This window comes from Cololabis saira, chromosome 21 (assembly GCF_033807715.1).
Source record: "Cololabis saira isolate AMF1-May2022 chromosome 21, fColSai1.1, whole genome shotgun sequence".
NCBI lineage: Eukaryota > Metazoa > Chordata > Actinopteri > Beloniformes > Belonidae > Cololabis > Cololabis saira.
The window spans coordinates 35251944-35324032 of record NC_084607.1 but is presented as its reverse complement, the minus strand read 5'-3'; the positions used below and the strand labels follow the sequence as shown (position 1 = coordinate 35324032).

At 41.1% G+C, this 72089-nt stretch overlaps 2 protein-coding genes across 4 annotated transcripts; one reads left to right on the top strand and one right to left on the bottom strand.

The window, feature by feature from the left end:
* The first annotated feature begins 14203 nt into the window (after window positions 1-14203).
* On the top strand, window positions 14204-39680 carry rcn3 (reticulocalbin 3, EF-hand calcium binding domain). 2 transcript variants are annotated; one of them, XM_061712900.1, is made up of 8 exons: window positions 14204-14255; window positions 17648-17873; window positions 20641-20834; window positions 22176-22348; window positions 25530-25590; window positions 26493-26584; window positions 27628-27735; window positions 39525-39680. In XM_061712900.1, the coding sequence occupies exons 2-8, from the start codon at window positions 17656-17658 to the stop codon at window positions 39630-39632; spliced, it is 954 nt and encodes a 317-aa protein (XP_061568884.1). In that variant the 5' UTR covers window positions 14204-14255; window positions 17648-17655; the 3' UTR covers window positions 39633-39680. The 2 variants fall into 2 exon arrangements, with proteins under 2 accessions (XP_061568884.1, XP_061568883.1); XM_061712899.1 differs by lacking the exon at window positions 39525-39680 and adding an exon at window positions 29409-31419.
* A 10298-nt stretch (window positions 39681-49978) lies between these two features.
* Window positions 49979-57666, bottom strand: nosip (nitric oxide synthase interacting protein). Of its 2 annotated transcripts, none has more exons than XM_061712903.1 (10): window positions 57473-57666; window positions 57294-57383; window positions 55699-55804; window positions 55518-55599; window positions 54598-54733; window positions 54339-54490; window positions 52267-52383; window positions 51412-51482; window positions 51212-51320; window positions 49979-50347 (listed from the first exon to the last, which is right to left on the bottom strand). In XM_061712903.1, exons 2-10 carry the CDS (start codon window positions 57361-57363, stop codon window positions 50276-50278), a joined length of 915 nt encoding a protein of 304 aa, XP_061568887.1. In that variant the 5' UTR covers window positions 57364-57383; window positions 57473-57666; the 3' UTR covers window positions 49979-50275. The 2 variants fall into 2 exon arrangements, with proteins under 2 accessions (XP_061568887.1, XP_061568886.1); XM_061712902.1 differs by having other exon boundaries at window positions 57515-57666.
* Between the last annotated feature and the right edge of the window lie 14423 nt (window positions 57667-72089).

Below are 72089 nucleotides of genomic sequence, written 5' to 3'. Positions count from 1 at the left end.
CGGTGGGACTCCTGACGCAGTAGATAGGTACCGGCAGGCCAAGCGAGCCGCGGCTCGGGCGGTCCTGGAGGCAAAAACCCGGGTCTGGGAGGAGTTCGGGGAGGCCATGGGGGAAGACTTTCGGTCGGCCTCGAAGAAATTCTGGAGGACCGTTCGGCGCCTCAGAAGGGGGAAGCAGTACTCTGCCGGCACCATTTACGGTGTGGGTGGGGAGCTGTTGACCTCGACTGGGGACATCGTCGGACGGTGGAAGGAATACTTCGAGGATCTCCTCAACCCGACTGACATGCCTTCCACTGAGGAAGCAGAGAGTGGGGACTCGGAGACGTGCTCATCCATCACCCAAGCCGAGGTCACTGAGGTGGTTCGTAAGCTCCTCAGTGGCACCGGGGGTGGATGAGATTCGCCCTGAGTACCTCAAGTCTCTGGATGTCGTAGGGCTGTCTTGGTTGACACGCCTCTGCGACATCGCATGGAGGAAGGGGACAGTACCGCTGGAGTGGCAAACCGGGGTGGTTGTCCCTCTGTTTAAAAAGGGGGGCCGGAGAGTGTGTTCCAACTACAGGGGGATCACACTTCTCAGCCTCCCCGGGAAAGTCTACGCCAAGGTACTGGAGAGGAGAATACGGCCGATAGTTGAAGCTCGGATTCAGGAGGAACAATGCGGTTTTCGTCCCGGTCGTGGAACACTGGACCAGCTCTACACCCTCCGCAGGGTGCTCGTGGGTTCATGGGAATTTGCCCAACCAGTCTACATGTGCTTTGTGGATCTAGAGAAGGCATTTGACCGTGTCCCTCGTGCCATTCTGTGGGGGGTCAGTGAGTATGGAGTCCGGGGCCCTCTACTAAGGGCTGTCCGGTCTCTGTATGATCGGAGCAGGAGTCTGGTTGGCATTGCCGGCAGTAAGTCAGACTTGTTCCCGGTGCATGTTGGACTCCGGCAGGGCTGCCCTTTGTCACCGGTCCTGTTCATAATTTTTATGGACAGGATTTCTAGGCGCAGCCAGGGGCCGGAGGGGATCCGGTTTGGGAACCTCAGGATTTCGTCTCTGCTTTTCGCAGATGATGTTGTCCTGTTGGCTTCCTCGGACCGGGACCTTCAGCATGTGCTGGGGCGGTTTGCGGCCGAGTGCGACGCGGCAGGGATGAGAATCAGCACCTCCAAATCCGAAGCCATGGTTCTCCACTGGGAAAGGGTGGCATGCCTTCTCCGGGTGGGTGGAGAAGTCCTGCCTCTGGTGGAGGAGTTCAAGTATCTCGGGATCTTGTTTACGAGTGAGGGAACGATGGAGCGTGAGATTGACAGACGGATCGGTGCAGCATCCGCAGTTATGCGGTCGATGTACCGGACCGTCGTGGTGAAGAGGGAGCTGAGTCGAAAGGTGAAGCTCTCGATTTACCGGTCAATCTACACCCCTACCCTCACCTATAGTCATGAACTTTGGGTAGTGACTGAAAGGACGAGATCGCGGATACAAGCGGCCGAGATGAGTTTCCTCCGCAGGGTGGCTGGACGCTCCCTTAGAGATAGGGTGAGGAGTTCGGTCACCCGGGAGGAGCTCGGAGTCGAGCCGCTGCTCCTTCACATTGAGAGGAGTCAGCTGAGGTGGCTTGGACATCTGTATCGGATGCCTCCCTGGGGAGGTGTTCCAGGCATGTCCCACTGGGAGGAGACCCCGGGGAAGACCCAGGACACGCTGGAGAGACTATGTCTCTCGGCTGGCCTGGGAACGCCTCGGACTCCCCTCGGAGGAGCTGGAGGAAGTGTCTGGGGTGAAGGAAGTCTGGGCATCTTTGCTGAGGCTGCTGCCCCCGCTACCCGGGAACGGATAAGCGGCGGACGATGGATGGATGGATGGAACACATGCATGCTCCACAAAATGAGGTGTAAAAAAGTCAGGGCAGCACATTGGTGCGGTGGTCTCTCCGTGTCTGCTTGGGTTCTCTCCGGGTGCTCCGGCTTCCTCCCAACCTCCAAAACATTGATTGATCATTCTAAACTGTCTTTATGAGTGAGCATTCGTGGTTTCTTTTTCCCTGTGATGGATTAGATACCTGTTCAAGTACCCTGATGGGGAATTTTAAAGTATAACTTTCAATACATGTAATAGCTTTTAAACAAGAATAAACTGGCCTTCTGTTTATGATTAATTGTGCTTTTACTAATGGTTTTATACTTTGCTGTCTAGTTGATTTTATTCCTATATATTTGTGTTTTATGTACTTTGATGTTTTTGTTTGTGCTCTAATCTATTGTTCATTATTTACTATACTGAATGAGTGTGAATCAGTAAATGTCAATTATTTCAAATGTTAAGATCATCCACATTTGAAAAACGTGTTTATGGTCTGAGAAAAAAGTTTTTACAAAAACACTGAACTGCAACAACTATGGGTGCCAAAACAAAGGAAATATATGGAACATTAGAGGAACACGATAAGTAAATACATATAAAACTCAGTATTTGTGCTTCATGCCATATTAGGGTGAGAGTTGTAAAGTCCACAAATAGGTAAACATAAGTCTAAAACATAACTTCTATTATATCACCACCTAGTGGTCCGTTAAGGTAACTACAATCGTCAGAGCGCGTTTGAGAAGTCCAAATCTATATATGTGTGGTATAAAATGTACTCTTTGTATAGGATTGCACTGAAAGAAATACAAATTGCAGCACCTGTTATTTCACAAGGACTTTAAATGAGATATATTCTATTCTTTGAAAAATGAAAAAAAAACTTTCACAATGTTCTGGTTTTAATAAAATGACTGCCGTGAGATGTTTCCATTACAATACCACATTGGTAAAGTACTACAGCTTCATATTTAACAGCTCTATCCATTTTTAAACCCTTGTCCAAGCAGCTGGTTTGCCATTTCATTGACGACAGCATCCTGCTAATCTGTGGAGTGTGCATGTTTTAAAATGGCAGTTTTGTGCAACCCACTTCCATCACACTATATAAAACATAATGTGAAATTAGGTGGAGAAAAAGGTGGGAAAGCTGAATAATTCTACTCAAAAATGAGATTAGTATTATGTACATATTACAGATGAAGATACAGATATCTTTGAAATCAGTTTTGAAACAAAAGAGGGCAGTGTTGATCAGATATAAACCACAAATCATGAACCATAACCAGGGCTGCATATAGTGGGTGCTCGGGGGCCAGTTTCCTGCAGGTTTGACATGTTTCCCTGCTTCAATACACCCTGATAGATATGGCTGTGTCATTAACGGACTATTCCAGACCTTGATGAGATGCTGATTATAAACCTTAATTAGAATCTGGTGCACCCCGACTATAACTGATCAGCTGTTTTATCTGTTTGTACAAGAACATCTGGTCTTTATGACCTCCTACCCTCAGTTGCACACTTAGGGTTTTTACAACTGGCAAATCGTATCAATCTATAATGTCAATTTTCTTCTAAACTATGGAGACAGTTATATGCGCAGGCTTGTAACTTGAAACACCTGTAAAAAAAAAAAAGAAACAAGTACTGTAAAGAGCTGTGAGACAAGCTTGAGCACAATAAATGACTGACTGAGAATTCTTGTATTTTTATTTTGCCTTTATTTAACCAGGTTGGTCCCGTTGAGACACAATGACCTCTTTTTCAAGGGAAGCCTGGCCAAGACAGCAGCATAAAAGAAATTACAATTGCAGACACAAGTCACACAACAAAAACAACAATTACAAGGCATAGAAATCACAACACACAGATAAAATACATTTCAAGGAGGAAGCAACAGGGCTAAGGCTCTGGATTCACATTAAAAACAGAAACTAGTACGATATGAAGCTGCTCCAATTTCTCTCACACAAGTTTTCAGAGCTCCAACATTGATGAGCTCCTTTAGCTTTAGAGTTTTTTGCAGTGCATTCCAGGCAACAGGTGCAGCGTACTTAAAGCAGTGCTTACCAAGTTCTGAGTTAACTTTAGGCACATTTAGTAAATAAAACTCGTTGGAACGTAGGTGGTAGTTGCTCTGGAATTTGATTTAAGAATCAAATTAGATGGCAAAGTAACAGAGGACGCTAATGAAGTCGTACATTGATAATGTCTGCTCAAGAGTCCTGATCAAAGCTGAAAATTGAGAGTGAATAATAGAAATATAACGTAAGTTACGGATGTAACTATGGTTCTGTGAATTCCTGGATGACTGCCAGTGGCAGTAAACAGAGTGGATATGTCTCCTCGCGCTCCGCGCAGGTCGAGATTTACAGTAATAACATTTGAATTTAACATTGTTGACATTACAGTGCAAGATAGGATGTATTATTTTAGCAGTTGTTTGTTTGATGAAGCTATTGCTAAATTTAAGGAGGCCATTGCTCATCTTACAACAGTGGAAAATAGTGAAGCAGTAGAGGCCAGTGACCTGGGTTCTACCTCTGCAGATGTTGATTTCCTTGCTAGTAACACTGCTGATTTGTTGCACTCAGCTTTAGATGAAGTTGCTCCTTTGAAAAGGAGGGTTTCTAGCCACAGGAGCTTAACTCCCTGGTATAATTCAGATATCTGCATGTTGAAACAAAATGTGCGTAAAATGGAAAGGAAGTGGTACTCTTGTAGGTCTGTAGACTCCTATTGTGAATATAAAGATAATCTATTAGCAAATAAAAAAGCCATTTGCAAAGCCAGAACAGCTTATTATTTATCGTTGATAGAGGATAACAAAAGTAACCCACGTTTTCTGTTCAGCACTGTAGCCAGGCTGACAAAGAGTCACAACTCTGTTGGGCTGTACATTCCTAAAACTCTCAGTTGTGAAGACTTTATGAGCTTCTTTAACAGTAAAATCATCAGGATTAGATAATAAATCAACCAGGACCACCCGGTATCGGTTTTAGTGCCTGAAATGTCCCTGCCAGTCTCACTCATGTATCAGTCTCTTCTCATCACCACGCTGACTGCAGCTCAACATCTCCCCCTAGAGCCACTAATCAGTAACTACAACAACAATGAAGTGGTATCGGTGCGTGGTATCGGATAATTTTTGCGAGTACGAGTATATGAAAGCAGTATCGGCCCGGTATCAGGGCATCCCTATTGATACATTTAGGATTAACTGGATCAAGGCTTGTCTGTCTCAGCCTGACTATATTGTTTCATATCCCCAGATCCTTGTTTAGTAAAATAGGTGGCTTAGAGTTTATCTTAAAATGTGATTTTGAAGTGGGCAAAATTTCTGTTAAATCGTCAAATTTCCACAAGCAGATTCTCAATTTCTGGAAGATGCTGTTCAAACATCATTTTTCACCCCATAGATCAACTCTATGGAACAATAGAGTAATATTATCTAATAGAAGATCTTTGTTTAAACAACGATGGTTTGAGAAAGGGATAGTTTTGGTCACTGATCTGCTAGATGATACTGGGAATGTAAGTGATTTTGCATCCTTTTTCAACAAATATGGTTTAAATTGTCATGCAGAATTTATGAAGGTTTGTAAAGCCGTTCCCCTGCCACTTATTCACTTGATTAAAAGTGCTCTAATGTATGGAGATATTGAGACAGCACTTCCTGTGTTAGTTATTGAGGATTATGGGTTATTGGATAAGAAATGTAATAACAAGTTTATAAGTGCTGTCTTTAAATCGAGATCATTTAACGACTATCACAGAGCGTTATATTCTGACACTTCAGTCTTTAAGTTTGTCTACACTAGAAAAAGCCACTCAAATTATATCAAATGGCCCATTCCCTCCAAAGTCAATAAAATGTATCCAACCGCTGAATTTTTGAAACAAAGAGTTAAATTTGAAGTTGACCCCTGTGCTTTTTGAAATGAATCTGAAGAATCACTTGATCACATGTTTCTATTGTGTCCTGTCTCACAAACGTTTTGGCGTGAAATTAGAAATTGTCTATCTTTAAAAATGAATGACATTCCAAAATTAGAAATCTCAAATATTATTTTTTACATAGATACAATTGATAAATCAGTGTCTCTCTTGGTTAATGTCCTTCTTTTATTGGCTAAATATCATATACACTGTGAAGCCTTTTTTTGTCTTTATAAAAAAATTAAGTCAAATAATATCTTTTATTTTAATCTCTTTCTGAAATGTCGATGCTATTTGCCTTAAAATGCCTTATTGTTTTTGTTATTAATTTTATTAATGATTACCTTATTGTTTGTGTGTATGTCTCTTGTTCTTGATACCTCCCAGAATATTAGATTAGATTCAACTTTATTGTCATTGCACATGTCAAAAGTACAGGGCAACGAAATGCAGTTAGCATCTAACCAGATATGCAGTGAAATAAACACAATGTACAGTATATACACATACACACACACACACACACACACACACATATATTGTTTCATAGTGTATTATTATATTAATTTATGAAATCTCATGGGATGTTAAACTATAGTTTTATTATATTGTTATATATTATAGTATGGTGATACCATTTTGTTATATGTTATAATATTTTATAAAAAATATGTTATATTAGGATATTACTATATTATTATGCTATATTTATGATATCGTGCTACACCACTCTATATGATAATTATTTATTTGTTTACTCTTGAACTAATATTCTCAATTTATGTATCTACTTTCATCATCTTATTTACACACACACACACACACACACACACACACACTGATGTCGTCTTTTGTCGTTGTTTGCACTGTATGTTAATAAAAAAAATATATATATAAAAAATATATATATATATATATATATATATATATATATATATATATATATATATATATATATATATATATATATATATATGTATATATATATAGTGTTATGATTGATTATATAAAGAATAGTTTAAAATCAAACTGAATATGTAAACTGCATGTGCTGATTAACTAAATGTTTCTGTATGTGAAACTAAGGTGCATCTCTGACTTTCACTGAGAGTACCATGCTGTAACAGGCACGAGATAAGAGAGGCCCCCAGCAATAAACTAAGGGGGGCCCCAAGCCACCCCCTTTCTCAAGTGTAATAAAACTTTCTCAAGAGAGAGACCGGCAGATCTGGCGGGACGATTGACCAAGCAGGCTGCAGGGGCCTGCTCTGCCGATCTCACTCATGAGGCCTACTTTAATTCTATCCCAGTCTTGTGTCTTTTTATTTACCTTTTCCAGCTCAATTAAAGAACCCGGGGTGATTGAATTCGATCACAACAATTTGGGGGCGTCGTCCGGGATTGAGATCAGGAAAGAGGTAATTATGAAAAAAAAAAAAAACAGCTGGTTGCGGAAAAAGGCGAGGACACGGCCGCGCGCAAATTCAGGGTAAGCAGACCGTTTATCTGCATTGGATATACTCAAATCAAGACCGTGTCCAAAGTCTTAAGTAAACACCCAGCTGCTGAATTTAAGAACTGTTAAATTTAAGGAATGATAACGGCTGAATTTAATAACTGCTAAATTTAAGGAATGATAACTGCTGAATTATAAGAATTGCTAAATTTAAGGAATGACAACTGCTAAATTTAATGAAGAAAGGACAAAGCTGGAATAGAAAATAAAGAGGAAATATATATAAGTTAAGAGGAATATTTGTTAAGGGTTTAAGTCCCAGGATGTTATTAGAAAGGGTTTATTAACGGTTAGAGTCCGAGGATGTCGGGGTTTGAGGCCCTTCTGAGGGACAGGGTTATTGGAGAATCCTGTTACCGTAGACATTCTGAAGTCTCGAGTGTAGCGACTCCACCGTGACACTGACGAGTGCACGGATTTTGCTGGGTTGGAATCCCGGGATTGAGGCCACCCGAATTCTAAGTGCTGCCAAAGAAACTTACAGTAAAAAGTTGATGGTATGCAATTGAGGATGGAATAGGATTTTGGAAACTGTACAGAGGTTTTAAAATGCCCGAGAAACTTTAAATGTTGAGGGAATTTGGCTTCGTGAAGATATTGTAACATCTATGTTGACATGGGCTTGAAAAACAGAAATAGATGAGATTGTGAAGTATGTAAAAATTCAGCAGTAACTGCTGGCCTTGCTATGTGAGAAAGGAGGGGCTGCGCTTGTGTGTAAAGCGCCTGCTGTGTGTGTGTGTGTGTGTGTGTGAGACAGAGACTGCGTGTGTATGTATGTGTGTGTGTGTGTGTGTGTATGTGAGAGACAGAGACTCCTGGGATGTGTGTGTGTGTGTGTGAGAGAGAGGGAGAGATGTGAGAGATAATGTGTGTGTGTGCCTTTGTGTATTGTAGCCTATGTTATGTTCATGGAATTTTGTAGATATATTCTGTCATTTAAAGAGAAAGAAAAGTATGATTTAATTGACTTTGTAATTGGTTAAAGACAGAAAAGGTAAAAGAGAGATTCGTGGAAGTTGCAGGTTCAAATGCCATGGTCGTAAAAGTCCTCTGTCAGATCATGACCTGCTTTGATCTTTAGCAGATTTTATGGTGCTTGGAGATGCAGAGAAGCAGAGATGCAGACTGTTGCTCCGATGGAAGGAGGAGGGGCTGTTTGGGTCTTTCGGCAGCACAGATAACCAAGTAATGCTTTAAAAAAGCTAGAGATTATGCTGATAATAATCTTATTTAGGGGTTGAATAGGTGACAAATTTTAGAATATATTTGGATATTATAAGATAATATGTTAAGAAGTAAAGGTTTAAATTCATATGAGCCTCTCTCTGTTGACTTGGTTAAAATAATATGAACAATGAGCTTCTTTAAATGATACATTCTGTGTCTATAAAGGAGACTTTTTATCTGTTAAAAATACATGAGCTTCAGCTTCTCTGTTGACATTTTTTAAGATAACATTAACAATGAGCTTCTTTAAATGATGCATTCTGTGTCTAATAAAGAAGACTTTTTTATTTGATAAAGCATATATGAACTTCGAGAGAGGACTTTTTGGGAGTTTGTTTGTTTAGGTTAAGAATGTTTGTCTGTGTACTGGAGCGCCCCCCCCGTCTTAGTTGATATAAAGTGTTGATGAATACAGATTTTAGAATCTGTGATAGTAGGGACATTGTAATTTCTGTCTGTAATTTGTATAGTTGAGGTTACTGTCATTTTTGGGAAGTAGAAGTGCTTTTGCAATTTTTATTTTATTTAGGAAAAGGACCAGATTGAAATGATAAATTACAGATATGCGTTAGAGGTTTTACAATGTTATTTAGGACTTTTCTATGGTTATTAATATTAGGACAGTCAGTGGATAATTTACTTTTACATTTTTTGAACAGGGTTTGTCACTTTCTGTTTACTGTAACTGTTGCTGAGAGAGGAAAAATATATAAAGATTATTTTCTTTTTACAAACATTGGTTAGTTCTCCATTAGCGAACCAAGGATTTTTTAAATAAATTCGGATTAATTTGAACAAGAAAAGAGGAGATTGGGAATTTAGAAGGAGTGAAAACTGAAACGCCACCTGGAACACAGGGAGGGGGTCGGAAAGATAACGAAGGAATGTAGGGGTACGGACAGACCAGACCATGTCGTAAACATGTTGGGTGAAACAGAAACAGAAAAAAAAAAAAAAAAAAGAGGGGAAACTTTCAGCGCCAGGCGCGGGGTCAGTGGGCTGGGGTCAGCCCAAGAGATACTGTTAGTAAATCAGCATTAAACACACACAAATTTTATGAACCACCTTGAGCACCCAACCCCCACATTACCAATACGCACACATAAGGATGGGTGGACTAAAGGGGAGGGGCCCGGGGATTTGGCGAGGGGGTTGCCATAGAGACCCAGGAGAGACACGCCCCACAAAGAGACACCAAGGGACTGGCTGCTTTGGAGAAAAAACAGACTTTACCATTTACATGCCCCCTCAGGATGAGGGTGGGGCGCAAACCCTGAGACATTTTTTCCTCATGTCACACAAGCTCCCTGTGATCTGATGGGGACAGACCAACTGATCACTTGGGGGTGATGATTCAGTGTGGTCCCGATGGTTTGACGCTGACCTTTCTGGACGGGGGACACGGAGTCAATCAACCATCTGAGTGGACATTGCATGTTATCTCCTCAGCCAGGTCTGGCTGCAGCAATACAGTATGTTGGACTTTGTTTGAACCACAAACATCGGTTACTCCTGGCCCGATATACGGTCTATCAACAGTGGCGCCCCTGAGTCGACACCTGGTGTCCTTACGCTTGTTCCCCCAATCCTTTACATATCACATTATTTTACGATACACCTAATGGTAACATGATGCCTTGCACTCACATTATGACACGACTAAGGTGGTATGAAATTATTAAAAGGCTTGCCCTCATGTATCATTGGTTTTGCGTCTAGGCCATCAGGCTAGGATTTAATGCCTCCAAAGCAAAATTATAATCACCACCCAATAGTTGTACGACATGGTGAAACAACTGGGCGTTACGATTTAGAGTTTTTTCTGTAACAGGATCATCAACAAGTGATCCTGTTTCAAAAGGGGGAGTAAGGTTGGTAATTATGTGACGTGTAAACATGACCCTACATGTATACAGCATGTAGCAGTTAAAAGAAATTAATCAAAAAGAAATTAAGAAAATGAAGCATCAAATATTTCGTACACACACGACGGATATCATAGGGGGAAAACCACACAAGTGCATGCAAAGAATCGTTCGTGACGATAAAGTCAGGGAAGACTTAGTGAAAACACCATTCGACAAAGCGATTAATTTGTTTGTAGACGGATACTGTTTTAGATACTGGAACGAAGGGTTACAATTAGCATATGCGATAGTAAACGAGGAAGACGAAACATGGGTAACAGTAGATGCTAGAAGGATTGAAGGAATTAGAATCTGAATCAGAATCAGATTTATTAGTCAAGTTTGAATATTGCCCAAGGAATTTGACTCCGGTTATTTCGCTTTCCACTCGGATTTGAAAGTAGGAACAGTAAATAACAAATGTACGGTAGATAAAAGTGTGGCATGTATTAAAATATATACGATTAAAAAAGTGAAAGGTGTAACAGTATAGAGGTAGACATGGTAAAGACAGCTCTTAATAAGAAATATAAATAGTAAGTGGCCTTGAGATGGGAAACGGAGATTGGATTGAGTAGAGTTAAACCTGAGACCACCTGATATATTGTACAAGCATTATGGGAGTAGTTATATTCTTTAAGGTAAAGAATACCAGAATGGGCAAACAGATGGCGATTAGGTGAATTAAATTCAGTCCAGGAATGGCACGAGTAATTTTTCTTTTCTTTTTTGTAAAAGGTCAAATTTTTTAGATAGCTGGGATAAGTATTACAGTAAATAATAGTACAGGAATTTAGATGGTGTCCAAACAAAGGTTTATAAAGAATAAGAAGAGCAGAGCGTGGAAGCAGGTGTCTCGCTTTGAAAAGCAGACTGACATTTTTTTGATTCTTAGATATTTAGTTTTGCAAAAACGATCTATATGACGATTAGAGTTTAGACAGTCATCAATGAGGACTCCAAGGAACTTTGTAGAGTTTACTTTCTTGATTTCTTTATCTTTTATTTTGATCTGAAAGGCCAGATTTTCCATATTCTTTTGTTCTTTATTGAAACTGAATGATATATAATTTGTTTTCTTAATATTAATAGAGGTTTTGTTCATTTTTGATCCAAATATCCACCTTAGAAAGCACATTGTCAAGGAGATTTTGAATCACATGGATGTTGTTATGTGATACGAGAAAGGTTGTTTCATTGAGCATTCCAGGAAAACATGTCAGTGTTTAGCCCCTGAGGCAGATCATTTTCAACTTTATTCTGTACGAAGATATGTCTTTATGTAACATTCAATAGTGAACTACGGAGGAGTTTAACAAGAAGGAATATGTTTTTCAGTTATTGTAATAATTCATTTGATCATCAACCAGTATTTTGGGGCAAATATGCCATAGTTTCATGTGAGTGAATGATTTTTACTTTTTGTTACGTAGAAATGTCACTTTTCTATAAAGGAAATGTTAATCGTGTGGACAATACTAAGTATCCCCTCAACGCGTAAAGGATTTAACAGAGTAATTTGCATGTCTGGATTGTTAAAGGGGGTGTACATACAGTGCCCAAAGGGAAAGAAATCAGTAATGTTCATAAATAAGCAATTATTGCTCCACACTATCTGTATGAAATTGTAGGATAATGTATTGAATCATCTGGAGTGGAGTATTGTGTAGTGGGTGACATCAGGAAGGCGTTTGGGAAACGCTGGATGGGACATGCGAATATGAAGACTAAATTGGCAAAAATCTGTGCACAGACCAAAATGACATGGGTGAACGCGGGCCTAGGACTGACCCGTACGAACTACAGACTGGACGACTTTTTCTAGGGATGCAGAATGCGCCCTACTTGAAGGAGACTGACGAATAACAATTTGGTCAGAAAGCTCACTTCTCCGAACTGCAAAGTTTGGTATCTGCTTACTCCAAACAGGTCGGAGACGGACGGACAGACACGGACCTCACAGACAGAATGGGTTCCCCTGTGAGTCATCAAGAGACAGTGGTCGGAGCCGAGGTGGACAGGACCCAGAACGGACCTCCCACGTCATCCGACTCCACAGGAAAAGTGACACGTGGTGTCAACGATCGCAGTGGGCAACACCGGACCCCCCCCCACGAAGATTAGGACCCCAGATCTGGCTGGATCTGGTGCAGGAGCGGACATAAAAAGACCTTAGCTCTCAAGAAAGGGGCAGAATAATCCCCTGAGCAGGGTCCACCGGGTGATCAGAATAGTCGACCTCTGACCCTGAAGAGGAACAATAAAGAAGAAAGAAGATACATAGGGTGATCTCTGATTAAAGATCAAAAGGGGGATTGTTATGATTGATTATATAAAGAATAGTTTAAAATCAAACTGAATATGTAAACTGCATGTGCTGATTAACTAAATGTTTCTGTATGTGAAACTAAGGTGCATCTCTGACTTTCACTGAGAGTACCATGCTGTAACAGGCACGAGATAAGAGAGGCCCCCAGCAATAAACTAAGGGGGGCCCCAAGCCACCCCCTTTCTCAAGTGTAATAAAACTTTCTCAAGAGAGAGACCGGCAGATCTGGCGGGACGATTGACCAAGCAGGCTGCAGGGGCCTGCTCTGCCGATCTCACTCATGAGGCCTACTTTAATTCTATCCCAGTCTTGTGTCTTTTTATTTACCTTTTCCAGCTCAATTAAAGAACCCGGGGTGATTGAATTCGATCACAACAATAGCAGGATCTTTCTGTGTGGAGTTTGCATGTTCTCCCCGTGCTTGCGTGGGTTTTCTCCGGGTACTCCGGTTTCCTCCCACAGTCCAAAAACATGCATATTAGGTTAATTGGTGATTCTAAATTGCCCGTAGGTGTGAGCGTGAGTGTGGTTGTGATCATGGTTTGTGTGTTTATATGTGGCCCTGTGATGGACTGGTGACCTGTCCAGGGTGTAACCCCTGCCTCTCACCTGAAATGAGCTGGGATAGACTCCAGCAGACCCCCGTGACCCCGCAAGGGATAAAGCGGGTATAGATAATGGATGGATGGATGGATATATATATATATACATATATATATATATATATATATATATATATATATATATATATATATATATATATATATATATATATATATATATATATATAAATATGTATGTACATAGTGCAGATTAATAAATATACTATTTTTATTAAGTGCAGGTCAGATATGAATGAATAATAATATATATTATGAACAGATGAGATGTGATTATATGATTTACACAGATTTGAATTACAGTATATGAGTGGGTGATTGCAGCATTCACAGTGTGGAAGTATTTACAGTAGTGCAAGGACTCGGAGGTAGTTGGTAAAAAGTCCAGTGCAATTATATTATGTACAGTTGTGCAGAATAGTGTTATTGGGAACTAGCCCCGTTCACTTCCTTCACATAATGTTCACTTTTCTTATATTGTATTGTATTTCCCTCCACAAGCAGTTTGTATAAATGTGTGTTTTTGTTTATAAATTGTGTTCAATAAAAAAAAAAGGGAGCCTGAGGGAGGAGACTGAGGATGTACAAATTTGGGGGAAAAAAATCCTAAAGAGGCTTGTCAGAATGTAAGAAGCGCTTGCGTGACAACGTGGCGGTTAACAGCCAATAAGAATAGGCCATGAAGTTCTTTAAAACTACCCGACACTTTCTATTGGCTGGCGTCTTCTCCCAGGCGCTGCTGATTGGCTCGCTGTCGGGTAAGTCCCGCCCCCTCGCCGCTGAGGTTTAAAGGCGCAGGCGCAGACTGCCAACGCGGACCGAGCTGGGCTTTCTGCAGGGAAAGAGCTGTCAAAGGTGAGGCATCTTTTATCTACACAAACTTCACCTCTAGGCACAACAACTTGCTGTAAATCTTTAAACCTTGTGTTTTTATTTGGTTGATAGTTTTCTCCCGGAAGTTAGTCTGAATTCGTGTTCAGTTAATGGAGGGTTTTCAAGAACATGTTAATGTAACTACTGAAACGGGCAATCATTTATGATATTTTACCAATCTGTATTTTGATAAAAGATCACTTTTAGCTCGCCTTTTAAGGTGTGTAAGCAGGTATTGCATGGTGGATGTTTTTTTTCTCTGTCCAGTATCACTTTAACGGGAATCTCTGACTTTATCAAATCAAATCAAACTTTATTTGTTAAGCGCTTTTTATACAAAATAAAAAATGCAACGCAAAGCGCTTATCAGCATCTAATTCATTTCTTGTGCATAAAAAAGTCACTATTAAATGACAAAGTTGTTTTTATTTTATTTATTTTTTTGGTTTAAGTATGCATATACATTGGTAAAGGAAAAAAAAAAGAGCTTTAAATCAGCTTGAGCATATTTATGTAGTTTTATTCTGGTTATTCTCTGTATGTGCTGCAGTTTGTTCCTGTTGGTTCCTCGGAGATAACATGAACCCCACATTCCTGCTGATGTGTGAATAAGTGTGTCTGTGATGGAGAACACTGTGTGAACGTGGCTTGTACCCAGTACTCGAGTTGTAAAAAAAAATCAGGGGGGTGGTGGATTTTATCATATGGGGACAGATAATTTGTGCTGATTACAAATAATATAATATATTACAAATAATAGCAGTGACCAAAACACCTGCAGAAATACTGCAGGAATGACATAGCAGCAGTTAAATGCAGCCTTCTGTAAGCTTTAAATATCCACTGGGCTTACATCAAATACATCAAAACACAACAATAAAAAACACTTTTCTGAAATTATCAATATGACTCTGTCCTTCACAGGATAAGTAAAATGGATCACTGCAAAAACTCTAAATCTTAACAAGAATATTTGTCTTATTTCTAGTTAAAATGTCTCATTTTAGTAAAAAAAAATCTCATTACACTTAAAACAAGACTCATCACTGGAAAAAAACAACAATTTTCACCTGTTTCAAGTAGATTTTCACTTGAAATAAGTAGAAAAATCTGCCAGTGGAAGATTTTTTTGCTTGTACGAGATTTATCTTCTTATCCATAAGAAGATAAATCTTGTTCCACTGGCAGATTTTCCTACTTATTTCAAGTGAAAATGTACTTGAAACAGGTGAAAATTGTCAAATAAGTTATTTTTCTGGTGTTATTTTTCTGGTGATGACTCTAAATGTTGAAATAGCGGTAAAACCACATTCATTGATGAAATGACATAAGGGATGGAAAGGAGGGATGGCAGTTTTACAGGGGGGATGATTTGGACCGTTTTTATTTCAGGGGGGGATGCCATCCCCCCTCATCCCCCTCAACTCCAGTACTGCTAGTACCTTAAAAGTGCCTCCAGCAGTCAACAAGACTTCAACCCCAACACCATACAATAGAGACAAATCAAATCAGATCCACAAACTAAGGATATGTGCTGTCTTTTTAAGCTTTCTTTCTTTCTTTTGAAAAAGAGAATAATTTTGAATTTGATATCACATTTCATAGAGCATGTCCTCTATCATCAGTCCATGATTTGAGGACACCATTTGTAGGAGAATATTGTGTCATTCTTGTCTGATACTGGAGCTGCTCAACAGTCCTGCCTTTTTTGTCCTCTACTCCCATCATGATGCACCGGATGTTTCCACTTGGGTAAAGTTCTGGACTGCAGGACGTTCTACTATGAAGCCATGCTGTTGTAATAGAGGGTTTGCATTGACGTCACTTCCCCCACTGGACCACGTCTAGTGGGAAACTAGTGGAGAAGACGGGATAACAGCCGATTATGGGCTTAAATTAGCGTCAGTTGGACTTGACCCGTACAGTTACCCCAAGAACCAGTGGTCCATGGACATTAATATTTGGTACAGTTACCCCAAGAACCAGTGATCCATGGACATTAATATTTGGTACAGTTACCCCAAGAACCAGTGATCCATGGACATTAATATTTAGCCACAAATCCAGTTTCCAGTTATGTACTTAATTTCTACGCCGGAGAAAATACACGAAGCAAAGCTTGAAGGCTTACAAAAGTCTTGAGGCTTGGTCCGACTTCAAGGCAGGATTTGTTGGTGAAATTAAAGTGATGAGGACACTGAACTTTATGATTTGACGGTTTAACGTTAGCTACCAAAAAATCCAACATTACCTGATACAAAATGGGAACCGCAAATCCACGTTTCGGTGCCTGGAATCCAGTTGTTTCTGAGAATTGCAGCGATCCATTTGTCTCTCTTAAGCTTATTTTTCTGCAGTCTGTAAAATGATAACTCTGATTTCTTGCTAAATCTATGAGTACAGTCGATCGCACAACAGCTCTTTCCAGTTTTAGATGTTTTCCAGTTGCTCAAACTGAAAGTTTACGCTGCCACTCAGTCTTTCTGACACTCAGTCTTTCTGACACTCAGTGTTTGTAACCCGCTGTGTAGTTGCATCTGTGACGTCATGTGCATTCCCTCTATAGCCGTGGTATGTTGTTTAGCTTTGTCTTGCTGTAAGATGCAAGACCTTCCCTGGTAAAAGAAGAAGGTGTTGCTCTAAAATCTGGATCAACCTTTCCAGATGTTCCAGCTGTCCCCTCCAGAAACATGTCTGCACCTCCAAACCATCAGAAAAGCAGGTGTTGAACTGAGCTGATAACAACTCTTTAGTCTGTAAGGTTAAAAGAGTTTCAGATCCAGATATATCTGGCCAAGCGTGATGGGCTCTAACCTGCCGTGTGGACGGAACAGCCAACGCTGTTTTCTGGAAGCGTTTCTGTGTTTATGCAAGATTTCATCAGTCAGGTCCGTGTTTATTACAGAGCTGCCTGTCTGGGTCGGTGTGCTGACCACAAATGGTTTGAAATCATGACTTTTATACAGTAAGTTCAAGGCAATAAAGGCAGGAATAAGCCAAAGGTGAGAGACAAAAAGCAATTTACAGTCAGATGTGATCTGTGGCCAAATGCCATTATCGGGGATTTGGCATGAATGTCACTGAGTTGTAATTTACCCCATAGGGTGTTCTCGTGATTCAAGTCTGTGGCCAAATGAGTTTATATCAACTAGTGAGGAACTTCGTCACATGGCATTCCCGTGGTTCAAGTCTGTGTTGAGGCCAGTTCAAAGGTGTGGGCCCTGCAGGGGGTAGGAAGCTGGCGTTTCACGTCAGCCACGGTGTCACAATGCCTCATCACACCGCACCAAAGCCTTCTTTTTTTAATTGGTGTATAAAAACCTTTATAACTGCAGTAGTCAGTTTAGCATCCTTACATGTAGTATGTTCCTCAGAATCCACCATGAAGCTGCTGAGTTCCCTGGCGTGCTTGTGCGTCCTGGCCGTCGTGGCCTTGGCCGTTCCCGCTCAGGAGAAGCGCATCCACCGGCAGGCGGACCTGAGCGACCACGCTCACGAAGACGCCCAAGGCTACCAGTACGACCACGAGGCCTTCCTGGGCAAGGAGGAGGCCAAGACCTTCGACCAGCTGACCGCCGAGGAGAGCAAGGACAGACTAGGGTGGGTTCTGCTGCGGTTAACGCTCCAATCACTCATGTTTGGCTCACTGGCCACGGTTACATGATGTTTTTTAATTCTGAATTAATTATTCAGAATTAAATCATTCGGTATTAAACTATTTTCCTTCGAGTTTACATGGAAATAGTAATTCCGAATTGAGGTTTACACGGAAAACACATTTGATCAGCTTTATCCAATTCCTCTACAGGTCTGGGGGTTGGGAAGGTTCTGATTGGATAGGGGGGGGACCGGAAGTTAAAATACCGGAAGAAAAACTAATTTAGCTGCTACAACTTTGAAAAACTCACAATTTTTATGTTTCCCTCCATCTGTTCTTTTAATGATTTCTATTTATTAAATAAATGTTCTCTGCTCTTGACCAGCGTTTACTGCTGCTGCATCTTGAAACTTTGTTAGGAAAACCAGCCCAGCGTGGAATATAAGCGTCATGGAGACAGACGGGCGAGGGAACGAGAAGAAAGAAAGACCGGAATTAATTTAAAGAGGAATGAGTGACTGCGTTTCCATGCATCAATAACCCTTTTTAAAACCCGAATATTAGCAATAACCCAAATTTGAACGGCCATGTAAACACCAGTAACCCCTTTGAATAACGCAAGACCACGCCACACTTTTGGAGTGAGGAGGAGACTAATCACTTCATAAATGTAATGAAGGATATGAACATTTCTGCATTTGTAGACGGTAGAAAGTACCGGGATAGCCAGATTTAAAAGAAGGTGAGAGAAAAGTTACGCGAAGCAGCATTTGTTTTGAATTTGGATACAGGAAGAAGAAGCAGAAATGACGGGAATTGCTTCATCACGTTCTCTGTGCGTCGCTGGTTTGATCCAGATATCCCAAATGATTAATTACCATGGAAACGGAATATTCTGAATGTTTCAGTAACCGGAATATTAGCAATAACCCAAATTTTGACTGCATGTAAACGTAGTCAATGTATACATGATCGTGGAATTATTCTATTCGGATTTAAAATCAGAATAAACCAGCCAGTTACTTCTGAATTAAGTTTAATTCGGAATGGCAAAAAATCGGTAATTTTTACTCATTTTAAATCGGATTTAATTTTAATTCTGAATTAAAGAGGAATTAAACTTCCCATGTAAACGTACTGAATGTTTCAAGATTCATTAAAAAGATGGAAAAGAAAAATATTGTCTGATGATGACAGTTGTTATGATTAAATTACAGTAATAATTTGTGTTGTTTGATCGTGTGTCTCAAAGTAGCTGCAGTTTTATAACTAACATCCATCAATATAATGTGTGTTGACGTGGCTAAACGTATCTGAGGTCATGTTGCCCCGACCATGACCCTCTCTCTCCAGATAAAATACAAACCGCTGTTACAACATGCCACAGTACAACGGTTTAAAATCTAAAATAAAGAAATACAGTTATAATAAGCTATCACTATCTCAGCTAAACATCTGTATTTGTAAACAAGTACATTTACTTTTGGGTATTTATAAAAAAAAGAAAAAAACTGAATTGAACTGGATAATAAAATGCCAACAGCCAGACCTTTGCATATTCCAAAACTGACTTTTTTTTTTTTCCTCGTAATAAGTTTTTCTTATAAGATTATTAATTTATTCTTGTAATTTTCCTTTTGGATATTTTTGCAGTGTTATTTTGTTGGTGTTAAAATTAAAACCTTTTCTCATAACCTTTGTCTTTTTTTTTCCCCCTTATGAGTTTTATTTTTAGAATTACTTTTAAACATAAAATGACAACTGATTATTTTATTTTTCTCCACGTAGGAATTTTGACATTTTCTTTGGCTGACCGGCTCCTTCTACAGGCGTGGAGGTCAAGGCACGTTAGAGTTTTACTGTCGTTTACACGCTTGTTTTTCTTTTCCATCATACTTTTGTTTTGCGTCTCTTCATCTTCTGATATTATTATCTTCTGTAGACGACACGGGGTCCAAAGTTCCTTGTGCTGCTTAATAATGGTATTAACCAGATTCTTGTATCTTTCTGAACATACACACACACACATCTATGTGTGTGTGTGTGTGTGTGTGTGTGTGTGTGTGTGTGTGTGTGTGTGTGTGTGTATTAGTGCTTTCAGGCGATTAAAAAAAAAATTGATCTAATTAATTACAGGATTTATAATTAATTAATCTAATTAACCACATTTTAATCCCATATCTGCTAAAAGTCCCCAAATGAAGAATTAGAATTCTAGGACATTGTAAAATTGCGTTGCATGACTAATCAATTGAATACACTAAGAAGAGAAGATTTGAAATCCACATTTTTATTGGTGAAGTGTTTCATAAATGAAATTCAAAAGAAAAAGCTCAAGCACATCAGCAAACCAATTAGGCCAGGTACATTATTCAAAAATGCAATACAAATACAGTTAAATTAATGAAATTCAGAAATAAAATACGTCTGAGTCTCAAATAGGCACTTAAGCAGACTCTCAATTCAATATTAAAACTAAAGCTGATTCAATACAGCGATTCAAGCACTAGTAGCTGTAACGTTTACAGTGGAATTTGTCCGGACATGTTTAGTGTTTAAATGATAATTCAGGCTGGAGCAGCTTTGGTTTTCCTGTAAAATTATGATTTTTTTTTTTTTTTTTTTTTTTTTTTTTTCTTCTCCAAATGCTACAGCTTCATTCAAGTGTTGCATATTTCAGCAAGACGATGCAGAGCTTCTGCACGGTTTAGCAGCCACGTCTTCATGCTGAGTTTTTGTTAACACCTCTGTGTCCTCCTCTCCTCACAGGAAGATCGTGGACCGCATCGACATCGACAAGGACGGCTACATCACCCACGAGGAGCTGCACTACTGGATCAAACACCGGCAGAGGAGGTACATCGAGGAGAACGTGAACAAACACTGGACGGAATATGACAAGAACAAAGATGGCAAGATCAGCTGGGAGGAGTATAAAAACACCACCTACGGCTACTACCTGGGTAAATGTGGGAAACATCCAGCTCTGTCCTCACCTGTCCAGCGCTTTTCTCTTTTCACCACATTTTTTTTCTTTGCTTTTTAAAAAGATTTGACTCTGGTGTCGCGTGACTAAAATACAGCTGACGTAAAATACAAGTCATCACAGGACCAATCTAACGTCTGCTCTTCTGCTTTCACCTTCAGCTCTGTCCATTACTAATCCATTTATACAATAATGCCGTTCTTAGAATCCATTATAGAGGGAATGCGCATGACGTCACAGATGCGACTTCACAGAGGGTTTCGCCCACTGAGTGTCAGAAAGACTGAGTGTCAGAAAGACTGAGTGTCAGAAAGACTGAGTGGCAGAAAGACTGAGTGTCAGCGTAAACTTTCAGTTTGAGCAACTGGAAAACATCTAAAATGGGAAAGAGCTGTTGTGCGATCGACTGTACTCATAGATTTAGCAAGAAATCAGAGTTATCGTTTCACAGACTGCCGAAAAATAAGCTGAAGAGAGACAAATGGATCGCTGCAATTTACAGAAACAACTGGATTCCAGGCACCGAAATGTGGATTTTTGGTTCCCATTTTGTATCAGGTAATGTTGGATTTTTGGGTAGCTAACGTTAAACGGTCAAATCATAAAGTTCGGTGTCCTCATCACTTTAATTTCTACAACAAATCCTGCCTTGAAGTCGGACCAAGCGTCAAGACTTTTGTATCTTCAAGCTTTGCTTCGTGTATTTCCCCGGTGTAGAAATTAAGTACATATAAATATCAGGAAACTGGATTGGTGGACAAATATTAATGTCCATGGACCACTGGTTCTTGGTAACTGTACCAAATATTAATGTCCATGGACCACTGGTTCTTGGTAACTGTACCAAATATTAATGTCCATGGACCACTGGTTCTTGGTAACTGTACCAAATATTAATGTCCATGGACCACTGGTTCTTGGTAACTGTACCAAATATTAATGTCCATGGACCACTGGTTCTTGGTAACTGTACCAAATATTAATGTCCATGGACCACTGGTTCTTGGTAACTGTACGGGTCACTGTCAAGTCCAACTGCCTTTTAATTTAAGCTGATAATCAGCTGTTATCCCGTCTTCTCCACTGTTTTTGCTGATGTTTTGCCGCTCAGTGCAAGTAAGGGGACTGGTCCAGTGGGAATGTGACTTTAATGCATACCTTCTATAGCTACTTCACAAAATAAGCACCGTTGAACTTTTATTCACTCCGTGTCCTAAATCTTTACAAATGATTAGTGACAAATGTGTGGACTGATCATCCTGTGTCCCTCTGAGACTCGGGATGCCAGGAGCTCTGAAAGGTCCGTCTCTATTTCCAGGGGAGGAGTTCGAGGACGTGGACGACAAGGCCGCCTACAAGTCCATGCTCAACCGGGATGACCGGCGCTTCAAGGCGGCCGACCGAGACGGGGACGGCATCGCCACGCGGGAGCAGTTCACCGCTTTCATGCACCCTGAGGAGTTTGACTACATGAAGGATGTGATAGTGCAGGTGAGGTCTGCTCTCTCATCACCAGGACCTGGTAATAACTAGTGATGCACCTAAATGAAAATTTGTGACAGAAACCGAAAATAATAATAAACACTTGGCCGATTTTTTCACCAATTTTTTTCACCATTTTGCCAATTCTTTCACCATTGCATAAACCAATTTTTTCACCATTGCATAAACCAATTTTTTCACCATTGCATAAATCAAATAAATTTGATTTAGGCATGCTTTTAAAAGAAAATAATCTTTTACAAAATTACAAGGTAGAAAATATTTATTGAACAAAAAAATGAAATTTTTTTTAATTTCCCAGCATTATGTTGTTTTGGTTCCACCTCCTGGTGAATGTTAGGTAAAATTCTTATGGGGTTAGTTTTTGGTTGGCCAACGATTTATGTAGTGCGCAACGTTACGGGACGGAGCGGCCAGTCTATTTCCTTATATTACAACGCCGTTATTAATTGTTCGTTTTTTTTCCCACTTATTCCACCGAACACCGAAAGTGTTTTTTTGCCATTTTCGGCCGAACAATTTCAGTTACCGAACAATCGGTGCATCACTAGTAATAACCCTGCCCATCAGGGCTGGGACCATACCGGTAACTCACCATTCAATACTGTGGCCATATCTGGCCCACGATAATGATAATGGCCGGGTTTCCCAGATCAGTTAAGTAGTTCTTAACAGCGAAAGACTTCTTTCAAACCTTCTTAAGGAGCCTGTGAAAGAAAATCGCGTTTCCCAGAGTTGCTCTTAGCTTAAGTATCTCTTTCATTAAGAAGGAAATGAAAGATGCTGCTGACCCAGTCTTTACAACCATCTTAGTGAACAAAGACTCACAGATCCAGCCGCGTCAGGCAAAACAATATTACACCAAGCAATGAGATATTAAAACAATGCACCCCGCACAAATTTTGATCTATTTTATACTTTAGATTTATATTGTTTAGCATTTATTGGTGACAGCAAAGGGGGAAAAAAAAGAAAAATAAGGAATAACAAGTGTGTTCCTGTATATGCTTTATGCATTACGCACAAATAAAACGATCATCATGAATATCATTTATTTGATAATTTGGCTGCTATACAGCATATTCTCTCTGCAAATCAACCGCATCGCCGTGCGCGAAGCAGAACTGTTTTTATGAACGCATTCATGCGTCAGCACTTCAGTCCCCTGGACGTGCTGTTGGACCGGGCTGTCCAGGCAGCCGGTACACCGATCCTCCTGCCCGAGCCCGAGCCTGAGCACCTACATGTGTGATGACAGGGAAGCAGCAGCTGATCGGGATCCTTTGATGAATCGTTCATTACAGTCTCAAATATAATCAATGGTGTCGGTTTATATTAAAGAATCTTTTTGCCCAGAAGAAAAAAGAGCGAAGACAACGACCCATAACTATTTTCTTCTCTTGAAAAAACCCACCTGCACCGCGGGGTTTAGGATAAAAAGACGCTGCAGAGTCGGGATGCAGCGTCTCAGAAGAGCAGTGGAATACGTGCGTGGCGGGGATGATCTCTGCAATCTGAAGCCCTCTATAATTGTAAAAAGAATTTCACTTATCACGGGTTCTTTTTGGAACATAACCCCTGCGAAAAACCAGGGATTGCTGTAATTCCACGTTGCGATTTGCGAAACTCGCCTTCTCTTGGCTCATGTTTTTGAACGCACACACACGCCCACCACGTTTCCTCCCGGTCTCTGCGTGTGGGGAAAAAAAGCCTCACTGTAGCCAGAAATAACGGAGTAACACACCGTTTGGATGAAAAAGGGTCATTGAATTATATTTATCATCTTAATTTTTTATTATAACGCACAGGCAGCAGGGAATTAGTGCGTTGGTAGCAGTGCTGCATGTGAAAATGCGCTGATAGTGATCGGTGATCGATTTGCCTGGCATCGATTGATTTGGTTTCAGAACCGGACAGCTGCTCCAAAGAGCTTCTGAAAGAGCGAAACTAAAGGACGGTGTTAAGAAGTCATCTGGGAAACACCCGTATCTTAGGGTTCTCTCTTAGTTCAAACCTTCTTTGAACCTCTCTTAAATCCTTAAGAGAGGTTGGATCTGGGAAACCCGGCCAATATCACCATACACGATATCTACCATATTCAATATATTGTAAGAAATTTCATCAACGATATATGTGACTGAAAAAGAAAAAATACCCATAAAAAGGAAAACGTCTGTAGTTATGCATTTATTCAATGCCAAAAACTTGCATTTGTATAGATCAGGGGTCTTCAACCCGCGGCTCTAGAGTCACACTCTTTAGAATCAGAATCAAAATCAGAAAAGCTTTATTGCCAGGTCAGACATATCAGACGAGAGAACTTGACTCCGGTTTACACCGATGGCACCATTAATACGGACGCCATTTAGCGCCGCCCTAGTGACTCCTGTAGCTTTTTCAAAAATGTTTGACCTTTTTTTTTTTTCCTTTTTTCTTTTTTTTTCTTCCTTTTTCCTTTTTTAATTTCGACATTTCGACTTTTTTCTCGACATTTCGACTTTTTTCTCGACGTTTTGACTTTTTTCTCGACTTTTTTCTTGAGATTGTACTTCAACATTAATCTCTATTGCAACATTTTTCTCGACATTTCGACTTTTTCGTAAGTGCATAATGAAAAGAAAATCTTCCCCCAGTTCTAACTAATATAGAAACATGCAGCATGTGTTGCCTTTATTCTAAGGCTTATACAAGACGTTTCATTTTTTGCGGTTCAGACATATTTGTTTTTTTGTGTTTTTGGTCCAATATGGCTCTAAAACATTTTTGGTTGCCGACCCCTGGTATATTTCCTCACTGCCTCCTAGGCTTGTAAATGTAAACACTGTACAGCTGGACAAATTAAAGTGCATGAACAATAATTACATGTTTTATAAAAAACCAGGACACTGCTTTGTTTCTAATACTGAAAAGTCATTAAGCAACTTAATTTTGCATCGTACCTCACTGCCTCCTAGTCTTGTAAATGTAAACTCTGAACAGCTGGACAAATTAAAGTGCATGAACAATAGTGCGGTGACAACCGCATAAATCCATTATGTGTTGTAATAAAATATTGACATTTGCCGTCAGTTTATCGATTATTTATTGCGACAGAGAGCGCAATTTTTATTTATTTTTTCCCCCACCACTACTGCCGATGTTCTCTGAAGGTTTGCATTTTCTCATCTAGGAAACGATAGATGACATTGACAAAGACGGCGATGGAAAGATCAACATCCATGAATACATTGGTAAGCTCATATTTTCAGAATGAAATAAGTCATCGTTCAGATTTACGATCACGTGATCCAATCAATCAAATGTTATTAGTATAGCGTCACAACACAAGTCGTCTCCAGGATGTTTCCAGAGACCAGAACATAAACCCCAGAGCAATTATTACATAAACAATGGCAGGTAAAAACTCCCCTTTAGGAGGGAAGAACCCTGGACCTGCTGAAGGCCGACCAACCAACCAATCAGGAAGCAGGAAGTTTCCTGTCTGACTTCATCAGTGACTACATTTACATGCAGTCAAAATTGGGGTTATTGCTAATATTCCGGTTACTGAAACATTCAGAATATTCCGTTTCCATGGTAATTAATCATTCAGGATATCTGGATCAAACCAGCGACGCACGGAGAACATCATGACACAATTCCCTTCATTTCCTCTTCTTCTTCCTGTATCCAAATTCAAAACAAATGCTGCTTCGCTCAACTTTTCTCTCACCTTCTTGTAAATCTTCTATCCCGGTACTTTCTACCGTCTACAAATGCAGAACTGTTCATACATTCATTACATTTATGAAGTGATTAGTCTCCTCCTGGTCTTGGTTTCTCCGTGTTTATAAGAACTTCCTGGATTCAAAAGACCAGGATTCCTTGTGAACAGAACATGAGCAGAAAACAGATTCCTGTTCCGTTTGATGGGGATATTCCGTTTGGGGTTTACATGACCCAATATTCGGGTTTTAAAAGGAGTAACCCAGGGGTCTTATTCAGGTTTTTAAAAAAGTGTTTTTTTGTGACACTTGCTTCTCTAGGCTCCTTGCTGATGTCTTCCCCTCTTGGCCTGTCACATTAGCTCATGTTTGTAGTTAATCTGAGGTTCAGGCTTGTTAAGGACCTGGTCATTGGGTTTTGATTACAGGGGACATGTTCACGCCGGAGGAGGGGGAGAGTGAGCCGGCGTGGGTCGCCACAGAGAAGAAACAGTTCACAGAAGTCAGGGACACCAACAAGGTACGGCCAGTACTGGAGTTGAGGGGGGATGAGGGGGGTGAGGGGGGATGGCATCCCCTCCTGAAATAAAAACGGTCCAAATCATCCCCCTGTAAAACTGCCATCCCTCCTTTCCATCCCTTAGGTCATTTCATCAATGAATGTGGTTTTACTGCTATTTTAACATTTAGAGTCATCACCAGAAAAACAACACCAGAAAAATAACTTATTTTTCCCAGTTTGCTGTCGTAGTGTCCTTGGGCAAGACACCTTACCCACCTTGCCCCGTGTGAATGTGTTTGAATGTGTATGAATGTTGGTGGTGGTCGGAGGGGCCGTTAGGCGTGATATGGCAGCCACGCTTCCATCAGTCTGCCCCAGGGCAGCTGTGGTTACAGATGTAGTTTACCACCACCGGTGAGAATGTGTATGAATGAATAATGATTTCTGTAAAGCGCTCTGGGTGCCTTGAAGGGCACTATATAAAATCCAAGTCATCATCATCATCATCATTATTTGACAATTTTCACCTGTTTCAAGTAAATTTTCACTTGAAATAAGTAGGAAAATCTGCCAGTGGAACAAGATTTATCTTCTTATTACAAGCAAAAAAAATCTTGTTCCACTGGCAGATTTTTCTACTTATTTTAAGTGAAAATCTACTTGAAACAGGTGAAAATTGTTGTTTTTTCCAGTGATGAGTCTTGTTTTAAGTGTAATGAGATTTCTTTTACTAAAATGAGACATTTTAACTAGAAATAAGACAAATATTCTTGTTACGATTTTGAGTTTTTGCATTGATCCATTTTACTTATCCTGTGAAGGACAGAGTCATATTGATAAGTTCAGAAAACTGTTTTTTATTGTTGTGTTTTGATGTATTTGATGTAAGCCCAGTGGATATTTAAAGCTTACAGAAGGCTGCATTTAACTGCTGCTATGTCATTCCTGCAGTATTTCTGCAGCTGTTTTGGTCAGTGCTATTATTTGTAATATATTATATTATTTGTAATCAGCACAAATGATCTGTCCCCATATGATCAAATCCACCATCTCCTGTGCAGGACGGCTACATGGACGACGGCGAGGTGGCCCACTGGATCCTGCCGGGGGAGGTGGACCACGCTGACAACGAGGCCAGACACTTGATCCACGAGACCGACACCAACAAGGTACGTGAGCGGAGCCGCGAACCGTCTCAGCTTCATTTAGATGCTAAATCTGTTCACGCGTCGGCACCGGGACGTGGGACACGTGCGTTTGATCCAGGTTGCTAGGGAACCACCATCAGAACAAGTCCGGATGCTTCGGAAAAGAAAGAAAACTCTTATGTTTGCTGACACTTTTCTCAGATATGTTATGTTTTCTGGTAAATATGCGTCCGTGTTTAGAGGGAATGTGCTTCGGGTCGGAAATAAAAGTAGATGTAGGTTAGTTTAAGTTTATTTTAGACGGGACAATGCATATTAATGAACACTACATTAAGCAGTGTAAATACACCAGGTTTTAGCAGAAATGCTATTTTCCACCCAAAGAAAAACGCAATTTTAACCAAAATAAAATCATATATCATATATATATATATATATATATATATATATATATATATATATATATATATATATATATATATATATATATATATATATATATAATTACAGGACTGTCTCAGAAATTAGAATTATTATTATTAGAATATTGTGACAAAGTCCTTTATTTTCTGTAATGCAATTTTAAAAAAAAAAACAAAAATGTCATACATTCTGGATTCATTACAAATCAACTGAAATATTGCAAGCCTTTTATTATTTTAATATTGCTGATTATGGTTTACAGTTTAAGATTAAGATTCCCAGAATATTCTAATTTTTTGAGATAGGATATTTGAGTTTTCTTAAGCTGTAAGCCATGATCAGCAATATTAAAATAATAAAAGGCTTGCAATATTTCAGTTGATTTGTAATGAATCCAGAATGACATTTTTGCATTACAGAAAATAAAGGACTTTATCACAATATTCTAATTTTCTGAGACAGTCCTGTGTGTGTGTGTGTGTGTGTGTGTATGTATGTATATATATATATATATATATATATATATATATATATATATATATATATATATGTGATTGAGAAAACTCCATTAACAGGTGACAACAATCTACTTTTGACAATAACTATTTAGTCTACAACTCTACATAAATGATTCCATGACGTGAGTCATGTGACTAATGTCAACTTTAGAGTGGAAAAATGAGCTAGCTAGCTGTTTAAGAAAAGAGAATTTGTTGTGAAATTGACTTGTCTATTTCATATTTAACGCTAGTTAGACCTGATGGATAAATTAGTGACAATAAGGAAGCCTAAAGCTGGAGATTGTAACGATCCAGCTCGGCCTAACGTTACTCCTTCCACGTCTGACGAGGACAAAGTTTCTTCAACCATAAACACATGTAGCTAATAACCCAGTCAGGAACTGGTTAATAAGGTGATAGAAGCAGAATAAAACACATTCAAAAGTTATTATAAGCCAGGCTTAAAACTTGACACATAAAAAAAAGGGAAAAAATAAGAATTCCAAGCGGGACCTGCTCTGTTTTTCTCTCCTCAAAGGCCCCTGGGCTTAAAAAGGTGGAAGACCCCTGATTTAGAGAATAAAATCAGTGTTTAATGAAACAGTTGGGTTAATTGTGGTTTAATTAACCATCTCCTCTCTGTCTTCCTCTCTCTGGCTGTCTGTTTCCTCCCTTCCTCCCTTCCTTAATCCCTTCCTTGCTTCCTCTCTCTCTTCTTCTTCTCTCGATCAAAAACCAATGAACCAATGTTGGATCTGGCTCACCAAACAGGACGAGAAAATGACCAAGAAGGAGATTCTGGCCAACTGGAACATGTTTGTGGGCAGTCAGGCCACCAACTACGGGGAGGATTTAACAAAGAGGCACGACGAACTTTGACGAGCCGTGGCCTGCTGGGAGCAGCTTCTCTATGTCCACGTTTCACTCTGATGGAGAATTACGTTACAGGTGTTTCACCAGAACGCCATCACTTTTTAATTTTCTTTCTATTGTCTTTTTAATCCAGGTGACAAAAAAAAAGATGTTCATAATCTGACTGAAATTCATAAACCAGTCCAGTCGTCAGAGCCGATGAACGGTTTTCAGGTTGATCAGGTTGAACCAGTGAAGCAAACTCCTTAACATTTCTTAAAAGCTGGTCAGAGCCGCCGTCTCACAATCATTTAGTGGTTTTGGAAACATACACTGCAAAAAACTCAAAATCTTAACAAGAATATTTGTCTTATTTCTAGTTAAAATGTCTCATTTTTAGTCCAACAGATATCATTACACTTAAAACAAGTGTCATTACCAGAAAAATAACTTGTTATTTGACAATTTTCTCCTGCTTCAAGTAGATTTTCACTTAAAATAAGTAGAAAAATCTGCCAGTGGAAGAAGATTTTTTTGCTTGTAATAAGAAGATAAATCTTGTTCCACTGGCAGATTTTTTTTCTCCTTATTTCAAGTGAAAATTAAAATTTTAGGTGAAAATGGTCAAATAACAAGTTATTTTACTGGTAATGAGTCTTGTTTTAAATGTAATGAGATTTTTTTTTAAATAAAAATTGAGACATTTTAACTAGAAATAAGACAAATATTCCTGGTAAGATTTTGAGTTTTTGCAGTGTATACAGAAGTGATGGCACTCATTTCCCATCATGCTTTTGGTGGAATGACCAGTTCTCGCTTTATGTAGCAGTAGCACTTCCAAGCACACAGGGGCCAGTCTGGTACAGTTACCAAGAACCAGTGGTCCATGGACATTAATATTTGGTACAGTTACCAAAACCAGTGGTCCATGGACATTAATATTTGGTACAGTTACCAAGAACCAGTGGTCCATGGACATTAATATTTGGTACAGTTACCAAGAACCAGTGGTCCATGGACATTAATATTTGGCCACCAATCCAGTTTCCTGATATTTATATGGACTTAATTTCTACGCCGGGGAAATACACGAAGCAAAGCTTGAAGACTTACAAAAGTCTTCAAGGCAGGATTTGTTGTATAAATTAAAGTGATGAGGACACCGAACTTTATGATTTGACCGTTTAACGTTAGCTACCCAAAAATCTAACATTACCTGATACAAAATGGGAACCGCAAATCCACGTTTCGGTGTCTGGAATCCAGTTGTTTCTGAGAATTGCAGTGATCCATTTGTCTCTCTTAAGCTTATTTTTTGGCAGTCTGTAAAACGATAACTCAGATTTCTTGCTACATCCCCGCACGGTCCTGTCAGCGGCTCAGCCCCCGTGTGGTCACACTTGGTATTGCTACATAAAGTGACTTTGGGAAAGCTTATTAGTGCTTTTACATGTTTCTACACAATGATGTCATTGCTTCCTGGTTCTTTTGAAAAGAGAATCCCCACTCCCCTGGTTCTGGTTCTGGTTCTGGTTCTGGTTCTGGTTCTGAGCCGTGCTGCAGTCAGTCACTCCCTCCTGTCCACATGCACACACTCCTGAACGTTGTCACATACTGTGTATGCAAGTACAGGTCATAAAGCCTCCAGCGCTCTGTGAATTTTATGTTGTCATGTTTTTGATTCCCGTCATCGCACGCCGCTGTCGTCCAGTAAAGCTGTCAAACTCTGAAACATCCGTATCTGTCAACATGAGCATGCACTGACGGCAACCAAATTGGGAGGTTTATAACTTTTCTACATGTTTAATAAAACCATGAACATCTGCTGTCAAAAGTGCTCAAATGTTGAACTGGAGAAAGAAGCTGGAACTGGAGGAGCGTCGGTACCGACTTCGTCCGGTTTGAGTATTAAAGGCTTGTTTTTTCTACAGCTTTTACTTTTGTGTGGATTATTGTGGAAACTTTGGAGACATGTTCTTATTTCATGAATCTAAACGTGAGTGGAAGAGTTTTTTCTGCTCAGCAACTTAAGTCCTTTATTTTTAATGTTCTATTATGTCATCTTTCCAGTTTCAGATGCAAAAGAAGCAATCATTTCTTAAATAAAGAAAGCAGAAAATATATATTTACAAAAATTCAAATAAAACTAAGAATCAATAGATTATCTAAAGCAGCTCTCTGCATCTGGACAACTGAGTTTTCTGTTTGAAAAGGAGACACTGCAATTAGATCAGAAATGTGTTTCTGAAAAACCAAACTGAAAAAAAAGTTTTGTCACATATTATCACATATCAACCAATCAGAAGAAGGGGCGGGGTTAATTTGCACCAATTAAGGTGAAGGAGTCAAAACCGAGTTCGATGACACCACCCACGAGTCTTTATATCACACCATTCAAAAGTTATAGCAGAAAATAGGGACAACCAATCAGAAGAAGGGGCGGGGCTAATTCAGGCCAATGAAGGTCAAGGACTCAATACCGAGTCCGATGACACCACCCACGAGTCTATAGCTGTGTCCCAATTCAGGTTCTGGTCCTTCTGAGGACGCGGTCTTCGTAGGCCACGCCTTCAAAGACCGTGAAGGCTGGACGGACGCTAGTGAAATGAGACGGTCTAGCTGTGGGGGATTTCCTGGTTGCGTCACCAGCTGTTCCCGCCCTTGTCCTACGTCACTAAACAAAGTAGAAAGAAAGAAAGATAGACAGAAAGAAAGAAAGAAAACACGATAGAAAAGAAAGAAAGAACCAAAAAAAAAGAAATGGAGCCAGAAGTTTTGTTTTTGTTTTTTTTGTTTTTCATTTTGTTGGAGGAGGAAGAGAGGCGTGTCCGCCGGCGCCGGCGCAAATAATATATTTTTCTGAAAAAATTTTAATCTGAAAATATTTTTCTGGAAATAAATATTTTTCTGACTGTGCGCAATGAATCTTGGGATATGGTGGGCCGCGGAGGATACAACGATGGATCCTTCAAACAGCGGGAAAAGAAGGCTGCATTTGAAGGAGCCTTCGAAATGGGACAGCCTTCGGCGCGCCGCTGTGACGTAATCGGCCTTCAAATCCAGCCCTCGAAGGACGCAGCCCCTGAATTGGGACACAGCTAGAATGTCAAACCATTCAAAAGTTATGGTAGAAAATGGGGACTATCAAATATGGACCAATCAGATGAAGGGGGGGGGGGGGCGCGCTTTTTGGCGTCTAGCGTCGCCACGGTAACGCTTTTGACTGAGAAAAGTAATGCACGTCGTCGCAGGATGGAGACGCACATTTTGATGTATAACACACCTGGGTGCACGTTACGGTTCTGGCGAAGAAACGGCCGAAGAAATGGCATAAATTGCAGCAAAATTACACGATTAATTCCAAATGGCCGACTTCCTGTTCGGTTTCGGCCATGGCGCCAAGAGACTTTTCTTTAAGTTGTGACATGATACAGGTGTGTAGCGATTTTCGTGCATGTACGTCAAACCGTATTGTGGGGCTTGAGGCACAAAGTTTTCTAGGGGGCGCTGTTGAGCCATTAGGCCACGCCCATTAATGCAAACCATGAAATATCAAATTTTTCACCAGGCCTGGCTTGTGTGCAAAATTTGGTGACTTTTGGTGCACGTTTAGAGGGGCAAAAAGGCCCAAAAGTTCGGAAAAAGAAAAAAGAAAAATTCCTACAGATACAATAGGGCCTTCGCACTAGTGCACTAGTCAGTGCTTGGGCCCTAATAAATAAATGTAAATAAGAAAACAAAAATATAAATAAAAACATGCATCCATCATAATTAACATGCTCGAAAAGGAGTAGGAGGAAGAAGTAAAAACGTATTAAATCCTACCCCTTAAACTCTTCATTATAATCAAAATCAATTAATTAAAATAAATTGATTCTATACAAAAAACAAAATATATCTATATATACATATATAAGACATACAAACACACACACATACACATACACATGCACTTTTTGGATATGACATATATACATATACATGGGCCTGATTTACTAAAGGTTTGCGTGCATAAAAACGTGTGCAAACTTGACATCACCCGCAAACCAATGTGCGAGCTGATCTACTAACAGCGTGCAAAGAGGACTGCGTCTCTCAAATGAGCAAAATAGCACACGCAATTCATTTAGTACTTTTGCCCTGATGGATAATCAATATGGGGCATACCCGCCAGAGAGCGCTAAATACTGGGAGGGGAAGATGCAAATTGGTCCATTTACCATCCGCAATGAAATTTACCAAGCCTGAAAGTAGTTGCGCGTATTGTGATTGCGTCTGTATTTAATACGTTCGAAAGGAAGGTGCTAATCTGCTGCTGCTGTTATTGTGGCAAGGAGGCGACATCCAAAATCAAAGAATACGCAGAGAGAGTCTTTATTCTGCTGCATGCTATTTTAGAAATGGTTGCAAGTTTTATTAAAGGCCACTTTTTCTTTAGTTCTTCGCCTTATATCTTGCACCTTCTTTTAATGTGCCCCCCTCCACTCGCCCACAAGCAGGCCAAGCCTTTGTGCCAAAACTTTGTATTTTATTGATTATTTATCTTATTGAACGTGAAATCATCCTTCGTAAATTACATTTAATTAAAACCTGTGCTTATTAATCACAAAACACAGGTTAAACATCATGACCAAATCCGCTCCGACTCGCTGTGTCAGGATCAGCGCAGAGACTGCAGCTTCGCCTGAATTATGGTTCTGCGTTAAATCGATGGCGTAGCCGACGGCGTAGCCGACGGCGTAGCCGACGGCGTAGGGTCGCGGTGCGGTGTGCGTCGCTGCGTACCCTACGCCGTCGGTTCTGCGTTGGTGTGACGCAGAACCATAAATCAGCCAATCAGGGAGCAAGGGGTTGGGGGAGTTGGGTTGATGTTGATCCGCGGACAAAACTTGTTAAGGAGCATCAAACTCACTCTTATCTATGCGGAAATAACGCTAAAATATAAAGAAGGCTTCCCAAAGTGTGATCTATGGTGAAATAGGAAAATTAAGATGTGCAACTCTTCTAAAGGTGAGACATGCATTTAATTGACTTCATGGCGCCAGCCTTGGCTTTATTATTACGCAAATGTGGAATGTTTGGGTCTGTCTAATTTCGTCAAATTAAATTTGGAGATTCACCGTTCACATTTTTATGTGTATGCGTATGGGCTCAAATTAATGCCATAAGTATTTTGTATCTGTAAATAAACTTTGTACTTGTAGAAATATTTTGTACGTGTGCAAAAAATATTTGTACTTGCAAAAAATATTTGTACTTGTAAAAATATTTTGTGCGTGTGAAAAAAATATTTGTACTTGTAGAAATATTTTGTGCGTGTGCAAAAAATATTTGTACTTGCAAAACATATTTGTACTTCTAGATACAAAGCTACAAACGTTTTACAAAGCTACAAACTTTTTTTACAAAGCTACAAACTTTTTTTACAAAAGCTACAAACTTTTTTTCACAAGCTACAAACTTTTTTTACAACTACGAGTTATGGCAGTGTTTTGACGTGCCAAAACTATAGCCAATCAGAGATCTTTGGTACGGGTTTCAAAGGGTTTCTGGAGAGCCAATCAGATCATTGCATCGCCTACTGACGTCGCCGCCATATTGGATGTGGCAAGACTGGGCTGCAAACTAATACAAGTAAATGGACTTATTTTCATAAAGCGCCTTTCTACAAAGAAATGTACGTTTTACGTCTCATTTATTCATTCACACACGCACTAATATACTTGGGAAACAGTTAGGCAACAAATATGATATATTTAATTTTCTCAGATGGCAAAAATAAGAACTTTATTGATCCCACATAGGAATAATTCATGTTATATCAGCTATAGAGAACAAGGTAGTGCCGAAAAACAATATATATCCCCCCTCACAAAAATAGAGACATATTTTTTTATCAACAAAACAAATTAAAAAAAATTCAAATAACAAAATAACATATTTGAACCATTTTTCAGACAATAAAATAACAATAACAATAAAATGTAATGTAATGTGTAAAGATGTAAAATATGCTTTGTTAATGAGAGAATATGTTTCTGTATTTGTCTTATTTTTGTGAGGGGGGATATATATTGTTTTTCGGCACTACCTTGTTCTCTATAGCTGATATAACATGAATTACTCCTATGTGGGATCAATGAAGTTCTTATTTTAACCGTCTGAGAAAATTAAATATATTATATTTGGTGCCTAACTGTTTCCCAAGTATATTAGTGCGTGTGTGAAGGAATAAATGAGATGTAAAACGTACATTTCTTTGTAGAAAGGTGCTTAATGAAAATAAGTCCATTTACTTGTATTAGTTTGCAGCCCAGTCTTGCCACATCCAATATGGCGGCGACGTCAGTAGGCGATGCAATGATCTGATTGGCTCTCCAGAAACCCTTTGAAACCCGTGCCAAAGATTGCTGATTGGCTATAGTTTTGGCACGTCAAAACACTGCCAAAACTCGTAGTTGTAAAAAAAGTTTGTATCTTGTGAAAAAAAGTTTGTAGCTTTTGTAAAAAAAGTTTGTAGCTTTGTAAAAAAAGTTTGTAGCTTTGTAAAATGTTTGTAGCTTTGTATCTAGAAGTACAAATATGTTTTGCAAGTACAAATATTTTTTGCACACGCACAAAATATTTCTACAAGTACAAATATTTTTTTCACACGCACAAAATATTTTTGCAAGTACAAATATTTTTTGCAAGTACAAATATTTTTTGCACACGTACAAAATATTTCTACAAGTACAAAGTTTATTTACAGATACAAAATACTTATGGCATTAATTTGAGCCCATATATGCGTTGTATGAGAGAGAGATGGAGAGGGCGAGGGAGGGAGGGAGAGACGTGGCCTGTACGTCGTTGTTTTTTGTTTTTTTGCAGTTTGGGTGCACAATACACTTGTGTGTGTGTGTGTATTAAAAAGAGATTTTGCAGTATGTTGTGTAATTGAAACTGGTTTGCTGTGATCGTTGATGCCAAACTCATATTAAGCATTTACATCGCTGGTTATTATGTGCCCCCCAATTAGATCTGTTCTGCCGCCGACTCTGTTTTAACCTGATCTGCCGTTCTTTTTGTTTTATAACTGCATTTATTCTATCGCAGATTTTGGCCCAATCTCAATACTCCCCCTACTTTTCTCCACTCGCACTTCTTTTCTTCCCTAACCCCTAAAAAAGAAGGGGGAGATTTTAGGGCACTTGAGATCTAGGCCCAGGTGCCTGTCCCATTCTCCTACTCCCCCTCGTTTTCATCCCTAACCTGATCAGGAAGCAGAGAGCCAAAAGCTGTTTTAATTTCAGCTGTAGTGCTGTTAATATGCCACTTTATTAAGTTTTAATATTTTTTCAGGCGTAAAAGTAACCTTTAAGATCCCCAACCTGGGCTCAGTTTATCCAAATAACGCCTGTTAAGAACTTTGACCCGATGTTTTCGGAGATGAGAAGAGCCGCTGCCCCCGGGGAGCAGCAGCAGCTCACAGCCCGAGAAGAGACGTGTCCGCCGGGTCAAGCTGCTCCGTCATCCTGGGAGAGAAACTCTCTCCCGGGACGCAGCTCTGTTGAGAATTACGCTGGCTGAAATAAATAATTTAGGAAGATGTTGGTTTAATAGATGAAATCTAACAGTTGTAGCTACGCCTGTTAAGAAATTTGCTCCGAAATTTAGAGATTTCTGTCTGCCGGCTCCGGAGTTTAGGTCCGCGTTAAATAGACGCAGCCTATTGCGTAGCTTACGTAACCTACGGCGTCGCTTACGTAGGTTACGTAACCATATTCCGGCGCGATCTTAGCGAACAACGGACAAAAAAGGGATTATGTACATTCACTGAGTGAATATTATGAAAGTAAAATATTGGTTTGCGCCGAGAAATGTAATCAAAATGCATTTTTATGCAGAAACTAACTGAAAATATTGATTTTATTCCCCAAAAAATAAGAAATGTCCGCCATGTTTTTTTTTTTTTATTCAGTCCGCAAATGACGACGAAAAGCATTCTGGGAAATTTTCATACCCCCTCGCTCGCCAAGTCAGCATCTGAAATCCCTCGATTTGAAGGGGCTATTCTCAGCCCCTAGCCCTCGTTATGCCCCCTCCCCCTAGGTGAAAAGAGGAATTGGGACACCACTACCTTCACGGGAACGCGCAAAAGTTAGGGTTAGTGAAGAAAACGAGGGCGAGGGGGAGTATTGGGACGCAGCCTTTTTCCCATATTGCGTTTCTTTTGGTAATGTTTAAATGTCTTTGCTGTAGTTCATGAATGTGTTTATTTGCCTCTTCCACTAATATCTCTAACTCCACCGCGTCAAATTTCATTTTGCGCTTGCGACTATATCCTGCTTTCCATCCACTCTCCATGGCGCAAAGTTTGCGCCGCAAACCGTAAGACGCAACACCTCATTTAAATACTGCAGTTTGCACCTGTTATCAATTGCGCACGCAATCTTAGTTGATCACCCGCAAAACACACAACAACAGCACGCGCAAACTTTTTCAGTGCACACGCAATTTAGTACTCTTTATTTAGGATCTTAGTAAATCGGGCCCTAAGTGTGCAACTGAGGGTAGGAGGTCATAAAGACCAGATGTTCTTGTACGAACAAATAAAACAGCTGATCAGTTATAGTCGGGGTGCACCAGATTCTAATTAAGGTTTATAATCAGATTCATTTTTACAATGCAATGATTCAAATTAAATAATACAAATTCAAATTATGTGATTCAGATTCAGTTTTTTAATGCAATTATTCAAGTTGAGCAATTCAAATTCAAATATAAATTATTCAAATTCAGTTTCTAGTGGCACATATTTCTGCCCATAGACAACTTCTGTTGTAATAGACGGTATAGAAATAAAATGTAATTGAATTGAAAACGTTGACCTGTGTGTGTGTTGGGTTCTGTTATCTCCAACCAGACTCCAGCAGCCTCAGACACAGTGAGCTTCTGTGGCCTTACCTACGATGCAAACTATTAACATAAAAGAATAGAAATTGTTAGTAAAGAAACATCTCCTGAATAGATATATATATATAAAACATATTTAATTATTATTAAATAAATAAATAATGTAGATAGTATATGGGTATGTGTGTATATGTATGTGTATGTATATGTATAGATACGTATATTAGATAAATCTTTATTGTCATTATCACCAGGTACAACAAAATTAAAAGTGGTCTCCAGTCAGCGCATCATATAAAAATAAAATAACTGGAAAATAAATCAATAAAAACAAATACAATAAATATATATCTAGACACATTCACCCCTCCACACATAGCCTACATCAACACACGGACATTACAAGAACTTTCATCAACATACAATCATTTTTTTGTTATTGCACATTAGCTCCTGTTTTTATTTTTTTTATTATTTTCTGTTTTTCCTTTCTTTTTTATATGCTACCTCTTTAGGTTTGCTTTTAATGTTTTGTTGTAATGGGGAGAGTGGGGTAAGTAGTGCCAATTTTTACTTTAAGTGCATTTAAAGCAAAGGGATTACAGCAAAGCCTCCAACTACAATTGGTACATATAGTTTAGGATGTTGTGCATCTCTGGGAATAATCCCTTTGAATCTAAGGTAAACTGTATGAGAAATATAGCTTTTGAAAAAAAAGTGGTTTTGTGGCACAAATTGCCCCCCAGCGGGGTAAGTTGTGCCGTTAGAGAAAATACACTGGGGTAAATTGTGCCATTGGCAACACATATAATTTAAATCTCACAAACAATGATGCTATATAAAAGCAAAACAAATTCAATACAAAATTGCTCATTTATGGTTTATTTAACATTTTTGAAGCATGACAGCTCTGCTGTCTCTGGTTGTGGTTGTCGTTGCTGATGTGATGGTGGATACTGACTGTTTGGTGTATTGTGTTTTGTTGCTATGGACAGGCCGACTGTAGAACTGAATTGCCCTTTTGGGACTAATAAAGTTTTCTGAATCTGAATCTGGCTAAAAAAAGATTTGATGCAAATAAAAGGTGGGGGAAAGAGTCCTGAATGTGACTTGTTTGCTCTGTGCTCTGTCCATCAGGACGGCCGCCTGGACCTCTCCGAGGTTCTGGACAAGACGGACTTCATCAAGATCAGCACCATCACGGACTACGGGGGGATGAGGGTGGACGAGCACGACGAGTTCTGAGCTCCGTTTCACAGGAAGCTGTGGTCGGGGGGAGCTGGAGCTGAAACCGCTGTTCTGCCAATTTCTGCTACTTTGCCAAAAAATGCTCTCTAATGGTTTTCTGCCTTTGTAGAGCTACAATTTTACTGTGTTTTACTCCCTAAACCACTTCCTTTTCCCCCAAGTGGTCCTTGTCTCTAGCCAGGCCGTCATTGTAAATAAGAATGTTCTTAATGACCTGCCTGGTTAAATAAAGGCCAATGACTGAATGAATATCAAATTAAGCTTTAGTGTTTAGTTTAATGCAATTCATGTCATGGATAATTTATTTTGAAGGATCAAATACTCAACATCCCATACAGGACTGTCTCAGAAAATTAGAATATTGTGATAAAGTTCTTTATTTTCTGTAATGCAATTACAAAAACTAAAATGTCATACATTCTGGATTCATTACAAATCAACCAAAATATTGCAAGCCTTTTATTATTTTAATATTGCTGATTATGGCTTACAGTTTAAGATTAAGATTCCCAGAATATTCTAATTTTTTGAGATAGGATATTTGAGTTTTCTTAAGCTGTAAGCCATGATCAGCAATATTAAAATAATAAAAGGCTTGTAATATTTCAGTTGTTCTGTAATGAATCCAGAATGTATGACATTTTTGCATTACAGAAAATAAAGGAATTAATCACAATATTCAAATTTTCGGAGACAGTCCTGTATTATCAATTTTACATCGTGCAAGAAATCAAACTTTGAAAATCCACTGTGCGCATGCGCAGAACCACAAAGTAGCATTTCTTGGCAGGGAGCAGAAATTGGCAGAACACCGGTCTGAGGATGTAGTGCTGGGAAACCCTTTCAATCGTTAGGACCATTCTGAACACCGGCTAGAATATCTCACCATGTCATTATTTATGAAACCAAATAAAGTAACAAAGTGGAAGAATACAATTCAACAGCTTCACCATCAATAACCCAGCACATGTTTCCTGTCTGACTTCATCATTCAGTGCGTTTACATGGGAAGTTTAATTCCTCTTTAATTCAGAATTAAAATTAAATCTGATTTAAAATGAGTAAAAATTACCATGTAAACGCCTAATTCCGAATGAAAATGGCCATTCTGAATTAAACTTAATTCCGGAGTAAATGGCTGGTTTATTCTGATTTTAAATAGAATCTGAATAGAATAATTCCACGATCATGTTTACACTCATTCCTCTTTAAATTAATTCCGGTCTTTCTGCCAATTTCTGCTACTTGCCGAGAAATGCTACTTTGTGGTTCTGCACATGCGCACAGTCGATTTTCAGTTTGATTGCCCCGCTAAATTGATAATACAGGATGTTGAGTATTTGATCCTTCAAAATACACGACCCATGACATGAATTACATTACACTTTGTGAACATTATACGATAAAGAGGAATTAAGTCAGTCATTAAGAACACATTCTTATTTACAATGACGGCCTGGCAAGAGACAAGGACCACTTGGCGGAAAAGGAAGTGGTTTAGGGAGTAAAACAGTAAAATTGTAGCTCTGCAAAGGTAGAAAACCATTAGAGAGCATTTTTTGGCAAAGCAGCAGAAATTGGCAGAAGACCGGTCTTTCTTTCTGCTCGTTCCCTCCCCCGTCTGTCTCCATGATCTTTTTTTTTTTTTTTTTTTTTTTTTTTTTACCTTGTCTGCACACATATTATTGATTGATACCATGACGGTAGAAACCAAAAGTGTATATATGTGCATTATTACTATATGTAATATATACATATATATACGCACACATATGCGTACACATACATAAATATACAATATTTTTTTTTTTTTTTTTTTTTTTTTTTTTTTTTTTTTTTTGGGGGGGGGGGGGGGGGGGGGTGGGGGGGGGGTGGTGACGACATCCACTGCCAATCCAGGAAGCAGGAACACACGGAGACACACGTCAAGCACTGGAAATCTGCAACAAAAAAAACCACAAACAAAGCACGAAACCGGCACGGAGCCATCCAAAACACGAACAGCAATCGACCTAAATCTTGAGATCTGATCGCAGTCTGAGCTAAGCTATCGCTACCGCTACCTAAACCCAAAAACTAGAGAGCCAGCATGCAGGTGAACAAGCCAGTGTGTATGTCTATGTGTGTGTGTGTGTATGTATATGATCATGCATGTGTGTGTGTGTGTGTGTGTGTGTGTGTGTGTGTGTGTGTGTATGCATGTGACTAAATTACTATATGTGTGTGTGTGTGTGTGTGTGTGTGTGTGTGTGTGTGTGTGTGTGTGTGTGTAATAAACCAAACAAAGCTCCACCTGAAGTGTATCTATAGTGGGGGAGGGGGGGGAGCAACCCCGCCACCCGTGAGACCAGAGGCCGACAAGGAAGAGCCCGGAACCCAGGCCACCGGCAACCCCACAGAGGGGAGAAGTAGGAGGGAGGCAACCCACCGCCTGCGAGGCCCCCCCCCCACCCGGCGGCGGCCGAGGGGGCCCACGGGCGGGGCCCCCACGGCGCGGAAAGAAGCAGCCAGGGATCCCGCGGCGGCGGACCGCGACCCAGGCAATCCCCGGCCACCCGGTCCGGGCCGGACACGCGGACAGGAGGCCCTCACCCTTCAGGCCAACGACCCCCACCCGGCAGGGGGCCAGCCTGCCCGGAGAGACAGAGCCGCCCCGGCCGCCGACGCGGGCAGGCGCACCCGTCCCCCACGAAAGTGGCCCTCCAAGACCAGAGGGGCGCCCCGCCGTAGAGGCAGCGGGGGGGACCGGAGACGGGCCCGGAGAGAGGGAACCCCCCAACAAGGCGACACCCGCGCAGGCCCGACAACGGAGGGCCCCAGACCCAGGCATCCCATTCATTCATCCATTCACCTATCCGATACCTATACTAATAATAATATAATATACTATACATAATAATAATAATAATACTAATAATAATACTAATAATAATACTAATAATAATAATAATAATAACCATCTTTGTATAATATAATATTGATAAATTATTAAGTTTTTGATGTCCTGCCAATGGAGGCTCAAATCCTCCATGGCAGGACCCTTCCATACCGCATTCTCACCGACACAGACATACAATCACGCACCGTTTCCCCCTCCCCGGGGGGATCCAGCACCGCCAGAAGGCACCCCAGGCTGCACGGCGGGCCCCGCCAGGCCCGGGTAACCCGACCCACCCGTCCCAGGCCCAGGCCAGTGAGGGAACGCGGGCGATGTGGGACCCCCTCCCGCCCCTTGTGTTGAGTGCATGTGATTAATGCCATAAAAACAGGGAGGAGGGAGGGCCAAGTATCGATTGACACAGACCCCCCCCCCTCCCGAACTACGTGTCCTTGTCAAATGTATTTATTAAGTGTTGAATGTGCAGTGTCTATTTTGCTGTTAAAACCGTGAGGCGGGGAGTGCCAGGCCCCGCGGGACAGTGCCCCCCACGACCCGGACCCCCCGCCTTTCGCCTATGTGCGTATGAATCGTGTAGGGGGGGCAAGAGGGGGAGCGGAGGCCGAAGCCAGGAAGCAGGACCAGCAAAGCCGGCCCTGATAAGACACCCGCGTCCCCCCACCGGCCGTCCAGTAGACGGGGGCCGGCCCCCCGAGCCGGGCAAGGGCCCCACCGTACCCCCAAGGGCGCCCCCGGCGCCGCCGGAGCCCCCAGACGGAGGGGGAAACGGTCCAACATCCTCCCATTCATACTGACAACATAAGACATAGATACCTGGGAATGGTGCCACCCCGCCGTCGCGCCCGCCCGTGCACCCCCCGGTCAGGGGAGGCCCGCTCCCCGGACCCGGCCCCACCCCCCCCCGAGGCCACCCCGGCGGACACCCCAAGGGTCCCGGAGTCCCCACATCCGCAGGGGCACTTGGCCCCCGCCCAGCGACGGAGGACCAAGGCAGCAATGCCCCCCCAGCGCAGACAGCCACCCCCCACCCAGGCAGGGCCGGGCCCTCCGGGTGGGACCCCCACGTCCACGGCCCCGCCCCCCCCGGGAGGCCCGGAGACGCCCCAGCCACAGCCCCCCGCCCGAGCCCTCCCCAGCCACCCCCCCCCACCGCCATGAGGTAACCCCCCCCACAGGCCCCCAAGGCCCCCACCGGCTAGGGACAGGGCCCCGCGGCCCCCCCCACCGCCCCCCAGGGGCCACCAGAGGCCCGCGCCCCAGACCCCCCAAGCCGACCCCCAACCCCAAGGGCTACGAGATCACCACCCCCCCCGCCCCCACTAGGTAACGAAGCCAATAAACGGGGACCACAGAGAGTGCAATTCAGCCGAATGTTGTTCAGTGGAGGCAGACATTATCTCACTACTAATATGATCTGATAAAAGATTCCTAAAATGGTTGATACATAAACTGGATTTTTGTTTCCAATTTACTAAAATGGTTTTCTTTGCGATACATAAGGCAGTGAGAACCCGGTGTGTCCAATTAGGATCTATTTGAGTGTCTCCCAGGTGACCTAATATACATACCGTGGGGCATACTGGGATTCTGTGGTTGATCCATGTGGATAAATCCTCACAAATCTCCTTCCAGAACCTCTGTACCGGTGTGCAGAACCATAAAGCATGCATATAATTATCTGGGGTGTTCTCTGTGCACTGTGAACAGATATTAGAGGTGACAAAGCCCATCTGGAACATCCTTTGTCCAGTATAATGTATTCTATGAAGAACTTTGTACTGTATAAGTTGTAGGTTTGGGTTTTTAGTCATAGTAAACGTATTTAAGCATATTTGTGACCAAGAAAACTGGTCGGTATTAAGAGAGAGATCCGCCTCCCACTTAGAGATCGGGAGAGAGACTGAATCGTCCAGTTTAGACACTAACCTGTAGAGTTTTGATAACAACTTTAAAGTGCTTAGATTCAATAAATCTATTATCTTAGCGGGAAGTTGTAAATCTAATTGGCTAATTTTGTATGTTTTATTTATTATTGCCTTAAGTTGTTGATACTCTAAAAATGTATTCCTGCTAACTCCGTATTGAACAATAAGTGTATTGAAAGGTACAAACTGTCCTCCTACAATTACGTGCTGTAAGTACCGTATTCCTTGATCTCTCCATTGAACGAAGTTAACCATCTTTTTATCATTTTTCACGATGTCTGGGTTGTTCCATATGGGTGTACGGTCACATGGAAAAAGTGAAATTTTAGCTATTTTAAGAAATTCCCACCAAGCTGATAAAGTTGTGCTAATATTAATGCTTTTGAAACACTGATGACGTTTGATACTTTGACTAATAAATGGTAACTCTGAGATTTCTAGTTCATTACAAAACACTTGCTCTGAGTCCAGCCATTGACTATCTAAAGGATGATCTTTTGACCATTTTACAATATACTGTAACTTACTGGCTATGAAGTAATACTGAAAATTAGGTAATTCTAAACCTCCATATTCTTTGGATTTTTGCAATGTCTTTAAACTAATACGTGGAGTTTTATTTTTCCACAGAAATTTTGATACATATGAGTCCAACGATTTAAACCAGGAAAGAGGGGGTTTGCATGGTATCATTGAGAAAAAATAATTTACTTTTGGTAAAACCATCATTTTAATGGTGGCTATTCTACCCATGAGCGAAATGGGGAGAGAGCTCCATCTGGAAAGATCATCTTCTATTTTCTTTATAAGCTGAACATGATTTAATTTTATTAACTCTGACAGCCTAGGGGAGATGTTTATGCCTAAATATCTAATGTTCCCTGATTGTAATTGAGTATTGGTTATATTCCTAAAATTGCAGTTAACACACAAAACAGTGGATTTAGACCAATTAATAGAATAATCAGACAGAGATGAAAATCCCTCTATAAGTGCAATTGTCTGTGATAGTGAAGATCGTGAGTTCTGGAGGAAGAGGAGTACGTCATCCGCATAAAGACTAATTTTGTGCTCTAATATTTTACATTGTATACCTTTAATATTTTGATTTTGTCTAATAGCTGCTGCTAAAGGTTCAATAAATATTGCAAATAATGAGGGAGAGAGAGGGCAACCCTGTCTAGTGCCTCTTTGCAAGGTAAAACTTGTAGAGATTTGATCATTTGTCCTTACACGTGCCTTGGGAGAGCTGTATTATATTTTTATCCAGTCAATGAAAGATTCGCCAAATCCAAATTTATGCAAAGTTGCCAATAGAAACTTCCAATTTACCTTATCAAATGCTTTTTCCGCGTCTAAGGATATAATAGTAGTCTCCTGTTTATTGATACTCGAATAGTCTATAATATTTAATAATCTGCGAATATTAGTAGACGAATGTCTACCTTTAATGAAGCCTGTTTGATCCGGATGTATAATAGAAGGGGTGACTCTTTTCAGACGTTCAGTAATGGCCTTGCTAATTATTTTAAGGTCTACATTTATCAATGAAATTGGGCGGTAGCTCGATGGGAGCAAGGGATCCTTGTCCGGTTTTAATAAAAGACTAATATTAGCAGAGTTCATATTTAAGGGTAAGCTTTTATTCTCCCTAGCATTTAGAATCATTTTATAAAATGTTGGTGCTAATATACTCCAGAATTCCTTGTAAAATTCAGCTGGGAAACCATCTGGGCCCGGAGCTTTATTATTGGGCATATGTTGAAGAGCTTCATGGAGTTCTCCTATTGAGAGCGGTGAGTCTAAATTCAAATTGACAAATTGTCTCCATGATCTTATATTCCACGCTGGGCTGGTTTTCCAAACAAAGTTTCAAGATGCAGCACGCATTAAACGCTGGTCAAGAGCAGAGACCATTTATTTAATAAATAGCTTGGAGGACCTGGAAAGTACGTCTTCTATCTCCCTCCTCCTCAGAACACGAAAGAAAATCATGGACATGATGTTGTCGTGCTGCTGCTTCAAAAATAAAATCAAAACAAATCCAAAAAGGATGCTAATAATGTGGTCCTCCATGTTGTTGCTAATCGAGCAAAAAAGTTTGTTTTTCTTCCGGTAGTTTAACTTCCGGTCCGTCCCCCTATCCAATCAGAACCTTCCCAACCCCCAGACCTGTAGAGGATAAAGCCGAACGTGTTTTCCATGTAAACCTCAATTCGGAATTACTATTTACATGTAAACTCGAAGGAAAATAGTTTAATTCTGAATAATCAATTCCGAATTAAAAAACAGCATGTAAAGCCGGGCATACACTGTGCGATATTTTAAATCGTATGAGACTGCCCCATCTCACACTGCACGACTAGATCGCGGAGTTCAAAAGTTCAGAGCCCACGATTTATGGTCTCACACTCTAGGCCGGTTTTGGGGCAGGGGTGGGCTGTTCCCACACCCAAACGTGCGTCCTGCCCACCCGATCAAAGGTTATGGGGATCCTTTATTTTTATTATATTATATATATATATATATATATATATATATATATATATATATATATATATATATATATATGTGTATATATATATATGTGTATATATATATATATATATATATATATATATGTATATATATATTTAAAAAATCCCAAAATATCTGTACCATTTCTGATTGGGCGGGCACTGCGCATCATTTTTAGACACAACAAAGAACGCATACCGCAAAAGTTGTGTCTCGGCGGAGGAACCGGGAGTCCCAGCAAAATGAGAAGAGAAAAAAGTGTTCCGAACAGCAGACAGAGACACACTAAAGGCTGATTTATGGTTCCGCGTTACACCAACGCAGAGCCTACGGCGCAGGGTACGCGGCGACCCGCACCATACGTGGAAATGCGGTCTTTTTTTGCTATTAAAACATGATTTGTAATGTGAATTTGCAACACTTAAACTACAAATAATAGTTTTTGACGTGACATCAGAGATTGTACATGCTCTCTGCGAAAGGATGAGGCAAATCGGGTCGTAGCTGCTTCAACTGTGTGATTCCTTCACGAGGAGCGACCAGGATTTCAAACATGCTTGATTTTCTTGCGACCTCACGATTTGTGATCGGGAGCTCGTCGTGAGGTGTTAATCTCTCGTTGTTACCCCACGTACACTGCACGAGGCACGAGCAACGATTGGGTCAAAATTGGGCCCGATCAAAAAAAAAATCGCACGACTGGAAAATCGGCTCAAAACGAGCCGATAATCGCACAGTGTATGCCCGGCTTAACCGTGGCCATTGTCTCGTGGTTCTAGAGGAGTTCTGGGGCCTCATTTATAAAGCTTGCATAAAGCTTACACGCCGGGCCGGTGTCGTGCCAAAAAGTGATTGCCTGCCAGAATCTGATTTCTCCCCTGAAAATAGGTCTTTTCACCTGCCAAAAATTGATTGAAGGTCAAATACAGTTAATGAAAGATTGTTTCTGCCTAAATATGACTTGATCTCATTCTTGAGCTTCATAATCTGAAAATCTGACGTTTCAGCGCTATCGCTCAACGGGCTGCTGTGCGCGCTCCCGCGGCCACAAATCAGATTGTGGCAGGCAACTCACTCGCTTTATTTCTGTTAATGATGCCACTACTGTGACCACCAAATAATGTGGTTTTCCTGTCCTCCACCTCATCCACAACATCTCCATCTCAGTCTCTGTGAAATTTAGTGGCACGGTGGCTCGACACGTCTCCTTCATCCTGACACAGCAGAAACAGACTGCAGGAAGCCGCTGCGCATGCTCAGCAGGCTCATTTATATGCAAATACAGTCATGAACTACTTTGCATTGCCCATTTATTTTTTTTATTTTTACGGAGAAAGTGGGCGTGTAGAGGGCGGGATATGAGGCAAATTCAGCTGCACAACCTTCCAGCTGGACTGTGATTTATAAAGAGAACATTGCGTGCAGATGTGCATGCACACGGTTTTATAAATCAGGATTTTGTGCGCACGCCATATTCAGCTTTTTAGCGTACGTACACTTTTAGTATGAATCCTACACACTCTTTTATAAATGAGGCCCCTGGTCCGTTGTTCTCTCTTTGCTTCAGTTCATTGAGGTTTTTGGACGTCCACTTCAGCATCTCCAACCAGGTTCAGGTCTGGACTTTGAGCCTCACATTTGTCTCCAGAATACTCTGTTTAAAAAAACAACCCCAGACCATCATCCTCCTCCACCGTGCTTCAGTGGGTCTGAGCTGGTTCTGCTGGTTTCCTCCAAACCTGGTTGTGGACATTCAGACCAAACATCTCCACCTTGGTCTCATGTGACCAGAGGACGTTGGTCCAGAGTTCTGCAGGTCTGTTCAGGTGCAGGTTTGTGGATCTCAGTCGTGATCTTTTAAGAAGAGGTTTTCTCCTGGAAATTTCTAACAAACCTTCTTCTGTCATGGAGGAAGGGTTTCTAGACATTTTTCAAGGTCAAATTCAAGCACTTTCAAGGGTCATTTTCAAAATCTTCAAGCACCTTTATCGCTGGGGTAAAATATCTACAGGAATATATATACTCAGAATTATTTATTTCCGCTTTTATCACAATTATGTACATTGTATCGTGCTGTAAACATCTAGTTATGTTTCATCTTACTGATTTTATTTCTCCTTGTAATAACTACACTGAAAAAACTCAAAATCTTACCAGGAATATTTGTCTTATTTCTAGTTAAAATGTAATTTTAAGTCAAAAAAAAATCTCATTACACTTAAAACAAGACTCATCACTGGAAAAAACAACAATTTTCACCTGTTTCAAGTAGATTTTCACTTGTCCCACTGGAAGATTTTTCTACGTATTTCAAGTGAAAATTTACTTGAAACAGGTGAAAATTGTCAAAAAAGTTATTTTTCCTGGTAATGACTCTTGTTTTACAAGACTGTCAGAAAATTAGAATATTGTTATAAAGTTCTTTATTTTCTGTAATGCAATTACAAAAACAAAAATGTCATACATTCTGGATTCATTACAAATCAACTGAAATATTGCAAGCCTTTTATTATTTTAATATTGCTGATTATGGCTTACAGTTTAAGATTAAGATTCCCAGAATATTCTAATTTTTTGAGATAGGATATTTGAGTTTTCTTAAGCTGTAAGCCATGATCAGCAATATTAAAATAATAAAAGGCTTACAATATTTCAGTTGATTTGTAATGAATCCAGAATGTATGACATTTTTGTTTTTGTAATTGCATTACAGAAAATCACAATATTCTAATTTTCTGAGACAGTCCTGTAAGTGTAATGAGATTTTTTGACTAAAAACAAATAAGACAAATATTCCTGGTAAGATTTTGAGTTTTTGCAGTGTAAACTATACAGTCTGATCGCAATTTTGTGAAAGACACAGAGTTATAATTTCAAGAACTTAAACTAAAATTCAAGCAATTTTCAGGCCTTGAAAACTCAACATTGAAATTCAAGCACTTTCAAGGATTTCAAGCACCTGTAGAAACCCTGTTAAATAAGCTCTTGTCAGAGGCACCAGCTTCAGCTTACACGTTTATTTCTTTACAATAAAATGGACATTGAATTACATTTATCATTGAGCATCCAAACTTGTATAGCAGAAAAGCATCTGTCAAGAGATAAAATAACATGACCTACAAAATCACTGAGACTGAACTTTAAATACCGGATGATCGCAGGAAAAAAAAAAAAAAGCTCTTCAAACCAGGTGAAAGTGAAGCATAAATGTCAGAGAGGAAGCTAAAACAGTTATTACAAAAATAAGTGGCTCTTTCACACAAGTCTCCGGCGACTCCTCCGACTGCAGCTCCGCCGTGTCACACCTGCATGACGGGACGAGCCTCTTTGGCCCGGAGGTCGACCCCGGAGCCCGCGAAGCCGGTTCCACCCTGTCGGGACACAACATGGTCACAACCACGGCACATCTGCACAGCCGTGCACACAAATGGCCCTTTTCCACTAGTACCTACTCAGCCCGACTCCACTCGCCACACCCTTGTTTCTTTTTCAATACCCAGATCAGAAGTAGGAGGTTGGAGTGAAGCTGCTGTGACGTATTTGATTGTGTATCTAAACAGAGAGGAGATGATAGATGTGCTGCTGGGTCTGTGACTTGTGTTTGATATCAAGTTAGAAAATGAGAGTGAGAGAAGCTTCAAGTGGCAATGTTTTTTTTTTTATTTTGTTCGTCGGCGCTGATGAGAAATGGTTCCGCGTTAAATCGACGGCGTAGCCTTACGTCGTACGGTGCGCGTCGCTGCGTACTCTATGCCGTAGGCTCTGCGTTGGTGTAACGCGGAACCATAAATCAGCCTTTATTCTGGAGCCGTGAGCAGCTATGAAGAGACAGAGCTCCTGGTAGATCTGGTCGTTCCTTATCTCCTCTAGATCCCTTTTTAATTCTCTCCTCAGCACCAGGTTTATGAACATCTGACCCTCAGAGTTGGATCATGAAACAGACTTTTGCTGCCGTTGCTGGTTGAATAAAATGAACAAGAATCCGTCAGAGTCTCTTTCTCTGATTTCCTCCTCCTGACTCAGACGTCTGACTCCAACCCCCCGACCAATCGGTGTCCTGTAGTGTGATGATGTCAGATACAGCCGACTCAGCAGCTTAGAACCTCGGCAGGATAGGTAGAGAAAAAGTATCTACTCGGCCAGCCTTTACCCGACTGCGTGGCGAGTAGAGGCGCGCAGAGTAGGTACTAGTGGAAAAGAGCCATCAGCGGAGGGTTCAGAGCGCGGATACACACCCTCTGCAGCAGAATGATGTCTCTGTCCGTCAGCTTGTCTCCGCTCACGGGATCCAGCATGTCCATCCTGATCAGCTTCTCCACACACTCCTGAGTGACCACGCAGCCGCTGAAACACAACAGTCATGTCAGAGTCACGTCAGAGTCCCGACGGAGAAGGGCGGTGGAAACCACTGCGTCGTGCTGGAGTGTGGACTCACGAGGGCCGCAGGAGAGCACAGGGGACGCTGTTCCCCAGGACGTCTCTGGTCACCGCACACACGTACCGCTCCTGGGGGGGAAACACACGCTTACTCCTCTATTTTTGTTAAGTGCTGAACACACTGCATAAACTCAAAATCTTACCAGGAATATTTGTCTTATTTCTAGTTAAAATGTCTCATTTTTAGTCAAAAAATCTCATTACACTTAAAACAAGAGTCATTACCAGAAAAATAACTTATTTGACAATTTTCACCTGTTTCAAGTAAATTTTCACTTGAAATAAGTAGAAAAATCTGCCAGTGGAACAAGATTTATCTTCTCAACACAAGCAAAAAAATCTTGTCCCACTTGCAGATTTTTCAACTTATTTTAAGTGATTTTTTTTAATCTACTTGAAACAGGTGAAATGTGTTGTTTTTTTCCAGTGATGTGTCTTGTTTTAAGTGTAATGAGATTTTTTTTGACTTTTTTGGCCTTGGGAGAGCTATACAATATCTTTATCCAGTCAATAAAAGATTTGCCAAATTCAAATTTGTGTAAAGTTGCCAATAGAAATGTCCAATTTACCTGATTGAATCTCGTTTTAAGCGTAATGAAAGTTTTTGACCAAAAATGAGAGATTTTAACTAGAAATAAGACAAATATTCTTGTTAAGATTTTTTTAGTGCACGTCAGACCGCAGGTTCCCGTCCTGACCAGCGGTCCAGGAAAGCGGCTGTTCTGGGTTGATTCCAGATGTCTAATCTCTCCTTCATCACCAGGTCCTCAGTTCCCTTCACTGGTTAATGATTGCTACGGCCTGGTTCTGGTTCTGGGCCAGGGCGGCCCGACCTCCCCGTGCCCCCACTGACCTGGCGGTTGAGCAGCGCCACGCGCTCCAGGCTGGGGTCCAGCGGCGTGAAGCGCACCGGGATCAGCTCGTTCATCTTGATGGGTCGCCCGGACATGGGACACAGCACCGTCTTACTCTGACAAAACATGGAATGGAGGAAGAAGACCGTTACTCATCTCCCAGAATGCACCTGCAGCCTCGCATGGATGCAGAAAGGAGTTTCCAGTTTTAGTTTACAGGACTGTCTCAGAAAATTAGAATATTGTGATTTTCTGTAATGCAATTACAAAAACAAAAATGTCATACATTTTGGATTCATTACAAATCAACTGAAATATTGCAAGCCTTTTATTATTTTAATATTGCTGATCATGGCTTACAGCTTAAGAAAATATCTTATCTCAAAAAATTAGAATATTCTGGGAATCTTAATCTTAAACTGTAAACCATAATCAGCAATATTAAAATAATAAAAGGCTTGTAATATTTCAGTTGATTTGTAATGAATCCAGAATGTATGACATTTTTGTTTTTTTAAATTGCATTACAGAAAATAAAGAACTTTATCACAATATTCTAATTTTCTGAGACAGTCCTGTACATAAACACACAGGTTTGATAGGTGTTCACATTGAAGACGGATAACAAATTCAATTTTCTAAAAAGAAAAATAGAAGATTCTGTTTTTTTGGCAAAAGTAACCATTCTCAAAAATGTCTTTTGGACTAGCAGGATCTTATTGAGAAAAGTTTGAACTGGGTCGGCCTGCCCTCCGACATCAAACACGCAGACGCACAAATCAAAGAGTGACGACATCAGGAGGTCAGAACAAACACCCAGGAGGAGGGAGAGACGGAGAGACGTCCGCTGAGCGCTCAGCTCCCTACACCCAACACCCAACACTGAACATCACACTTTACTTTTGAATTGTTGTTGATCGGAGTCATAAAACAAAAGTCCTGTGTGATGAGACTTGTCAGATGAAATTACCAACCAGATGATAATTCGGTCTCATATGGCGCTTTTCCACCAGTACCTACTCAGCACAACTCGCCTTTCCCGGTTTGGTTCTTCTCCACTAAGGGTCTAACGTGCTGAGTAGATACTTTTTCTCTACCTATCCTGCCGAGGTTCTAAGCGGCTGAGTCGGCTGAATCTGACATCATCACACTACAGGCCACCGATTGGTCGGGGGGTTGGAGTCAGACGTCTGAGTCAGGAGGAGGAAATCAGAGAAAGAGACTGACGGATTCTTGTTCATTTTATTCAACAGGCAATGGCAGCAGAAGTCTGTTTGATCCAACTCTGAGGGTCAGATGTTCATAAACCTGGTGCTGAGGAGAGAATTAAAAAGATCTAGACGGAGATAAGGAACGACCAGATCTACCAGGAGCTCTGTCTCTTCATATCAAAAGCTCTGTTTCTCTAGAGATTTTTAAAAGAAACTTTTCATCTCATTTAATTCACATTTAAAAAATGTCACAAGTTTTCTTTGTTGATTTTTTTTTTGTGGTTGATTATTTTTTTGTGTGTTGATGATCTGTAACTATGTAGTCTAACCTTCTTTGTTTTTTGTTTATAGTTTTCATCTTGTTGTGTTTTTTTGTTTTTTGTAATTACTGTTTTACTTCCTAAATTGAGGGGAGGTATAAGCTGCATAAGCCTGTTGGCTTTTTGACCTCTCCTGTCACATTTGCTTTACTATTTTGATTGTAAGTGTTACTTTTATTGTGTGCAAACTAATAAAAATTGAAAAAATAGCTGCTCACGGCTCCAGCTGACTTTTCAGCAGCACCGAGACAAACAAACAAAAAAAAGCGTTGCTGCTTGAAGTTTCTCTCTCTCTCATTTTTTAACTTGATATCAAACACAAACCACAGATCCAGCAGCACATCTATCATCTCCTCCAGGTTCTACATCTTTAGTGTTGTTGTCTTCTTCATTTAGATACACAATCAAATACGTCACAGCAGCTTCCTCCAACCTCCTACTTCTGATCTGGGTGTTGAAATTTAAACGAGGGCAAGTCGAGTTGAGTCGGGGTGAGTAGGTACTAGTGGATAAAGCTCCAATATTTCCAGTCCTACTCACCGGTTTCTTCACGAGCGTGGGCTTGGCCTCGGGGGTCAGCATGGGAATCCAGAAGCTGGGAAGGCTCTGGCTGGACGTGGCGGCAGAGCCGGAGGTGGACGGTTCTGCCGAGGCACTCTGGGGCCGGGCCGGCTCCCCGTCCTTGTTCTGCCCTGCAGGACAGACGGCTGCAGGTTAGTGTTCATGATCTACAGCTCCTCATCGGTACAGGCTGGATGTTGAGGTGTCTCTAGCACGGCTGCGTGGGACGGGAACGCACCGGAGGTGAAGGGGTTGATGGGTTTGGACACGATGCTGCTCTCGCTGCTCTTAAACCTCGCCACCTTCTGTCTCTCCTCAGACTTGGACTCCAGCTGGTTGCTGCTCTTCTGGGCCTGTTTCTGCTTCTCATACGCCTGGAAGCACACATTACATTTATTTATTAGATTAAGATTTAATTATTTGCACAGTTAAAAATTACACAAATAAAAGTAACAACTTTACAAATTAAAGTGCAGGAAGCGGCGAAAACTCAAAGAGCTTATCAGGTGCCTCCACCTACAGGACAGTCTGAGAAAATTAGAATATTGTTTTTTTATTCTCTGATATTTATATGTACTTAATTTCTACACCGGGGAAATACACGAAGCAAAGCTTGAAGGCTTACAAAAGTCTTGACGACTTCAAGGCAGGATTTGTTGTAGAAATTAAAGTGATGAGGACACGGAACTTTATGATTTGACCGTTTAACGTTAGCTACCCAAAAATCCAACATTACCTGATACAAAATGGGAACCACAAATCCACGTTTCGGTGTCTGGAATCAAGTTGTTTCTGTGAATTGCAGTGACCCATTTGTCTCTCTTAAGCTTATTTTTCGTCAGTCTGTAAAACGATAACTCTGATTTCTTGCTAAATCTATGAGGACAGTCGATCGCACAACAGCTCTTTCCCATTTTAGATGTTTTCCAGTTGCTCAAACTGAAAGTTTACGCTGCCACTCAGTCTTTCCGACACTCAGTCTTTCCGACACTCAGTCTTTCCGACACTCAGTCTTTCCGACACTCAGTCTTTCCGACACTCAGTCTTTCCGACACTCAGTCTTTCCGACACTCAGTCTTTCCGACACTCAGTCTTTCCGACACTCAGTCTTTCCGACACTCACCTGTTCTTCAAGTGAAACTACTGGTCTGAGCTTACCTTCATCTTTTTGGCGATTTCCGTCTTCTGGTGCAGAATATATTCCAGGATGGCCTGTTTCTCATACAAATAACCATCTGGTCTGAACACGACAAAACAAACAATATTTACTTTAAATGACTTGAATTGAATTAAGATTACAAAGTACATGTGTTTGTGTGTCTGCAAAGCACAAACATACGTGACCACAGGATTTTTGCAGGGTTGCAGCGACAAACAGCAGCAGTCGAAGTCTTTGATGGCATCTTTTCCCAGGCGGATGCTCTGAGTCCCGTAACCAGACGCCGCTGAGAAGGAAAGAAACGGAGAAAACGCAGGACATTCTGTCAGAGCTGCATGAGCAGGAACAGCATGTGAAGCAGTGACTTCTTGTTCTGGAGGATTTGGGGATCACTCCTCTTCCCGGGACTGCTTCAGCTCAGACACATGTGTAGGTGGTCCAGGTCCCAGCATCTCGTGGGTCCAGGTCTGGGCTCTGACTGAGTCATGAGTCACACCAGCAAACGCTTCTATGTGTTTTAGCATTTTTTCATCAACCAACGAGGCTCATTTCTTTAAATGGACTCCTCGTCTTCTAGTACTGTGGATGTTTAAATAAATGTTTTTCAATGGAGACACTGTTTTTGTTATTTTTCTTCTGAAGATCAGGTCACATTTTATGACACACAGTTGACCCACAGTTTGTGAGGACAGGAGGCCGTGTGTCTGACACGGTGGTCTGCAGCACGGGAGCTCCACAGGGGACCGTCCTGGCCCCCCTCCTCTTCGCCGTGTACACAGCCGACTTCACCCACCAAACATCAACCTGCCACCTCCAGAAGTTCTCGGACGACTCCGCCATCGTCGGTCTCATCAACAACGAAGACGAGAGGGAGAACCGAGAACTGAACCACAGATTTGTGGACTGGTGCCAGCAGAACCGCCTCCAGATTAATGCGGGGAAAACAAAGGAGCTGGTGGCGGATGTATGTGTTAAGTGTACTGCTGCTTCACAAATTGAGTTTCCCCATTGAGGGAGAAATAAAGGATAATCTAATCTAATCTAACATTAATGTTGAAAACCAGTAAATTTCAACATGTGTGTTTTGCTGTTGTGTTGAATGTGTTTCATCCAAACATGTAAAACCCAGTTATTTCAGGAATAAAAATGTTCCTCGGCAGCCCATCGGGACCATGGTTCCCACGGTGATGAACAGTAATGACGGTGTTTGGTCTGTGAATATCATCAGAGATGATGATGAGGATGAGGATCATCATCATCATGAATAAACATGTTTATTTATGTTCAAATTTAAAAATTATATACAAGATCCTCCTTCTTCTTTTCATAATTTCTTTTGTGTTAATTCCGATATTCATTCTTATGCTACAAGGCACAAAGATGATTTTAATTTACCGTTTTGTAGAACATGTAAACATCAATCTTTCCCCACTTGTTGAATTCACTCAAGAAATCTCTTAAATCATCACCACCATCCTTGCCAATATTCAAAAAACATTTAAAGAACTTTCTTATTGTTTCATCTTTGTAGTGTTTATTATTTAATCTGAGTTACATTTTCTTTTGTGTTTTTTGTTTTTTTTACTCCCCCTTGTGTAGCTTTTGTTGTGTTTTTTATTCATATATGGAGAGGATTCTATATAAAGCACCAGGCTTCTTCCTTTCCTTGCATGTTATTTCAATGTTTTTACATGTATTGTTCAATTTGTCCTATATTGCTAAATTAATAAATAAACTAAACTAAATGATGATAATGAGGTGTTTCCTGGTCTCACCTGTGTCTTTCTTCTTCTCATGGTAGGTGTAAACAGCTCCAGCTGTGCAGTTCTTCCCGTGACGAGTCATTCTGGTTCTCCAAAACTCACCTGGACATGTTTCAAGATAATAAATAACAATAAAACAAGAGTTGTTTATGCTAACGTTAGCTGCTGATTTTACTCACAAACACACGCACCGATCTGATGTTTCAGAACAACCAGAACACGAGAGAACTCACCGTCGCTATAACAGATCACACGCTAACGTGGACAAGAAAGAAAGTATCCAAACGTGAGATTAATCTGTTATTAATCTCTGTTATTCGCCAAATACAATTACATTTACACTTCTTCTTCTCTTAGTTCTTCCAAGCGAGAACTTCTTCTTCTTCGTATGTTAAACCTGTTGCGGCGGTGGACAAACCGGCTCTCTGCTGCCCCCTCCTGGTCTGACGTGGTGACGCATACAAATATCTAATAACACTCTTTTATCATCCAACACTTTTACCGTGCACGTACACGCAAAGGTCACATAATAATAATAATAATAATAATAATAATAATAATGATAATAATAATGATAATAATAATAATAATAATAATAATAATAATAATATATTTATTATACATATATGTATATTATATTATTATATAGCCCATATATATTTATTTATGTATATATATATATTATATATACTGTATACTGTATATATATATATATATATATATATATATATATATATATATATATATATATATATATATATATATATATATATATATACAGTATATATATAATATATCCATATATCCATATATGTATATATATTAATATATATATATATATATATATATATATATATATATATATATATATATATATATATATATATATATATATATATATATATATATATATATATATATATATATATATATATATATATACAAAGACAACTAAATTGATTTCAATTTAGGCTTTTAATTTTAAAATAATACAGAAATGATGATGATGATGATGATGATGCTTATCAGTAGTAGTATAGTATAGGAGTAATATTATTACTTTGGCTCATGGGTTGCCCAGATTTGTTTGGACACATGTGATCTTGTTTTATCATGCAACCTTATATATGACACAGACCACCAGAACCATCCGCTAGGATCTCATAAACACCTATGAAGAGACTACTGATGAGTACCAGCAAAATAAATCATATTTCTTCAATGTCAGCTTCTCTTCACTGCATGATTCAAAATTCTTCTCCTTACATATTAAAATTAAGTGTCTGTTTCTCTCTTTAAAAAAAAAATAAATGTCTTAGCTCCTATGTTCGAAGGTACGACGGAGTATTAGGGCCAAACTAAGACAAAAAAATGTGGAAATTACGAGAATAAAGTCATAATAATATGAGAATAAAGTCGTAAAATTACGAGAATAAAGTCATAATATTATGAGAATAAAGTCGTAATATTATGAGAATAAAGTTGTAATATTTTGTGGAAGAGGAGCTGTCTGGTATAGTATAGTATAGTATAGTATAGTATAGTATACTATAGTATAGTATAGTATAGTGTAGTATAGTATAGTGTAGTATAGTATAGTGTAGTATAGTATAGTGTAGTGTTAGGAGTCGTCCTCCTCTGGCTGGGAGAGCCAGCAGCACAGGTGCTGCTGATCTGCATCAACCCCAGCTGCCACTAATCACCAGCCCAGGCTTAAAAGGAGACCTGGACCTTCACTCAGTGCTTGATTGTACTGAACCCATGTGGTAACTAAATCTGGCCTTTCAGGAAACTATCTCTAGCTTTTTCAGACCTCCAGTTTGAACCTCTGTGCCGTGCTTACCTTAATCCCTCTTTTTTTTTTGTCCCAAGGCTTTTTGTTCCTGTGTCTCCGTTGCCTCCCTGGACCCCTCCTCGACGCCTTCCCCTCCCAGCCATTCTCGTGGATCTCTGTGGCCCCCTCCCTGCTGCCAACTCACGGCTGACCCTTGTCACCTGGACCCCCAACCATCGCTCCCACGTTTCCTCTGCCTTCACCCCCTGGATCAACCCCTGAGTCAGTTTTTTTCCCCTTCACTTTAATAAACAGCCTTCTGGCTCTTTATTTAAATCGTTTGGTCTCCTGCCTGTTTGTGGTTGGCTACCCGGGTTCACCTAAGGTTTTGGGGTCGGACCCTACAGTATAGTATAGTGTAGTACAGTATAGTATACTATAGTACAGTATAGTATACTACAGTATAGTATAGTAGCGGTGGTTCCATCTGCTTCCATTCAAAGAGGTTTTGTTGTTTCTCAGGAAACAATGAGGATCATAAAGATTTTCCTCTTCCACAAAAGACGCAATTTCTTCCAAGCCTGTGTGGCTCCTTCTTCCAAATAGACGCAGTCGTTTGCACAATCGTTTTAAAGTCCTTATACTGATAATAATTTGATGTTGATGTGCCAAAAGATTAAGTATTTCCTTATTGGTGAAACCGATACCAAAATATAACTTCACAAGATGCTCAATATTCCTCATTTTAACACAGGAAGAAGAAGCTCTTCCTGTTAGAGTTCTCATAAATTACCACTTTATGTTCGTAATATTACGACTTTATTCTCATAATATTACGACTTTATTCGCATAATATTACGACTTTATTCGCATAATATTACGACTTTATTCTCGTAATATTACGACTTTATTCTTGCAACATTATGACTTCATTTTTGTAATTTTACGACTTTCTCATATTATGACTTTATTCTCGTAATTTCCAATTTTTTTTTGTCTCAGTTTGGCCCTAATACTCCGTCGGACGAAGGTCCATTGATGAACTAATATTTAATAATATTTGCTCAGGGGTCAGGCTTTGGTTTTTTGAAAAGCCCCTAGAGACCATTTTTAGTGTAATGTATTTGTATTATAATAGATGCTATGTAAATGAAATTGAGCTGAATTCAATCCTGTCAGCAGATGTCTGGTTCTTCCTGTCTGGAGGGTTTAAAGGTGTTGCCTCATGCTTGCTCAGGAGTGAAGGTTCAGTGTAAACTGTTGCTTTCCTCAGCTTGGCTGCTTTTCAAGAGCGGGGATCCTATATCAATATATCAATATATCAATATCCAGTAAATCAGGGGAGATGGTGGATTTTATCATATGGGAACAGATAATTTGTGCTGATTACAAATAATATAATATATTACAAATAATAGCACTGACCAAAACAGCTGCAGAAATACTGCAGGAATGACATAGCAGCAGTTAAATGCAGCCTTCTGTAAGCTTTAAATATCCACTGGGCTTACATCAAATACATCAAAACACAACAATAAAAAACACTTTTCTGAACTTATCAATATGACTCTGTCCTTCACAGGATAAGTAAAATGGATCACTGCAAAAACTCACAATCTTAACAAGAATATTTGTCTTATTTCTAGTTAAAATGTCTCATTTTAGTAAAAAAATCTCATTACACTTTAAACAAGACAAGACAAAAAACAACAATTTTCACCTGTTTGAAGTAGATTTTCACTTAAAATAAGTAGAAAAATCTGCCAGTGGAACAAGATTGTTTTGCTTGTAATGAGAAGATACATTTTCCTACTTATTTCAAGTGAAAATGTACTTGAAACAGGTGAAAATTGTCAAATAAGTTATTTTTCTGGTGATGACTCTAATGTTGAAATAGCAGTAAAACCACATTCATTGATGAAATGACATAAGGGATGGAAAGGAGGGATGGCAGTTTTACAGGGGGGATGATTTGGACCGTTTTTATTTCAGGGGGGATGATTTGGACCGTTTTTATTTCAGGGGGGATGCCATCCCCCCTCATCCCCCCTCAACTCCAGTACTGGTGATATCCAATAATAATGATCTGGATTTGATTATAATATCATTGGCATTTAGCTCGGATGACTTTGTTTCATCACTTCCTCGGATTTAAGAAGTATTCTCTGTTTACAGAGCTGACATGTGGTGATTTCATTGCTCTAGTTCTAGTTCTGGTTCTGGTTCTGGTTCTGGTTCTGGTTCTGGTTCTGTCCATCTGTGCTGTCCTGACAGCTCTCTGAACAGTCTGCAGGGGGCGCTGTTGCTCCTCCCTAAAACATCTGCTGATGTTTTCTGTTGACTGAATGATTTGAACAAACCTGAATCCGACACTTACATGTTTCCACAGTAAAAAGGAAAGTTTCCAGATGTTCTACCTGTCATAAGACATCGTCGAGGTTTGAAACCAGGCAACTGGACTTAGTTTTCTGTTGTTGTTTTTGCTCAAAAGAAAAAGAAGTCTAGTTACCTTGATTCAAGCCCTTAAGAGCAACAAGGACCTGGATGGCTGGCCGTCTACGGTGCATCATAATCCTGACCGGCCTACATGCACATTTTCCTTCAGCAGGTTACAATGAAATGAACAGAACTGAGTTAAAATATCAGGAAGAGTGGCAACAGTTCTCCTTACAGGTTGAAGTCCAGGTGGTAACCACGGCAACGGAGATTCAGAGAAGAAGAGCAGGACGGCGACATGAGTGATTTTGTCTTTGTTTATTTAGTGGAGCAGATAAGTCACATAATCGTGCATTTGGTGATATCCATCCATCCATCCATCCATCCATCCATCCATCCATCCATCCATCCATCCATCCATCCATCCATCCATCCATCCATCCATCCATCCATCCATCCATCCATCCATCCATCCATCCATCCATCCATCCATCCATCCATCCATCGTCCGCCGCTTATACGTTCCCGGGTCGCGGGGGCAGCAGCCTCAGCAGAGATGCCCAGACTTCCCTCACCCCAGACACTTCCTCCAGCTCTTCCTCCATCTCTTCCAAGGGGAGTCCGAGGCATTTCGAGGCCAGCCGAGAGACATAGTCTCTCCAGCGTGTCCTGGGTCTTCCCCGGGGTCTCCTCCCGGAGGGACATGCCTGGAACTCCTCCCTAGGGAGGAAGGACATGCCTGGAACACCTCCCTAGGGAGGAGGGACATGCCTGGAACACTTCCCTAGGGAGGCGTCCAGGAGGCATCCGGTACAGATGCCCAAGCCACCTCAGCTGACTCCTCTCAATGTGAAGGAGCAGCGGCTCGACTCCGAGCTCCTCCCGGGTGACCGAACTCCTCACCCTATCTCTAAGGGAGCGTCCAGCCGCCCTGCGGAGGAAACTCATCTCTAAGGGGGCGTCCAGCCACCCTGCGGAGGAAACTCATCTCTAAGGGAGCGTCCAGCCACCCTGCGGAGGAAACTCATCTCTAAGGGAGCGTACAGCCACCCTGCGGAGGTAACTCATCTCTAAGGGAGCGTCCAGCCACCCTGCGGAGGAAACTCATCTCTAAGGGAGCGTACAGCCACCCTGCGGAGGAAACTCATCTCTAAGGGAGCGTCCAGCCACCCTGCGGAGGAAACTCATCTCGGCCCCTTGTATCCGCGATCTTGTCCTTTTGGTCACTACCCAAAGTTCATGACCATATGTGAGGGTAGGTGCGTAGATTGACCGGTAAATCGAGAGCTTCGCCCTTTCGGCTCAGCTCCCTCTTCACCACGACGGTCCAGTACATCGACCGCATTACTGCGGACGCTGCACCGATCCGTCTGTCAATCTCACGCTCCATCGTTCCCTCACTCGTGAACAAGACCCCAAGATACTTGAACTCCTCCACCTGAGGCAGGACTTCTCCACCCACCCGGAGAAGGCACGCCACCCTTTCCCCGTGGAGAACCATGGCCTCAGTTTTGGAGGTGCTGATTCTCATCCCTGCCGCGTCGCACTCGGCCTCAAACCGCCCCAGCACATGCTGAAGGTCCCGGTCTGATGAAGCCAACAGGACAACATCATCTGCAAAAAGCAGAGACGAAATCCTGAGGTTCCCAAACCGGATCCCCTCCGGCCCCTGGCTACACCTAGAGATCCTGTCCATAAAAATTATGAACAGGACCGGTGACAAAGGGCAGCCCTGCCGGAGTCCAACATGCACCGGGAACAAGTCTGACTTACTGTAGTAGTACTGTAGCAGTAAGTCATTTGGTGATACAAGCATGAAAATTGGCATGAGCAGTCTCCATGGGTCACTTGACAAGAAAATTGTTCGGGCCACTTGAAATTTCAAGTTGGCGGCCATTTTTCAAAATGGCCGCCACCTTGGTCGATCAATTAAGGGATGTAATTGTTTGGTTGGTGATATAGGCATGACAATTGGTATGAGCAGTCTCCATGAGTCACTTATCAAGAAAATGCTACCAGCCACTTGATGGCAGCCATTTTTCAAGATGGCCACCACCTTAGTGGAGCAGTTAAGTGATGTATAGTTGGTGATACAAGCATGAGAATTGGCATGAGCGGTCTCATTGTTCCCCTGACAACTTGGCTTTGAGAAAATGTGAGTGGCTTTTGGCAAAGGAGAGAAGATGAGATGGATTCCAATACATGAGGTGGTTTCCGCCATTGGACCAGAGAAAACACGTGGTGGTGTCCTCTTCTTCTGTGCCTTCAGTGGTTGTGATGTTGTGTCAGCCTTCCATGGAAAATCAAAGAAGTCTGCCTGGAAAACATGGGACGTGTGTGATGAGGTCTCAAACACATTTGGAAAACTCAGTGAATGCCCCTCTGCAGTGGATGACAGCGACCTGCAAGCTTTGGAGACATTTGTTATGCTATGTATGACAGATCCAGCGATGTCACAACTGTGAATGAGGCGAGGCTTGATCTCTTTGCCAGAAAGCAAAGACCATATGACCTGATCCCACCAACTCAAGCATCATTCAAAGAGCATGCCAAACGTGCATCTTATGAGGTTGGATACGTGTGGGGACAGGCATTAAATTGACAACCACAAATGCCAAGCTCATCGGACTGGGGATGGATAAAACAGGAATGGAAAATCTTTTGGACTCCTTTTCCACCTATTGCAGAGAGTTGTTGGGAGTTGACCAAATGCGGGTGCACCAAGGCATGTACTGGAAGGTGTAAGTGCTTCAGATATGGACTCACTTGTACATGTCTGTGTAGTTGCCCCTGCTAGATCCTATATGCATATTATTTTTGCCAGGGTTATTCCCCCTTGGCACCTGTGTTTTCAGGTATAGACCTATGGCTCGGCTCCCCATGGCCACATCAGTTTGTCTTCAGTTTTACCAGTTAATCGCATTTTTAGTTTAGTTCTTCAGTATCTTTTTCCACTGGCTAATTACCAGTGAGAGATATTTTTTAGTTGAGGAGATACTCTGTAATGTCAGCACCTCTACCTTTTATTTGTGAGAGATATTTTCAGTTTATCATGGTTCCACGGCTATGTCAGTCAGAGCTGCTGTTGCCTCTAGATCTGCCCATATTGCCAATTATTTTTTGGAGCGCTATCCATTCAGCACCAAAGCTGGCCACTTTAATAATCTTCCTTTTTGTTTCCCCATTCCTTAGTATTTATTTGACAACGTTACTGTCTGTTCATTTAGGCCAAAAAAAAAAAAAAAACCCTCCTTGTGACTGTTACCTTGTCGTGGTAAGGGAGCTTGTGCACTTCACTGAACCCTGAGAGCTATGCCGTTAGGAGGCAACTCCTGGCAGGTTTTACCACATCCACTCTTGGCCTTTTTAGGAGCTCAAATTAACATGGGAAAATATATTATTTAAAAATCCAGGTGGCAATCTCAAAGAATGGCTGCCATCTTGAAATTTCAAGTGGCTGGGACAATTTTCTTGTCAAGTGACTCATGGAGACTGCTCATGCCAATTTTCATGCTTGTATCACCAAATGCACGATTCTGTCTAAAATCCACTCTTACCCGCTCCACTAATTTATTTGAATGATTGATAGCTTAATATTTGTAGCTTAATGAAACTTTAATTTTTTTGAATGGTTGATCATATATGTAGCTTAATAAAACGATTTAGGAAACTATCTGTGGACTTTGATTCTTTGAAACAAATATATTTCCTGTTTGTTACTGCAGCATAGCCGAGCGGAGCTGAGCGGACTATATCTCCTGTTGCTGAGTCGTATCTCAGGTCCGTCCTAGTTCCTGGAGAATCAACACTGTGTCCGTTGCATAAGGACCTTATGGGCTGGTAGTGATTGTTCCAGGTATTAGTCAGACCCTCAGGTGTTACCAAGGAAACTGAGTTATGGCTTGTTAAAAAACTTTGTAACTTACCAGGTTCCAACGGCTGCAGATGAAAGATTAAATAGTCGCTCAGCCGCTCAGCTGTGGATTGTTATAAAACTAATGATTTCAACTGAAAACACATTAAAGCATGAATAACTGATTTAATATTTATGTTTTTTGGTAAGTGACCGTGGTATAAGCGGGATAATGCCCGACGAGGTGTACATTAACATAAATATATGGATGACGCGGGGGCAAACCGCCCTCCGCTTTGCGTCGGACGGTTTGCCCCCGCTCCACTCTCTGCTTATTTGCCTCCACGTTAGGACGTTAGGACGTTACGACGTGAGGACCTGAGGACGTGAGGACGTGAGGACCTGAGGACCTGAGGACGTGAGGACGTGAGGACCTGAGGACCTGAGGACCTGAGGACCTGAGGACGTGAGGACGTGAGGACGTGAGGACCTGAGGACGTGAGGACGTGAGGACCTGAGGACCTGAGGACCTGAGGACCACAGGCAGGATCCCAGTCTGATCAGTCCCCAGTTCTCCGGATCTTCTGCTTGTGTCTGCAGACGTACATCACAGCCTTCACAACTTTGCTCTGAGAAACAAGAGTCCGAAATGCCATACTAAACAGTATATACTCAAAAAGTATACTTAAGTTTGGCACACTTTGAGTAAATATCAGTAGTATGCATTAATTGGGACGTACTATTCAGAGCCACACGGCACTTCCTGCTGTTGGGAGGGGGAGTTGTTACCATGGTAACAACTCCTGTCACAGCAGCAGTAGCAGCTGTTACCATGGTAACAGCAGCAGTAGCAGCACCGCTCCGCTCTTTCCCGTTTATCCTGGCCCAAACAAGATGACATTATATAATATTATTATATACCAATATTATAATATTAATATTATATAATAATATTATTATACTTAATATTATACTTATGACATATACGTATCTGCGCAGCACTTAGTAACCAAACACTGCTGCATTGCATTGTGGGAAGTTTCTGCTTAGCTAGTGTCCATCAATCCACACTAATACATTTCTCAGGAATGGGTATGGATAGTACATACTATTGAGTACGTACTAATGTTTCGGACCCACTAAACAATCTCACATATCTCACAGTCTCAGAGTAACCAAACACGTGCAATAAAAAAATCTCTAGCACCTTCTTTAATAATCATGTCTGCCTCACTCTGCTGCACCTCTCACTTTTGTATTTCTTTGTATAATATTTTTGTATTTTTTGTATAATTTGTCTTGTAAAATTGTAAATAGGTTATTTTTATTATTATTCAGAACTGTCCTTTTCTCTACCACAAACTGCTGCACCTTTAAATGTTTATTCTGTACATAGAAATACCACATTTGTTTATTGTTAATTGTTTATTTTACTACCTAAGAACGAAATTACCGGAGTCAAATTCCTTGTTGGACAATGTTCGAACCATGCCAATAAAGCTGATTCTGATTCTGATACTGATACTGTTTTTGCTACTCATTAGGGTGGAAGTATGGGATTTGGGATGCAGCCTCTGCCCCTCTGAGATGACCTTTGACCTGCTGATAATCAATATTTAACCGTAGATGTTCCTCCAGGTGTTTTAAGGACCACTTACTTTTCCAGACGGTTGTTGTTCATGTCCCGGCTGTGATCAGACATGATGCTGACAAGGACTTGGAAATAATACTTAATGAAAGTTACTTATATGTATAAAGCATGTGATCAGAAATAACTTTAGATATTTTTTCAGTTCAGTTCTTTTTCTTTCTTTTTCAAGACTCCAGCGCTTGTGCAGGTGAAGTGGTGAACTTGTTGACCAGCCGTGGAGCCTGGCGTTTGTGTGTTCTGAACCAGAAGCGCTTCCCGTATCTGACTTGTTTATTTCTCTGTCTGAACTGCAGCATTTCCTGCCTATGTGACTGTTGATTTCCTGTTCTCAGATCCCTGCAGTCGCTGAGAACTCAAGCCCCGACCAAGATGCTTCTGACGTGAGAGGAGACTGCAGAGTCAGACTCATGGGGCACACGAAGACTAGACCTGAGTAATGATGGTCTCAGCGGTTCTGTATCAGGGAGGAGGAGGAGAAAATGAATGTTTTCCATCCAGACGTATCATGAAACCTTCACGTAAACAAACAGGACTAATGGAGGTTGATGAGCGTTATCATCGTCCCTGGCAGACAGGCGTCCTGCCGGCCCCGCGCGGGGCCCTGCTCTCCGGTCATCCCAGCGGGTCCAGACCGGACCATATAAGGCCGGATTGGTGGAGGTTTCTGGGAGTTAATGATGTGGAGGGGGTGATGCTACGGCGATAGCAGCGGGCTGGTAAACAGCTATCCCCCACAGACACCCCACCCAGACCACTCCTCCTTATCTGCTGCCTTTGAACCGGGACATCCTCTCCGTCCCAGACCGCAGTCCCCACACGTCCCCACACGTCCCCACACGTCCCCACACGTCCCCACACGTCCCCACTCCAACTCACCTTCGTTTTCATTCCCCCCCCAGAAACAGGTACATGATGGCTGAATGGTGCTACCAAACAAGTCTAAAGTGTCTTATCCGCAGTGTTGGGACTAACGCGTTATTTAGAAACTCGTTACAGTAACGCCGTTAGTTTTGGCGGTAACCAGTACTGGAGTTGAGGGGGGATGAGGGGGGATGGCATCCCCCCCTGAAATAAAAACGGTCCAAATCATCCCCCCTGTAAAACCTCCATCCCTCCTTTCCATCCCTTATGTCATTTCATCAATGAATGTGGTTTTACTGCTATTTCAACATTTAGAGTCATCACCAGAAAAATAACTTATTTGACAATTTTCACCTGTTTCAAGTAAATTTTCACTTGAAATAAGTAGAAAAATCTGCCAGTGGGACAAGATTTATCTTCTCATTACAAGCAAAAAAATCTTGTTCCACTGGCAGATTTTTCTACTTATTTTAAGTGGAAATCTACTTGAAACAGGTGAAAATTGTTGTTTTTTCCAGTGATGAGTCTTGTTTTAAGTGTAATGAGATTTTTTTTACTAAAATGAGACATTTTAACTAGAAATAAGACAAATATTCTTGTTAAGATTTAGAGTTTTTGCAGTGATCCATTTTACTTATCCTGTGAAGGACAGAGTCATATTGATAAGTTCAGAAAAGTGTTTTTTATTGTTGTGTTTTGATGTATTTGATGTAAGCCCAGTGGATATTTAAAGCTTACAGAAGGCTGCATTTAACTGCTGCTATGTCATTCCTGCAGTATTTCTGCCACTCAGTTTTTCTGACACTCAGTGGGCGTAACCCGCTGTGAAGTTGCATCTGTGACGTCATGCGCATTCCCTCTATTGCTGCTCACCCCAAGTATAACACGAGTAACGAACCCTTAACTGTGACCCGTAGAGGAACATATCAGAGCCGGGCCGGGGGGCGGGGCATATGACCGGGCCCTTTGCAGCCTGGAGCCTCTCGTCTCATGCCGGGCTACTATGGCCCAGTCCCAATCCCCCCTAGTCCTACTTTTCAGTCCTACCCCTAAATTTTGCGCGTTCCCGTGAGGGTAGTGGTGTCCCCATTCCTCTTTGCATCTAGGGGGAGTGGGCATAACGAGGGCTAGTGGACATAACGAGGGCTAGTGGACATAACGAGGGCTAGTGTGTATGAATCTAACCCTACAGAGTGAGGGGTTTCAGATGCTGACTCACCGACCGAGGGCCAGAGAAAATTTCCCAGAATGCTTTATGTCATCATTTGCAGACTGAATCAAACAAAAAAACATGGCGGACATTTCTAATTTTTATTGAATAAAATCAATATTTTGAGTTAGTTTCTGCATAAAAATGCGTTTTGATTACATTTCTAGCGAGAAATATATATTTAACTTTCATAATATTCACTCAGTGAATGTACATAATCACTTGTTTGCCTGTTGTTGCGAAGTCTTTTCAGATCTCGCCAGAATAAAGGCTGATTTATGGTTCCACGTAACACCAACGCAGAGCCTACGCCGTAGGTTACGCGACGACGCGCGCCGTACGCCGTAACCTACGCCGTAACCTACGCCGTAACCTACGCCGTACCCTACGCCGTACCCTACGCCGTAGGCTCTGCGTTGATTTAACGCGGAACCATAAATCGCCAGCGGCTCTTCTCATCCCCCGAAAACATCAGATCAAATTTCTTAACAGGCGTTATTTGGATAAACTGAGCCCAGGTTGGGGATCTTAACGGTTACTTTTACGCCTGAAAAAATATTAAAACTTATAAAGTGGCATATTAACAGCGCTACAGCTGAAATTAAAAATTTTTTTTAGCTCTGGGCTTCCTGATATGGTGTGACGTATGTGCAAACGTAACTACGCAGTCGCTTACGTACCCGAACGTAAACCACGCAGTGACGTAGCAAGTGGTGTCCCAATCCCTAGGGAACATTACAAGGACCTACGCCTGTGGCTTCATTTTGAGGGTGAAGTGGTAGTGGGGGAGGGCTAGTGGTAGAAAGTAGGGTGAACATTGGGATTGGCCCTTAAAACCACTTCACAGCACCCCCCCTGTGGGACCGCTCATTCACAGACACCGCTGCTGATGTCTTTCCCACATGGCATTGTGTTAACTCCTGCCTGAATCCTCCAGACCCCTGACCAAACCTCTGCACACCTGCTGGTGCTGATTAGCTCCTAGCTGCAACAATAAAACCCTGAAGAAGCGGTTTGGGGGTACTTAGCATCGCCCACATTTTCTTTCCTTTTTTTTTGTGAAATAAATAAAGTCACGGTGAAAAAGGTTCTATGTTGCTTCTTGCTTCAGGAAACTGGACCATATTACACCAGGAAACTGGACCATATTACACCAGGAAACTGGACCATATTACACCAGGAAACTGGACCATATTACACTAGGAAACAGGACCATATTACACCAGGAAACTGGACCATATTACACCAGGAAACTGGACCATATTACACCAGGAAACTGGACCATATTACACCAGGAAACTGGACCACATTACACCAGGAAACTGGACCATATTACACCAGGAAACTGGACCACATTACACCAGGAAACTGGACCACATTACACCAGGAAACTGGACCAGATTACACCAGGAAACTGGACCACATTACACCAGGAAACTGGACCATATTACACCAGGAAACTGGACCATATTACACCAGGAAACTGGACCACATTACACCAGGAAACTGGACCATATTACACCAGGAAACTGGACCATATTACACCAGGAAACTGGACCACATTACACCAGGAAACTGGACCATATTACACCAGGAAACTGGACCACATTACACCAGGAAACTGGACCACATTACACCAGGAAACTGGACCATATTACACCAGGAAACTGGACCACATTACACCAGGAAACTGGACCATATTACACCAGGAAACTGGACCATATTACACCAGGAAACTGGACCATATTACACCAGGAAACTGGACCATATTACACCAGGAAACTGGACCACATTACACCAGGAAACTGGACCATATTACACCAGGAAACTGGACCATATTACACCAGGAAACTGGACCACATTACACCAGGAAACTGGATCATATTACACCAGGAAACTGGACCATATTACACCAGGAAACTGGACCATAATACACCAGGAAACTGGACCATATTACACCAGGAAACTGGACCATAATACACCAGGAAACTGGACCATATTACACCAGGAAACTGGACCATAATACACCAGGAAACTGGACCATATTACACCAGGAAACTGGACCATGTTACACCAGGAAACTGGACCACATTACACCAGGAAACTGGACCATATTACACCAGGAAACTGGACCATATTACACCAGGAAACTGGACCACATTACACCAGGAAACTGGACCACATTACACCAGGAAACTGGACCATATTACACCAGGAAACTGGACCATATCACACCAGGAAACTGGACCATATTACACCAGGAAACTGGACCACATTACACCAGGAAACTGGACCACATTACACCAGGAAACTGGACCACATTACACCAGGAAACTGGACCACATTACACCAGGAAACTGGACCATATTACACCAGGAAACTGGACCATATTACACCAGGAAACTGGACCATATTACACCAGGAAACTGGACCATATTACACCAGGAAACTGGACCATATTACACCAGGAAACTGGACCACATTACACCAGGAAACTGGACCATATTACACCAGGAAACTGGACCATATTACACCAGGAAACTGGACCACATTACACCAGGAAACTGGACCATATTACACCAGGAAACTGGACCATATTACACCAGGAAACTGGACCACATTACACCAGGAAACTGGACCATGTTACACCAGGAAACTGGACCATATTACACCAGGAAACTGGACCACATTACACCAGGAAACTGGACCATATTACACCAGGAAACTGGACCACATTACACCAGGAAACTGGACCACATTACACCAGGAAACTGGACCATATTACACCAGGAAACTGGACCATATTACACCAGGAAACTGGACCATATTACACCAGGAAACTGGACCATATTACACCAGGAAACTGGACCACATTACACCAGGAAACTGGACCATATTACACCAGGAAACTGGACCACATTACACCAGGAAACTGGACCATATTACACCAGGAAACTGGACCATATTACACCAGGAAACTGGACCATATTACACCAGGAAACTGGACCATATTACACCAGGAA

Excerpts from the sequence above, each read along its gene's own strand:
- nosip (XM_061712903.1), bottom strand. The coding sequence starts at position 57,363 with ATGACTCGTCACGGGAAGAACTGCACAGCTGGAGCTGTTTACACCTAC. Across the intron at positions 54,734-55,517 it reads AAATCGCCAAAAAGATGAAG|GCGTATGAGAAGCAGAAACA; the intron begins GTAAGCTCAGAC and ends GTGTGCTTCCAG. Across the intron at positions 51,321-51,411 it reads TGTGCTCTCCTGCGGCCCTC|CGGCTGCGTGGTCACTCAGG; the intron begins GTGAGTCCACAC and ends GTTGTGTTTCAG.
- rcn3 (XM_061712900.1), top strand. The coding sequence starts at position 17,656 with ATGAAGCTGCTGAGTTCCCTGGCGTGCTTGTGCGTCCTGGCCGTCGTG. Across the intron at positions 20,835-22,175 it reads CACCTACGGCTACTACCTGG|GGGAGGAGTTCGAGGACGTG; the intron begins GTAAATGTGGGA and ends CTCTATTTCCAG. Across the intron at positions 22,349-25,529 it reads TGAAGGATGTGATAGTGCAG|GAAACGATAGATGACATTGA; the intron begins GTGAGGTCTGCT and ends TTTCTCATCTAG.